A 72,089-nucleotide genomic window follows, 5' to 3' on the forward strand; every position below is an offset into this window, starting at 1 on the left:
AACCCTAGTTCGCTAATGGGAATGTAACGAATTAAAGGTAATTCGTTAACTAATTCGTTAAGGGAAAAGGGTAACCAATTACCCTTGATTCGTTAGAAAAAGATAACGAATTGGATGGACAAATTCGTTACATGGACTTGTTTGTTATGGATTGATTCGTTATAGTCATTCGTTAAAGGAGATGATGAATTGGAAGGTCCAATTCATTGCATGGACCGATTCGCTACATGAACTGATTCGTCAAAGGACCAGTTCGTTATAAGGTCCAGTTCGCTTAGATAACCAGTTCGTTAAAGGGTTTGATTCGTTACATGGATCAGTTCGTTAACTCAATTCCTTAAGAACCAAGTAACGAACTATAAGTTTGATGGAATGACAGAACAGTCCCTGGACTTGAAAAGAATGATTTAATTACAAAGAAGCCCTTGGACTTTTAAATAGCAAATTAAATAATGATCCAAAATTCTAATGGAAAAAGTGTTAAGACAGTTAATGGAAATAAAATTTTTCCAGCCAGGGGCTCTGCCCCTTGGACCCTGCTAGGGGCTGCCGCCCCTAGACCCCGCTGCCAGGGGCGCTGCCCCCGGACCCCCGTCCATTGAGGGTTATGATTAGACTAGAAACGCGATGTGGGTAGTGATAGATATTTGATACGTGTAATTGTTATACAGTTAGTCGTGCACAGCTCAAGAAAGGAATAACTATAAACGGTGAACGTAACCGACTTCAGGTGAGTTTCTAGCTCCATTCCTTGTTATGTTTTCGGGGCTGTGTGCATACTCGATGTGATTAGTTTATACACCTATCCTAAGTGATAAATGTATGCCATATATGTATTATGTGAAATGTATGAATGATTGCTTGTCGGTACATGAACGATCTTTGGAATTGCATGTGTTTCCAGGTAATGGTTTGATGTTATATGTATGTTTCAAGACGAAGAATGAATGATGTATGTACGTACAAAACTTTACGATTATGTATATAGAAAGTATGATATGGAGGGTACCGAACCCTAATAATATCCGAGGATGAAGGGTGACCGGACCCTAATAATATCCGAGGATGGAGGGTACCGGACCCTAATAATATCCGAGGATGAAGGGTGACCGGACCCTAATAATATCCGAGGATAGAGGGTACCGGACCCTAATAATATCCGAGGTATGTAGGGCGAAATGCTTTTTGTAACGTGAGATTAGTTATGAATATAAATATGAAAGAATGATGGACATGTTAAGTATGTAATGCGTAACTTCAGGCACGTATATGTGTATGTAAAGTAAATTATGTGATTAACTAGAACTCACTCAGCATAGCTGACTTTTAGTATGCACGCAGGTGAGTAGAATGAGGCAGCTGGCTTGAGCGGGGACACATGGCCGTAGAATAAAGAAGCTGGTATCTGAAGATCTACTTGTTATGTTTTGAACTAAAAGACATGTTTAAGTTATGTTTTAAAGACAAGATTATGAATGTTTGTAATGACTGTTGATGTTTTATATTATTCCGCGAAAGTTTTAATTAACTCTGATTTGGAAGAACTGTGTTTATGAGTAAATCCAACCCCAAAGTAGGGCTACCGGTAACGGGGCCTTACAAAACCGGGAGCAAGCCTTGGAATGCGCCGGCCATAAAATGGAGCATATCCGAGCTAAGGAGGACAAGCAGTGGCTGATAGCGAAAGGAATTCCTGAGGTACATATACTTTTTCACTCTGTCGGAAATAATCATATCAATCATGATTGTTTATGTTTTGATTATTCTTAACAGGTTATCACGCAAGTTCGAAATAGTGATGATATTGGTGATTGTGTTGTTGTGCTCCTGAATGCCTCCATGCAGGCTGGCCGCCAAATAGGCTTTCAGGAAGGTTATAGCTTCCCCTCCAAAGGCAAAATTCCTGAGGAGTTTATTCTTCACGACAAGGATACTGCTGCGATAGTTATTGAGAAAACGAAGACTTATGACAATTTGAAGTTCTCAATTTCAGAGCAGATATCCGAACTTGCCGATAAGAAAAATGCTATCGAGCGATTAAAAGATCTTCTTGATCTTGATAAAGAGGATCAAGACGAAGAGGATGATAATAACGCGGGAGGTGAGGATGTCGTCCCGTAAATGTATATGTGTCTTTCTTTTAATCATCTTTGTAATCTCTTTTGATCTATAAATAAGAAGCTTGTTTCCTCCGGTACACTTTGTCTTATGAGTTATAATATAAGTGTTTTTCCGGTCCTTCGTTTTTGTCAATAAAAGATTACAAAATAACATGAGGCTAACATAAAGTTTCCATAGATCAGGCATAAGCCATATTATAAACTTGAAATTACATAACTTTAGCTAGTCTATTTAGGCGCGCAGGCCAAAGTAAAAAACAATCAAAACTGTTACATGTAGCACTTTTTTAATTGTGCCACATTCCAAGTTCGAGGGACCTCAGTCCCATCTATCTTCTCTAACTTGTAAGCACCCTTAGATAAAACTTGTTTTATCTTATAAGGGCCTTCCCAAGTTGGGGACAGCTTGCACGGATGCTCCTGGTCGGAAGCCTCGTTGTTGCGGAAGACAAAGTCTCCTGCATCGAACTCACATTTTTGGACCCGCGTGTTGTAGTACTTCTGAAGCTGTCGCTTGTAATTGTGCTCGCGGATCAATGCAAGTTCTCTTCTTTCCTCAAGTAGATCAAGAATCATCCGGAGTTCGTGATCACTATCATCAATCAACAGAACTCTTGCGGATGGAATCCCAATTTCAACTGGGATCATGGCCTCAGTGCCATAGGTTAAACTAAACGGTGATTCGGAATTACTGGAATTCCTTTGGGTGCAAATGGCCCAAAGTACATGAGGCAATTCGTCCACCCAGCCCGTCCGCTTAGTTCCTAACCTTGCCTTAATCCCTTCTTTGATAGTTCGGTTGGTCCTTTCGACCTGATCGTTTGCTTGCGGATGAGCTACAGATGTGAAATTTTGAATGACTTGAAGTTCTTTCAACCATTCCTGTAGTCCGCTATCAGCAAATTGGGTCCCATTGTCACTTACCAGTTCCTGCGGAAGACCAAACCGACAAATGATGAATTTCCAAAGGAATTTTTTAACACTTGATGCCGTTATCGATGCTACCGGTTTGGCTTCCACCAATTTGGTGAAGTAATCAATGGCCACTATCAAGAATTTGACTCGTTCAGGGGCTTCCGAGAATGATCCCATAATATCAATAGCCCATTTCTGGAACGGCCAGGCGGATGTTACCGGGATCATTTTGTTTTTTGGACGCAGGGTGTTGGGAGCATGGCGTTGGCAAGGATCACACTTTCTGATTTCTTGCACAGCATCCAAATGCATGTCGGGCCAGTAATACCCCGCGTTCATGATCTTTGCAACAGTCATTCTAGGACCCGCGTGTAGGCCACAAATGCCCTTATGAATTTCTCATATTAAAACGCAACAGTGGTCCTAGAAACAATCTCCAGTACAACACTCCATCATTCAATTGGTAATTCAAAGCTTTGTGCTTAATCTTCCGGGCCTCGGCTTTCTCTATTGGGAGAGTATCGGATGATAAGTAAGCCTTGATTGGTGTCATCCATGACTCGACGCCCGTCGGAATTACCAGAACTTGATTTTGTGGAACGGACGGGTGGTCTAGGACTTCAACACGGATATCTTTAGCAAAGTGCTCAAAGTTTGTCGAAGCCAGCTTGCTAAGAGCATCCGCAGATTTGTTCTCGCTCCTTCTGATATGAATAATATTGAAGGAAGAGAACTGGCGGATTAAGTCCTTTGTTTGCATGAGATAAGAAGCCATAACATCATTTTTTGCTTCATATGTTCCATTTATCTGCCCCGCAATTAACATGGAATCCACCCGTGCCTCCAAATATTTTACCCCAAGCTTTTTAGCTATCCGCAGGCCTGCTAGAAAAGCTTCATATTCCGTCTCATTATTAGTACTTTTAAATTCTAACTTTATGGCGTATGTGAATTCATGTCCCTCGAGATTGACTAGCCTGAGGCCTGTACCAGATCCTTCGCTGCTTGAAGCTCCATCCGTGAACAATGACCAAACTTGTCCTTGTTCTGGAGGTGCTTGGAGTTGTTGTTCAATCAAACACTCTTTCTCTTTGTGTTGGGGAACTTCAATAACGAAGTCTGTAAGCACTTGTCCCTTGATTGCTGGTCTCGGCTTATATTCGATTGCATGTTCACCCAACTCGATGGCCCACTTTGCCAATCGTCCAGACAATTCCGGTTTACTTAACACATTCTTGAGCTTGTACCCTGTCAAAACGTTTATGGGATGTCCTTGAAAGTATATGCGGAGCCGTCGGGCTGCATAGACCAGTGCTAAGACAAATTTTTCAACCTCTAAGAATGCTTGTTCAGCCTCTGCGGTCCACTTGAAATGTGCCTTTTTGAGGCAATTTCTCAGTGTTGACACGAATGGGTAAGACTCGGTCGCATGATTTGCTAAGAATTGGTTTAGCGCCACGAGTCTTCCATTAAGTGTCTGAACCTCTTTGAGGGAAGAAGGAGAAGGCATACGGGCTATAGCCTGGACTTTGTCAGGGTTGGATTTGAAGCCCGCATCCGTTACTATGACTCCAAGAAACTTTCCTTCTTCCATCCCAAACGAACACTTAGCTGGGTTCAGCTTCATGTTGACGCTTCTCAATGTTTTGAAGGTCTCTTCAATATCTCTTAACATTTGATCTTCTTCGATGCTTTTGATTACTAAATCGTCCATATACTCTTCCAAGTTTCGACCGATCTGATCTTTGAAAGCTTGATCCATTAACCGTTGATATGTGGCACCCACGTTTTTCAATCCAAAGGGCATCATTTTATAACAAAATGTCCCCTGGTCTGTGCGAAATGCTATCTTATCCTCATCATCAGCCGCTATGCGAATTTAGTGATAGCCCTTATAGGCGTCGAGGAAGCATTTGAACTTAAACGGGGCCACAGCGTCTACCTTGAGATCTATTTCTGGCAATGGATAGCAGTCCTTTGGGCAAACTTTGTTTAGATCTTTGAAATCAATACACATCCGCCACGTTCCGTTGCTCTTTGGAACAATGAATGGATTAGCTACCCATGTCTGGTATTTGTTTTCCCGGATGATCCCGGTGTGAAGAAGATCTTGCACTTGCTCATTCATAGCTTTCGTTTGTTCTGGGCCAATCTTCCGCTTTTTCTGGACAATTGGGGTAAACATCGGGTTTACCCTTAGCTTGTGTTCAGCAATGCTCCGCGGGACACCAGTCATGTCCGCGAGCTGCCAGGCGAAGATGTCCACATTTTTGGTCAGCAGTTGCTTTAAAAAGGTCCTTACTATCTCACGGATAGCAGGTCTAATCACGATTGTTTGATCAGGGAATTTTTTGTTCAAAACCCATTTTTCCGGCTCAGTCCTTATGGTTTTCTTTGGGACCTTTCCGGGTCTTGAACTCTCAGTTGCAAAGCAATGCCGATTGACATGAATTATTGCCACACCGGTGCGAGTTGGGACTCCTACTACACCGTGGGCTGTGGATGGGTGGGCGTTGAAGTCACCAATCGCCTCTCGTCCCAGAATGATGTCATGTTTAGAAGTTGCTGGTAGGACCAAAAATTCAACTTCCTCCATTCTTGAATGAATTCCGTCACTGAGCGTTACAGGAAACGATATCACCCCTCGCGGGTGCATTATCTCTCCTCCAAAACCAGAAACGGGGGCATGAATTGGTTTTAATATTTCTTTGTCTTCCTCATCTAACTGTTCGAAACATTGTTCGTACATGATGTCAGACGTACTGCCAGTGTCGAAGAACACATATTGCGATCGGTAGTGGCCGAAAAGAGCAGTAATTATCAATGGGTTCTTGTTACATGGTCCGCCTCGGATTCGGGGAAAAATCATTGGCTCATTTTTCCACTCTTCATCTAAATATTCCCTTTTTTTTCCTCCAACCCCATGCCCACCCTGAATCATGTGAACGTTCAAATCTTTCACTTGCCTTTTGGCTGGGCCCTGGCTATCCCTTGCGGGAGGTTTGCCAGTTTCTGGTCGTGTACCTTTGACCAAATGTTCAAGTTTGTCATTTTTGACAGCTGCTTTGATTTCATTTCTAAGGGCCACACATTCGTTTGTGTTGTGTCCAATATCATTATGATATGAGCAGTGCTTTTTGTTATCGAGGAATGACTTCCTCGGTATTGGTTGAGGTTTTCTGAACGTCAAATTTTCAATGGTGAGAATATCTACGGGAGTCTTCGATAATGGGGTCCAACTGTTAGAGGATCGAGCTGAAAAATTATGTTTGCCCTTATTGCCGATCAAGGACCTTGCATCGAATTGCTTTGGTGGTTCCGAAGTTGGCTGTAGTCTTGACCAGATTGATCCCTTGGCCTGTCTATTTGGTCTTGGAGTTTGGAACTCAACCCTTGGTAATTGCTTTTGACTACTAGAACCCAAAGTTTTTCAGTTCTTACAAACAACTTTGCCGCCTTCATGATTTCGTCCCAAGACTTGGGCATTCCGTATCTCCCTGTGAGAGTGCGGATCAAAGCATCACTATGAACGTTCTTTCGAAATGCTCCTCTCAACATATCCTCGCTAACCCCTCCAATGTTAAGGCTCTCGTTATTAAAACAAGTAATGAAGTCTTCGATAGACTCATTATTTCGCCTTGTAACATCCAATATTTCTGAAGGGTCGCGGGTATGTTTCTTTTGCTGACTAAAATGCTGAGAAAATTTTGCTACAAAGTCATTCCAACTTTTAATCTGTCCGCCGGGTAGCTTTTCAAACCATTCTCGAGCAGCCCCCGTGAATGTTAACGCGAACATGTGGCACCAATATGGAAGAGTCCAACCACTGACTCCTCCAACTGCCACAAATCTCAGCTAATGATCGTTGGGATCTGTCATTCCATTATACGTTCCAACAGATGTTGGAATCTTTGCGTTTATCGGAAATGGCGTTGTCGCGATGCTTGAAATAAACTTTGACTTTTCTGCAAAAGATTTTGAACGGTATGGTTTAGAAAAATCGTGCTCAGCATTACTGTAATATTCCGCCTGACGGACAACTGGTCGCGGGTAACTAGCCCCTCCATATGATGGGAGTCGGCTATCCCCCGCTGTAATAATTTCCCTCAGGACGATATGTTGAATCGTGTCCGTCCAGTTCGTCCTCAACAGATGGTACCCGCATATCTATGCGGGGACGAGGACGTAACCTCCGGATCTCACCCAAATTTTGCTCCAATGGCTGTCTGTATTGAATGTGACTTCCCCTTATGGGAGGAGAAACAGATCTCCTTGGAGAATGATCATGCGTCAGGGTACGAGCATGGAAACGTTCGTTCCGCACCCTACGTTCATACTCAGCTTTCAAATTATCTTGTTGGATACGAAGCCATTCGTCCGGAGAAAAAAGTCCTTCGGATCTGGAGCTGTGATGACGAACTCTTCTTGGATTAGAGTCACCGGAATCTTCTTCTAGGCCTAACTCTGAGTGAGTTCGGCGGGCGTCTCTCATAATTCGCTCTAGATCTCCCAAATTGGAACCTCCTGGGGCTGTAACATGCCCCAGGTCAGTAGTTAGTGTAACGACATTCCCTGTGTCTACTGGAGTAGCACCTACTTGTTGAGTAAAAAGTCCCCGAGAAGTCAAACCACCTAAGGTAAAACCTCCAGGGTTTACGGCATCGGTTCGTGTAATAGGAGTCGTGATTCGAGCAAAAACAGACGTTGCTCCTTCACGTGTTTCAGGATTGGGATCACGTGAAGACTGCACCTGGTTCTCCGTCGGCCCTTTAGGTAACTGACTCATATCGTAAAACCAACGGAAAATTTTTTTTACTGTTCTAACAAAAATACGGATGGCGCCAATGAAGAAACACGGATCTACTCCCCTTAACGGGTCTTAGATCCAATGAGTCAACAGGGTAAGATACGGTTAACTGCCAATACGATATGAACTCAATTCCCAAAGTCCAGTGACGTGAACCTGCAAAACAGACACCGTACTCGTTACGGGAAGGATAAGAGGGGTATCTTTCCTTAACCACCCTCCGGCGTGAGAATAAGTACAATTCTGATGAAGATAATGCACTTAAGTAAATAGTGAAAGTACAGTGGGAGTGAATGAATACCTCATGATAATTGAGAAGGTATTTATAGCCGAAGGGTGTGGAAAGGTGATTGGGCCAGCTGTCCCTTTGGAAGATGCTCTCGTAACCACCTGGACACGTGTCCTTATATAATAGGTTCAATTTATACGTTGCATGTGCATGTATAACAACCTGGACACGTGTCTTCATAGGATAGGATCATAGACAACCCTGGCCATGTGCACGGTTATAACGGCCTTGCTAGGTGTCCTTTACTGATTGGCTGAGATGTTACGTATTGCTCAAGAAAGCATCTTGGTGGATCTTCTAGAATGTTATTGGTTAATGACAGCTGTCCCGAGGCATTACCTCATGGTCATTTACGCGGACGGGTATTCTATCTTGCGGATGACTTCTGAGGGTGCCAGGATGCTTCCGCATATGTTGTGAGGGTGTTTCTTTCTCAGATGATTATGCGGGTGGTTCATATGCCCCGCCCCGCGGGTGCCCTATGAAGGACTTCTTATTGACACGCGGGTGATACTTAAGGGTATTTGGGTCTTTTTAGTACCCTACCTCTATAAATTATTATGTCTAAAATACATTAAATTTTCATGACATTTTTAAAATAACGTAATTTTAACGTATGATGTTATTTTTACTACAACTGTGTAAACCGAACATGCGTGAAACGGAAACCGAACACATTGAAAACTAAAACTCGAGGACTGGATCGATTGATCAACCGCTATTGATTTGGTTTGTTTCGTGTTATCAGGTTTATGGGGTTTGGTTGTCTCTAATTAGGGCCCTAATAGCCGGATTAACTGGTTTTGACATGTCGTGGTAAATGTGTAAACCATGGACATGTATTTCTGCCTAGTCAATTATTTTTTCTTAATACGGTTCCTTAGGATTTTAGTTGGTTGGGACTAAACCGGCTAAAACCGATTGGTTGTCCATGTTAGATTTTATTTTGCAAATCAAAATTTTGTCATTTATTTAAGGGCAAAGGCATAACAATTACAAATCAGTTATATGGTTTTAAGACCTTTAACATTTTAAGCAACATGAGTTATCTAAGCCTATGATTCCTAAGACCTTTAACATTTAAAGATAAACTAAACCTTTAGATGGCACAATAGTACCAAAGAGCCTATGGCTTAGCGGTATAAGGCGTGTATAAAAGATGTTTGTCCCTATATGGTTGAGAGTTTAAGTTTCATGATAGACAGACTATATATATTTAAGAGGTTCAAAGTGTGTTTGCATGTATTACCCATTCAACAAAAAAAAAAGGCGTGCGTGACAAGTTTTATCCAAAATTTTAGTCAGTCGATACTACATGCTCTAATTTCCTTTTTAATGTGAAAATCTTTTTAACCTCAACGTACCTTTGTTAAGGTCTAAGGATGATAAATAATTGGTGGCATAGTTTTAGTTTTGGGATTCAGTTTGTAAGCAACTTTTCTGTCTCTTTTTTCTTTTCTTTGTTTCCCATTAAACTTAATAGACTAATGAGAATCACTTTTCTAAGTTTAGGATCACATTAGCCTTCATCCAGACACAAACAAGCCACAGCTCACCTCAAAGCTGAGTTAACCTACAAATCCACAAATATTAGTTACCATTCAGATGCAGTTAATGAAAGTTTAGATTGGCATCAACAAATGTGACAGTTTATCAACAAATATATAGTGTGTACTTGATAATTTTAATGATTAATGTAGTTTAAAAAAGCCTCCACCGTTGGCACCACCATCACTTGGTTGAACATGTTTTGAAACTCTTGTTTTTCCAAGACAACTCGTTTCAACCCGAGGCATTATTGGTCGGAACACGTTGACCAGAAACAACCAACACCTTTTTTTAAAGCAAATCGTTTTGACCCGAACTCAGTTTGCCCAGAAACTATTTTGAACCGTTTGACCCAATACCCAGCATGACTCCACCCAGACCCACTGATTAGTGCAAACACCTGTTTATCCAACAACACTGTTAGCCATGTTTATTTCAGCAACTCATTTTAATCATATATTCATTTTGACTTTTGAGTCTAGCACATGTTTAGCGACTATACTAGCAGTCAGTTAGATTTCTTAACTTAACAATGGGATAAAGGAGGGGGTGGTGAATTAATGTTATCCACATTCCTATGCAAGTCTATTATCAAAACACCAATGATACCCAAACTCTGTGTGAAAACAAAGCAGCAGTTTTCAAGTAATAGTATCAAAACAATACCCATAAGAAATAAAATCCGAACGCCACCTTAGCACAAGATCCTGTTACTCATGCAGTCAACTCTTATTCAAAGTTTAGCTAATTGGTCTCATATTTTGTAAGACTGATCTAATTTTAAACCAAGAACAAAGAAAGAAATGACATTTAACTCCAAGAACAAATGTCAACTCCATAACGAACATCTTTAGAATTTACTTTCAGATAGCAGATTATCCAAACAGGTCCGTGAAATCCATCATCCACTAATAGTCATCATCATCAGAATCACAAGTTTCATATAAACCATAGCTAATATATGGTAACCCGTCAAGAGGATCGTCAGGAAGTTTGAGATGTTTAATCTGTTGTGAACATCTTTTCCCCAACTCTCCTTTAGATCAATGTACAAGCACCGACGCAGGTCAAGCAATTCAAGGTGACAGCAACCATCCAAAATGGCCTGCAACCCGATGTTTTTCATGCTGTTACCAACGAGTTCAAGGTGAGTCAACTCAGGTAAGTTTTTCCCAATCGATATAGCTAACTGATTCTGAATAACAAGAATTCTATCATCATTACTGCTCCATGAACTCGATATAACTGCGCCTTGGTTCACTTTTAGTGTTCTTAACAAGGGGCAATATCGTCCAGCAGCTTCAATATCTTTTTCCAAATTTTTGTTGACACAAGGTTGAGCTCCTCCAATAATGGCATTTTCTTGAAAACTTCACTCCAGATTTCTTCAAAGAAATGAAAATACAGCACACATTCTAGACGTCTAAGCTGGCTTGATCTGTTAATATCAGTAATCTGACTGTTAAGAGACATATTTTTCCTAAATTAAACATAAACGAAAAGTCATAACATACCTGTCAGCAACAAACTGAAGAAGATGGTTATCACAAAAACCAACGGTGGTTAAATCAACCAATTGGCCTTGGCTTCTATGCACGGCAACCTTACACATGTCGGTGCTTTGCATCCTTCCATGCCCACCTATATATCTGTCCATATAAACAACCCTCCACATGGCAGGGTCCTTGATGATTTCACGCCATGCAGTGCAGACTAATTGGGCGTTATCAATTCGGTCAATCACATCAACTCTTTGGAGTATATTCCTCGTTATATCCGATGGAAGCTCTAACCAGTTCCTTGTTGGTTGCTTCAGTCGCCATTCCTGTTTGGGTTCTTAAACCGCCTTGTGTTTTTGTCGATTTGATTTTTTAGCATTGTCACTTTTGCATTCACAAAGCAAAGCAAACCAAACCAAATGTTAAACCACTCTATTAAATTTATACACAATATATGATGCTATAATCAAATGGCCTAACAAACTTGCAGTCAAAACAAGAACATGCGATTGGCATAAAAGTAAAGCAGAAACATGAAATTAAGCGACAAAATAGAGCATAAGATGTCAGAATAGAAATAATAGATTATACAAGAAACTCTAGAACTACTGAAATGTCACACCCCGACTAGGGGGCTGGACGTGACGACTGAATACCAACCAAAACACAGCGGAAAATAAGGTAACAAATTTATATTAAGACACTAAGTCAAATGTCTAATACAACTACAAAGCTAGAAATTCAACTACCATCTAATTAGGTGAAAATGTTGTACTATCCATCATAGTTCTTCGGGTTAAGCTCTACGGTTCGACATAAGTCTTCTAAAAGGATCTTCTATCTCCAAACGAGTTCTTGTCTAAGACTCTAAATCTCCATATCCGAACAAAAGTACCTGAACACATGCTTAAAATAATTTGGTCAACTAAAAAGTTGGTGAGTTCATGAGTTTAAGTTATGAAAGCATTTAGATAAAAATGATCTAAATAGTAAGGTGCACATTAAGCAAGTTCACAATCAAACCTGTGTCCACGACCTGTGAACATCTAAAATATATATACCCCTTACCCATACCCCTTATTGTTATGGGTCAATTTACTTATGTCTGCCAACATAAGATACAAAAATGCGCAGATATATGTCACAAGATAACCATTTATCATTCAGTGGGAGGTCGTCCATGATATAGGCCCACTGTGTGCGGGGGTCTCCCAGATAGTACTACCCATATATCCCGTGGCTCCTTTCGGAGTTAATGATTGTGCTAAAAAGTCGGGGATTGTTTTTGGCAGCTAAAATGGTCTTGATTAATAATACACCAGTAAGTTTAAAAACATATGGAAGCATGTATCCACCCAAAAATTTAAGAAATAGGGTAGTGCATGAACTCACCTGGCTATGCGTGAAGACAAAAAAAAATATTATAGAAACCTTGTATGCTATGCTGGAAACGGCTCCAACCGATAAAATCCCTATATTCATGTAGCATGTCACTAAAAGTAATATGTGTTATAGTAAACATGCAGGTGACCTAAGTTGTATATGTTAATATACCTTAACTAAGGTTGTTTGGGATTGTGGTGGTTTGTAGTGAAATAAGATTTTGGATTTAAGTATTTTTATGTGGTTCAAAAATATACGTTTCTATGTGTTGATTTTGGTATTAGGATACAGTTTATCAGTTAAAGAGAAAAAAAATAAAAAACATTAGGATATCATTTTATAATACTTTTAAGCATAATTTAGTTGAAATACCATGCATCTGTAAAAATTTCTAGAAACTCCTTTTTACCGTAATTCGTTTATTATGTGGTTTTAAGAGACATTGGGTTCAAACATTTATCATTTCTTCCCATTTTTGATTTTTGTGAGAATTGTAATCTGTACGAAAAATAATATAACTTTTTATGTTTTTAGTTTTTAGTTTTTGTCTAACCACTTTTATCTAACGCAATCGTATTGTTATTTTTCTCCGTAAAGTTATAATCTACTATAGAAATACTAGGATGACTTATAGGTTTTGGTTTTAGCAGTATATATAAGTTTGGGCAATGGTCCAACTCTGATATTGTTAATATTATTTTGATATCAGGTTTTTAATTACATGTGTGATTTACTCGTACACTAAAACAAAGTGAATTTTCTTCTAAATTCTTATTGTATACACATATTTGTTTGAAAATATTACTTCTAGAACTTTTCAAAGATAAATCATGGTTTTAGCTCATGCCTGCTTTCTTTCGCATAACTTGTCGGTTTTTTTAACCGTTTGATTGTGTGTCGTTTTTAATGCATGAAACTGTTTTGTACAGATTATAGTAGTCATAATGAGTGAAAATAATCATTTTTGAAGTATTATGTATGTTTGATGTAGTGTGTGCCTAGTGTGTATGTAAAATCATATATAGTTTAATCGATATAAGCAAAAGCAACGGTTTCAGGTTCATACCTATAATAAAAGGGGCTGATGTTCCAGGACGAGGGCACGCCACTAGATGGTCCAAGTGACCTTGCTGGTGACGATGACCTCGGGATCGATTTGGAATATTCTTGTGTCAACATTTAGACCAAAAGAGACGGTAGTCTTTGGTGAAAGTAGGTTAGTGATGATTTGACCCGAAATCAATACATTGGAATATTAAGCTTCAAAAGAAGGCGTGTGAATGTAGGAACCCGATCACAGTTTCTTGGGATCTTCTTGGCCGTATACAACAGCAAATAAAGAGGGTTCCTGGGACGTATGTAGGGCTGGTTTAAGAGAGATTATGCTTGAGAATTAGAATCAAAGTTATTAGGGATGAAACTTACACCAATATGGATATTGCTCTTGATTGCTATGACTTGTATAGTAGATGAACACCTGGTAATATTTCCTAGGGTCGATTAAGGGATTCAAGAGGGGTTTCAATGGCTGGAAACTGAGACAAAGTAATGGACTGTTGAGGAGAATGAATGATCAGAAGATTATTTTGAAGGATCTTATAGAGTTGTAAAAGTCTTAGTATGGACTATGGTTGGCCAGAAGGTTGATTTTCCTACATCAAACATTGGAATTTACAAGATATGGAAGGATTTTGGTGGATTCTTGCAGGAATATGGGAAAATATTATAGAAGATTTGCAAGCAATTTGATTTGGTTAAATCTTTAAGAGATATAGTAGGGTTTTAGAGATAGTATAGGAAGATTTTGGTGGATTCTTAAGGATTTTAGTTAGATTTACTAAGATATTAGGTTTTAATAACAATACTATTAATAAAAGATAATGAAGAGGCTCGCTCCAGAGAAGAAAAAAAAAGAAGATATATTTTTGTAATGTTGTTAAGAAGCTTTAAGGGTTTTGCAATATATAAAATGCTTTGAATTTTGAAGTAAATAATGGTTTTAAACACAAAAAGGAAACAGAAAAGAAAATCAGTTAGAATGTATGTGTGTGTGTTTGGAGTTCGATGGCCAGGGTGGGTGGTTGATTTGGGAAGTCAATATCTTATTTATCATATTTCAGAAATTTTATCTTAAACTAGGAAATTGAGTAATGCATTATGTATTATTATTATTATACATGCCTTTGTAATGTTGCCCAAGTCTAATATATATATATATAGGGTTGGTATCATTTAAGAACTATAAAAAAGTTAAGAACTCTTAGGAACCCTTAACAACCAAACAATTTTTTAATTTTTTTTATATATTAACATTATTTAAGAGTAGTTTTATCATATTTTATAAAAAAAAAATTGATTACATATATTAATCACAAGTGTACATATATGTAAAATTTATGTACTAACAAATTTACATAGGTGTCAAACAAAACATAAATATGTATAAAAACTAATTTTCAAAATTGTAATTGTAGATATAGATATAAAAAAGGATAAAACTAATCTCAAAGAACATTAACATACAAAATTTTTATAAAAAACGTTAGTTTTCAAGGGTTCCTTCAAGATCTTAAATAATTTTACAGTTCTGTAATGATAATCATCATATATATATATATATATACTAATTAATATATATGTGATAGTAATATATGAAATATATACAGTGGCGCGTTGGCTAAGTTATAAATAATTTACGTGTGTGCACGTAATCACATATGTATATAATTAATTATCTATTGACAAATTTGTGGATCATGTAATACTTGTATATTTGTATTCATATTGTTAGTAATTTATATGCCTTGCATTCCTGAGTATCACATGAGAAACGTGCTGGATTAGATTAGTTAACATCTTTTTGTTAAACATATTAACTGAGTTTTGGATTTGTTATATGTTCGTTGGGTTTTGGCTGTTTGAGTATGAACCAGTAGTGTATATGTCAAGCCCACTAGGCTTAGTTAGGAACCAATTCACAACACTTGTTGAAATTTTTATATAGTGTTGTTTATCTATAGATTTATATGTATGTGACATGAACAAAAAAATTGCCCTAAAACTTGGGTTGTTACATGAAACTTGTAAATTCAAAGAAGTCATCTATACATGTTAAGCCACAGAACAACAGATCGTCTATCTACATGCAGGGTTGTAGAAATTGCAAGTCGTTAGTCGGGCGATGGGGTCGGGACTAGCGATTAATTGGGATTAATCGGATTGGGCATAAGAGTAAATTAATAAACCCTAGAATCAATCAAGCAGTGAAGATCGAAAAAGAAAGAAAGAAAGAAAATAGTAAGAAATCATGAAATGAACAAGTAATTACAGAAGCAAAAGATGAACACTCACATTATTATTATTATTACAAGAGAAAGAGAATCGTCGTTGGTTGGAGGCGATTACCAACGGAACATATTAGTTTGAGATGATCGACGACTGACTCCTATATCAATCAATTTATATCACTCAAACCGAGTGGAATTTCCATTTTTTTTAAATACAGAGAATGTTTTCTATATTATGTTGTAATTAATACTAATTATATGTTTTGAAGATTAAAAAAATATCTGTATACATTTGACATAAAGTCGAGTCATATCATCATGTGTAAAATAGATATGAGCTTGGTATCAGTACCGTATTGAACCGCGGAATCAGTACAGATAGCATGATCCAGGAAAAGAAAAGGATATCGCACCAAAAGAGCTCGGTACAGTACGGTAGTCGAAGGTAAATCAACCCAAAATAGTGGTACAATACCAACCCGGTACTGGACGTACTGATTCCAAAAATTGCAAAAAGCGTGCATCGAATTAGTATAAAAAATTGTACAGTTTAGTTTAGTACATGTACCCAATACCATTTGCTCATCCTAGTGTAAAATGACGTCTTTTTTGAAGGCTCCAATCCCAAAATGGACGATAATGTAGACTTGAGACTAGAATTATATAGGTGATTGTGGCAACTGGCAAGTGAAATGAAAACATTGTAGACATATTTTGATAGTTAGAAATTCAACAAAATCCAAACAAATAAAGTGAGTGTAGAAGTGAAAATGGTTACGAATGTAATTGATTTTCTCTTCATTTGAGAAAAGAAAAAAAAAACAAAAATAATAATAAATGTTAAGCCATCAAAAACCACGACTATTTCAGACGACTTTCCAAACTCAAAATCGTCGATTTGTGGGTTTGAGATTATCTAACCATAACAAATGAGAAAAGCTGCATTACAATAATGATTGCACATTAATTACAATGTGTGCATAACTATGAAGACAACCCGTGTGTGGTCACTTTACTCGATTTGGAATCATCTAATTATATAGCAATGTTGATACATATTCCTTGTGTTTTTCATGATTTAAACAACATAACAATCAAGTTAAGCAAATCGGTCTCATATTTCGTAAGACTGATCTAAACCAATAACAAAGAAAGAAATGAAATTCAACTCCAATAACAAGCGTCAAATCCAAAACGAACGACTTTAGAATTTACCCAAGTTATTCGCTTTCTAATAGCAAATTATTCAAACGGGTCTATTAAACCATTATCAAAATCATAAGTTACATATAAACCATTAATATCAGATATCAAAATCATAAGTTACATATAAACCATTAATATCAAAATTACGAGTTTCATATAAACCATAACTAATATATGGTAACCCGTCAAGAGGATCACCAGCAAGTTTGAGATGTTTAATCTGTTGTGAACATCTTTTCCCTAACTCTCCCTTTAGATCAATGTACAAGCACCGACGCAGGTCAAGCAATTCCAGGCGATGACAACCATCCAAAATGGCCCGCAACCCAATGTTTGTCATACTGCTCCCAACGAGTTCAAGGTGAGTCAACTCAGGTAAGTTTTTCCCAATCGATACAGCTAACTCATTATGAATATAATTATAAGTACTGCTCCACGTACTTGATATAACTGGGCTTTTGTTCACTTTGAGTGTTCTTAACAAGGGGCAATATCGCCCAGCAGCTTCAATATCTTCTTTCCTAATATTTGATGACACAAGGTTGAGCTCCTCCAATAACGGCATTTTCTTGAAAACTTCACTCCAGGTTTCGTTAAGATCATTGTAATGTGGTACAATTTCCAGACGCCTAAGCTGCCTTGATCTGTTAATATCAAAATGACTGATTAAAGAAATACTATGGCTGTTATAATACCCAAAAACCAAAACTCGTAACATAATAATAAAAATACCTATCAGCAACATAAGGAAGAAGATTGATAGCATTAACACAAACAGTGGTTAAATAAACCAACTGGCATTGGCTTCTATTCACAGCAATCATACACATGTCCGAATATCGCATCATTCTATGTCTCTCTTTAAATGCATCCACATAAACGACCCTCCACATGGCAGATTTCACGCCATGCAGTGCAAACTAACTGGGCATTCTCAAGTCGGTCAATCGCACCAACTCGTTGGGGGATATTGAACATTAAATCCGAAGGAAGCTCCAACCAGTTCCTTGTTGGTTGATTTGAATTTGATGGCATTGTCACTACTTTAGCATTCACAAAGCAAATGTTAAACCAGTCCATTGAAATCATACACGTACATAAATATATGATGCTATAATCACTTGTTTAATAAATAAATAAATAAATCTATAATCAAAGGCCTCGCAGTTGGCATAAAAGAAAAGGCCGAAACATGAAATTAGGTATCGAAATAGAGCAAAAGAATTAAGTATCAGAATAATAAACCCTAGCCAGAATTACTCACAAGAGAATCAATCGTCGTTGAGGCGACTACGGAGCAAAATAGTTCGAGATAAAGATAATAATAATAATAATATTTGGTGATCGACGAATGAGTCTTGTAGTACTTATAATGGGTGTAGATAAAATAAAGGGGTGGTTACCGTATATTAAAAGGTACGCGGGATCAGGAACGTCTAATACAGCGCGGTGTCAGATTTGTAATTAAAACGAAATTGACGATACACCGGTTATCAAAAGGCCAATTCCGTCCAAAAAATTTCCCCCAAATCAGTTTCCCAATTTCACCCAAATCAGTTCTCAAATCCGTTCGACAATACGTTCTTCCATTAAACTTGTTCCAACAATTCCAGTACCTCGAAACACCATTAAAATCAACTTTAACAAACAAATGGAATTGAATGCAAGCTTGGCCGGAAATCCTACTTCAAACAAGCTTATTGTTAAGGTTAATAAAGCACGAACGTCGTCGAAAGTGAACCACGACAGACCTAAAAACGCAAAAAAATCAGGTAATTATGGGTTATGTTAACTGTAACTAAACGTATTGTACTATATTTGGGTTTGTGAATTAGTTTATGTCAAACTGAAAGGTTATCGTTTCTAATTTGTTTATCGTAAACGTATAATGTATTAGGTTTGAAGTTCTTAGTTTTGAAGATTTTAGATAACCAAAACGAATTAGCATAAGTTGTTTGTAAGTATTTTTAGATTTGGAACAGATGTGTTAATGTTAAATTTTGTTGAGTAAAAGTTCTTGGGTAACTTAAACATGTAGTTAGAACGTATGAGAACGTTTAGGCTGTTTGTTAGTATTTTTATAATTGAAAATATATAGGTAGAACGTATTATAATGTATTAGACAACACTGATCTTATTTTTTGTGTGAAGATAGTGAAAAGAAAAAAAGGAATGCAGAACCAACTAAAGAAAAAGAGCTTGAACCTGCGAAAAAGAAAGTTAAAAGAAAACAAGCTGAAGAAAGAAATTCAGACTCTGACTTTAAAACACCAATCAAGACATTGAAATTCAAAAAGAAAAAAGTAGAACACAAACAACATGAAGATAAGAAAAAAAAGGGAAAACAAATCGAGTTACACAATTCTGATTCAGACTTTGAAACATCGAAGAAAAAAGCCAAAAAACCAAACCCTCGAACAACACGTTGTAGAAAACCTTTCCAACAATATATAGATACAAAGCTTTGGATGAGGTGTGCACCAGGTAATATTATTGAAACAATTAAAGTGATGAATGAAAAAAGAAAAAAAGTGGGTTGAAAAATGGGATTTTGGTTATTGTTAATAATGAAGATTACCACAATTCCTAGTCGATTGGTATATTGGTTGGTTATGAACTATGATCCTGATCTTAATGAATTGAATATGGGAAACCATATTGTTAAGATAACACCACAATTAGTTCATGAGGTTTTTGGGATACCAATAGGTGGAGAAACAGTGGTAGAAAAAAAACAGACCAAGAGTAGGCTCAAGCATTTGTGCAGATATGTTTAGAAATTAATTTGAACATTCAAGGATAAATATTCAAAACGTGTTTGATAGAATGAAAACACATAATGGAAAAAGAGGAGTTTAAACTGAATTTCCTTGTGTTGTTCAACACATGCATTGGGTTGATAACAAAATCTACAACAGTCAATTTAATTTTTCGTCACATCAATTGATGACTTTTCAAAAATTTCAAAAATGAATTGGTGCAGCTACATGATTCTTAATTTGAAAAGAACAAAAATTGACTGGAAAGGTATAAAAGAAAATGAAAAACGAGAACAATTCAACGGTCCGACAACCTTGCTTGTAGTACTTTACACACACGAGTATCAGAAACGTAACGGAGTATTTGAGGAGCCAATCTGAACACCGGCAATTAGGTCAAGTTTTGAAACTGTATAAAATGATAACCAAGTTTTGAAACTATATAGAATAGTAACCAAGTTTACTCTATAGAACAATTGAGGTCACTTATAAAAAAGTAACCAAATTAGTGAAACTATTTTGAAACAATTGAGGTCACTCATAAATAGTAACTAAGTTTAGTCTATAGAACAATTTGAGGAGCCAATCAGAACAATTCAATGGTTACTCTACATAATAGTAATCAAGTTTTGAAACTGTTTCAATCAGGTCACTCATAAAAAAGTGTTGTTCCAATTAGGTCATTAAACTTTTCTTTTTGTTCCATTCCTAGATATTTTACCAGGATAGTAGGTTATCTAAGTTTTTTTTTTTATTTCTAAATAGTTTGATATTACAAAATATTTTTTAAAAATTGAGAAAAATAATTTTTAAATTGTGAAAAACTGTAAAAAAATAAAAATTGCAAATTGCAAAAAATACTTATTTTTTTATTTTTTGTCTGAATTTTTTGAATTTTTCGCAATTAAAATATTTTTTTCTCAATTTTACTAATTTTGTAAATTTTTAAACTTTTTTCTGCAATTTCAAACTATTTAGAAATAAAAAAAAACCTACATAACTTACCATCCATGTAAAATATCTATAATTATAATAAAAAAACTTTAGTGACCTGATTGAAACAGAACTTTAAATGAGTAACCTGATTTTAATAGTTTTAAAACTTGGTTACTATTTTTATAAAGTAATCCCTTAAAAATTATAGATAGTTTTAATTTTTTATTAAGATTTAAAGTAGTTTTTATTGATTTTTAATGTTTACTGTCTTTTTTATATTTTATTCTTCATGTAAGAACTATATATATTCGTTCTCTTTACTCTATATTTGTCTTTCTATATTTTTTAATAATATTTTTCAAATCGTGTGATGTTTTGCTGATTACAACGGTGCGTATATCTCTTTTATAATTGTATCTAACAGTTACAAACGTGTACGCTACTTAAATGAGTTTTTAACTACGCAAATACCCTTCATTGTAATGACAAGTTTAACTCATTACACTGTGTCTTACTTCCACTATGTTGCTACCAAAAATTATGTACAGTTAAATTGAATAAAAAAAATTCCTATCGGCACTATTGAAACGAAAACATTTTAGACATATTTTGATAGTCAGAAATTCAACAAATTTTTAAAGAGATAAAACTAAGTGTAGAAATGAAAATGGCTGTGAAATGTAGTTGATTTTCTCTTCAGTTGAGAAAAGAGAAAAAAAAAACTGAAAATAATAATAAAGGTTAAACCATCATAAACCACGACTACGACTAGTTCCAAGTTCTAAATCGTCGATTTGTGGGTTTAAGATTATCTAACCATAACAAAACGAGAAAAGCTACATTACAATAACGATTGCACCATTACAATGTGTGCATGTTGACAAATCCAGTTTCATTATATAAACAATAGACAAACTGTGTAAGAAAAAGATGAAGAAGACAACCCAACCCGTGTGTGGTCGCTTTACCCGATTTGGAATCATCTAATTATACAGCAAAGTTGATACATATTCCTTGTTTCTTTCATAACTTAAACAACATAACAATCCATACGAATTCTAATCTTCCTTGTCAGCAGACGTACGTGCAGGTTCTCCGTGACCAACCACCAAGGGCTCTTCTTTTCCAGCAGTTGCAACAAGAAACACAACAGCAGCCACAAGCACAAGAATATACACACTTCTCATGCCAAAAAGGGATGAAATATACCCCCAAACTGATGGGCCCATTCTCTTCTCTATCACTTTCCCTTCTCTGTATCTTTCAAGAAATAGTGTGATTTGGGATCCTTGATCCTCTTTCTCAATGATCTCCGAATCAATAACCTAATCAACCTCAAATGGTCATTTTTATCACTTTTATAAACTTTTTAGGGGCAATTTCTTATGAAAATATTATATATAGTCATGCAAAACAAAAAAATATCACATATGCCCTTACAAAGTAGTTAAATATACCCGATTCATTAAAAAAATTATTAATGACCATTTTACCCTTATTTTTCTAAAACTTTAAAATTCATATACGACCACTTTTAACTTCGACTCTTCGATTTTTTAGTTACCCATTTCTAGCTCCAAATATAAAACCCTTTTATAACTTAGTATTTTTTATTTTTAACCATAAACAACAGTTTTCTCAAAAATATTATATCTAACTTTCTTGGTTTCTTTTATAACATACATACATGATATAGACACGACACAATTTTCGTTTATAAAAAGAATAAAAGAGAACACAAGTACGAAACACATAAAAGAGCAGGGTATAAACGAAACACATAATGGAAAGGGGTAGAATGGTCAACTCATTAAAACTGGTCGTATATGATACTTTTAGTTTTGGTTGGGTATTATGATATTTTCAATGTTTATAAGGCTATATGCCAATTAATCCAACTTTTTATGAATTAAACTTACCGAGAAAAAGACATCATTTCCATCCCAAACGAGCATCTTTGGCAACGGAGTTTTCTTACCAACTTCAAAATCCTCAGCAAAATCTTTCCACTGGTTATAACCCACATATGCGAATACAAAATCACGGTTTGCGGATGCAGCAGCTCTCAATAACTTAAATAATGTTTTGGATTCATAATGCGTCTCATCCTCCACAATTGTCAAAACAATTTTCCTTTTGTCATCATTTAATAGCTTTAGATTGTCTTCGGTCATTGGCAGGGTCAATGGCAATAGACTCTGCTTAATAAATTCTTCCAAAAAACTATCTGCGTGTTCATAAACACATTGCAACATTTGTAAAAAAAAGAGTTAAAAAGATTTATGTGATATTGTATACTCAGAAATAATGAGATAATCAAATGCGATAAGACAGATTGAAGAAAACTGTGTTTGGATAATAATAATAATAATAATAATAATAAGTTTGGTGATAAGTAGATAATCACTATCTAGCACATTCTAGCTATTTAATAATCTAACATATTGATTGACCAAATATAACATTTTACCAAAAAGGACTTAATGAAACGAAAATAGGACAAATGTGTTGTGAAATGGGAGTAAAGGTCTCAAATTAGGTTGAAAGAAAGGGAAACAGGTCATTTCCTTTTACCCTAAGATAATTAATTTTGTTGCAAACGGTACATCACTATTTAACTGGACTCTTTTAACCACATAAGCAGAAGTAGAATTTGTTTATCTAAGCAATAATAATTGATTATTGCGACTTCAAATCACAATAATCAGATAACTAGTCCCTGAAAACAAACTCAAGTGTGTTTTTAATTCATACACCCTTTGAACCTATTTCACTTTAAAAGATTATTACTATTGTAATATAAAAGTGTTTGTAATCATATTTATCACACTAACTACTTATAAAAACCTTAAACTTCAAACTTGCCCATTTTTCCCACCACCAAATTGCAAAGTGACATTAATAAAAAGTGCCACATCATCTGAAAGTCAACTAACCTTCAAAGGGACCATAAAAGATATTCTGTTCATTGAACTTTGGATGAAGAGCTAACAAAGCAGGCGCCTTATCAAAATCATATAAAGCCATGGTATTTTCTGCGAAATCTTTTGCCACCGTAAACCATGCACTTTTTTTATATTTAACTGCCAAATTTGAAATTGCTGCCTCATCCAAACCGAAGCCTATGAATATAGGGAAAAAGGTCCCGGCTTCTTCAACAAACTCGGTAATACCAGAATCAGATTCAATAACAGTAACATCAGGAGCAACAAACTTTCTGAGGTAGCGAACCAGTAAGTCTGATTATCTTGGCCCGTTATAATCTGTGGGAACTCCATGCGTAAAAAGCTTCAACGTGGGGAATCCACTGTTTCACAACACAAAAAAAACTTCTACTAATATTCAAAACCATATCATAACAAAACAAAGTTACAAAAATTGACCAAAGATAAAGCATATTGCTTAATGAGTATGAATCGAAGAGAGGTAAATTAGGGGTGTGAACGAGCCGAGCCACTTGTGAGCTACTCAAGATCGGCTTGTTAAAATCTCGAATTAAGCTGAGCTTAAACAAGCTCGAGCTTTTATTGAGGCTCATTTAATAAGTAGCCCAAACCGGCTCACGAGCCTAAACGAATTTTTTATTTGTATAGTTTTATTTAATATATTAATATAATAACTATTATTATATATAAAACTATGAGAAAAATAATCAAGTAATATAAATTATATTAATATATAAAAATATACATGTAAATAATTATAGAAATATATAAATAAAATAATTAAGTAATTAATACATAATGAATTAGCAAAGCCAAACCCAAGCTCGAGCTTGAAAAACTATTCATGAGCCGGGCTCGAGCTTTAGAGATAGAGCATTCAACGAACTGAGCTCGAGCTTGCCTTGGCTCGTTTACACCTCTAGAGGTAATCTATTGATCCGGTTCTGAAAGAGTCGGGTCAACTCAAAACACTTTATGTTGGCAATTCTTTATGTTCTTTTATGAACTGGTTATATGAGTTCAAATAATAATAATATTAATCTAATATAACTTTTTGAATAAAATGGTCTAACAAAACTTATGTATAAGGATTTCAAGTTAGGCGCCTTATTACCAATTTGACCTGGTCAATACATATTACCTGCTTGCTGCCTTCTTAGCTTAGCCTCTTTTTGTAAATAAGAAATTTTAAAATTATCACCTCTAATATTGATTTAAGACCAGTTAAGGCAATATCATGATGTTTGAATATAAAATGAATTGGAAATGTAATGAAGAGATGGAACATACACGATTTTATATTTTGAAGCAATACGGGAATATTTGTCAGCATCAATTTTTGCAATCACAACAGGCTTCTTGAATCCGGAAAGTATAGAAGCTGCTTTATCTAAATGAATGAAAACAATACAAGTTCTTCAGCTTTCATCACTCAACACTAACTACAAGTCATCAAAATGGCACTCAAATAAAAAAGATAAATAATGCCACAAAATGGGTAATCCAAATGATGGGACTGGAACAGTTCTAGTCGGTTTGACCAAATATAATGTCTTTCAATTTAAATACCGGTTACATTACTCTCCTACAGATTTTAGAAAACAATAAGAAGTTATTTACTTATTTATGAAATATTATTATACTTTTAATGGTCAATATGGTATAATTTCGTAATTTTACGGGATTGTGGTTTCCCATGGGATTATTCATAACTTTTCTCAACTACAAGAAACAAAACTAGCTGTTTTTGTTTCTTTGAAAGATTGGTCTTTGTTATTCTTGATTTTTACTGATTTTGTTTCTGTTTTTTGTTCTTTGGTGGCAGCAGTGATGAGTTGCTTTATCAAGTCGGTTTTCGGTTTATGACTTTATTCGAATTTGAAAACTTTAAAAGTAAATTTGAATTGAGATAAGTTGAGACTGATACAAAGTAACGGCTCTGTTATACACATAAACAATGAGATGTCATAACTTGAATAGTTTTCTAACAAGTTCACCAAACCTCAAAGGCTTACGTATGCTACTGCATATATACACTGATACCTAGCTCGATAAAGCTTTTATAGTTATGTAGTGAGTGCAATTCGGCGGCGCTTGAACTATGAACGAGAAAGAGGATGTTTGTTTTATAATTCAGCTGGATAATAAACAGATAAGGAATTTGTGTCCAGGAAAGAAAAGAAAAGGATCATCATATCATATCATTATGATTGTGTATATATATTATTTTTTGAAAGAAATGCATGTATTTTCTAATAGATAGATGGATATAACATTTGTTTGTATTTGTGTGTCCAATTTCAAAAATTGATCAATGAAATGAATACTACCTCTGGAGAAAGACGCTTGCAGTGGCCGCACCATGGAGCATAAAAGTCAACGAAGATGAAGTCAAACGAAGATATTGCTGAATCGAAGTTTGATTCATTCAGCTCCAACACTTTACCATCTGCTACTGTCAATTCATCACAAGAGATGGAGATGCAACAAACTGCAAGTGTTGTTATTATTATTGTTAAAATAACACCAGACATCATCTTCTTCTTCCTTCTTGTATTGTATTTGTATGTATGTATGTACTTCCAGTGTTAGTTTAGTTAGGGCTTTTATTTAGATCCAGAAGCTGTCAACCTCGGACTTATTATGAGTTTTTTACTAGGTTGGTGTAGTTAGGAAAAATAGTGTAGTTATAAAACTATTTACCAAAACGGGTATATTTTGATGGGACCCACCACCCACCCATTTCATCTTCTTCAACTTATGTACGGCTAAAACAATTAGGCTTATGTAATAACTACACTTGTTTCAACACATATGAAAATCAATCCTTCAAAGTATGTTTGGTACATACCATGACAACCCTATATATACAATCAACCTGAAATAAGGACAAGGTTTGTAATGTAGCTAGTTTCTGCAACAAATAAAAACATCAAAAACTGCAACAGCAAAAACCCGCTCTGATTCACCATCGTCATGTTTATGAAGAAATAATTCCGGAATCGTCGGGAAAATGAACAAACGGAACTGTGAAGATGAGTTAGTCACTCTTGGTCAGATAGATCAACGAATCAAGGTGCAAACAAGAGATTCATATTCAGTGTAAACGTAGATGTCGGCGGTGATGTTGTAGTTGATGATCGGAAATTTGGAGAGGCAAAATGAGTGAGGTCAAGTACAGTGGTATACCTCGGTGCTTCTGAAAAAAAAAAGAAACAAACCGGAGAGAGAAGATGGTGCCGACGGAGTGAGATGGCGGTGTCTCCGGCAAGAGATGGTGGTGTGTCGCCGACATCTTTTTCATTGTTTTGACTGTTGAGTTCTCAACATCTAGGAATTGAAAATGAGAAGGTGATTGGTTCTAAAACAGATTTTTTAATCACTGATTATTATTTTATTTTTTTATTAAGGGTAAATATGTCATTTTATTTAAAACTACACCTATTTGGCAAATACTTTTGAAACTACACTATTTTGGTAGTTTTCTAAGTACACTAATTTGGGATAAAACTTGACTTATTATTATTATCTTTACTATATATAACATAGCAAACAAGGATAAATTAAGACAAATTGGTTTTAAGGGATTCATAAATCAATTAACATATGATATAACCTTTAATGCATTTAGGATAGGGGCAAACTTGTCATCAACTAAAAAAGGTTATTAAATAGTTACATCATTGACCCCTTCACTTTGTTTAACTTTTGTAAATTTTAAAAATAGTTACAACCATGATCCTTGATCTTTCACTCTTATATGATTTTTATTTTCATTTTTAACTCAACACCCCTTATTATTTTTAAATATTAATAACTTTTTCATGTGCTACTATTTTATTAAGGAAATTATACCACAAAAACAAGAATTTTTTTATCTTTAGTTTGAGTATCATATTGTTATAGTTTTTCATTTAAAAATAACATTTTACGTAGGGGCGTTTGCTGTCTGGTTTTAATGGATTTTAAAATAAACCGTGTGTCAAACCGTTAGTAACCGGTTTTGTCGTCGAAAACCGAAATGAACCTTTGTAAATTGAAAACGACCGGCCAAAAGTTAATGAAAAAATCAATAGTGAAATCAAACCAATGACCGGTTTGAACGTTTTTCGGTTTCAAGTCGAACAACGAACATCCATAAACTTGTTACATGATTACAAATGTATGTGTTTCCCGCTGCATCGCGCGGGCACTCGTCTAGTATTATTTCAATGAATGAATCTTTTTACAAACATTTAATAAATAGTAATAATATTAAGAAATTTGCACCTTTCGACTAGTGACTCGTGTGGTTTGCCCTTTGGATGTGAATCCTCAGGTCACGTGTTCGAAGGTGTGGGGGTGGTTGTGGTTATACAGTCATGGTGGCTCAGTCATTGGTATTATTTCCCCTTAAAAACGTTGTGTTTATTTACTAATTAATAAACAAAATACCAATAAATATATATAAATCAGACAGAATTACTAATTTTGTCCTCTAAAAAAATCAAATTACGGTTCGTGTCTTTTTTTTAGTTTCTTTGCAAGCGGTGTCCTTTAAACATTTTTTTTCCTACACGTTATGTCCTTTACACTAACTGGGTTAGAAAAACTCAGTTAAATACCCTCACGTGAGGCGCATGTGAGGGTATTTTGGTCTTTTCAACGAAGTGGTTCAAATATATTTAATAATTAATATTTATAAAATAAACTCTCTCTCTCTCTCCAACCCATCTTCATCTCATCTCCAATTCATCTTCACCTCCATTCCACCTCCAAACTCTTTCTTCTTCCACCACTCTCCCGGCCACCATCACCACCGCCACCGCCTGCAACATGTGTCACCATCACCATCTCCAAACTCTTTCTTCATCTCCATTCCACCTCCAACATGTGTCACCATCTCTGTGACCACCATTAGATCCGACCACCGATTATCCCGACCACCTGCAACACCAAACGGCTTGGAACCCACAAACCCAGATCCGACGAACGGCTATGAACCCACAAACCCAGATCCAAACTCCGACGGCGGAATCCAGTATTCCGGTCAAACTCGCCGGAGAAGACCAGACGAAATCCGACGGTGAGATGTTACAAGACTTTGCTAGATTCGCTAACCGTTGACCGACAATGTTTACTTTCCCACCTTGAGCATACGTTCGTCGGATCTGGGTTTGTGGGTTCGTAGCCGTTTGGATATGGGTTTGTGGGTTCTTCTTCGGCGTTATCTTCTTTGGCGATTGGTGGTCGATTATTATTATTATTATTATTATTATTATTATTATTATTATTATTATTATTATTATTATTATTATTATTATTATTATTATTATTATTATTATTATTATTATTATGGTCATCTTGTTGTTCTTGCTGTTGATTATTATTATTATTATTATTATTGTTGTTGTTGTTGTTGTTGTTGTTGTCTGGTAGATTGGATGTGAAGAAGAGAAGGGTGAGGAGGGTGGTGTGTGTGTGTGTGTGTGTGTGTGTTTGTGAATTTATTGTTATTATTATTAATATGAGTATGTAAATTTGTTTTGAAAAGACCAATATGCCCTCACATGCGTCTCACGTGAGGGTATTTAAATGAGTTTTTCTAACCCAGCTAGCGTAAAGGACATAACGTGTAGGAAAAAAATGTTTAAAGGACACCGCCTGCAAAGAAACTAAAAAAGGACACGAACCGTAATTTGGATTTTTTTAAAAGACAAAATTTGTAATTCTGTCTATAAATTATGATTTAACCAAATTAAATAATATTCAATTTCAAATCAAACCAAAGGATCACCGAGGAACATTTATAATCCAAATACCTTTTTCTTAATACATGCGTCAACCCACCTCCTAAAATATTACTGATAAAAGAAGGCTTAGAAACGTAACAAACATGTCGAGCAATCTGTTAAATAAATAATTTAGTATTACTTAAAGCATGTGTGGTCATGTCAAAATCCAAACAACATTTTTAGGTTTTATAACAACTAATGATTCCCCAAAAGCGTTGCGCAACGAGTTAACACTATTAGTCACGTTTGATATAGTAGAAGAATTAATTAAAACACATATGTTGGGACTTATATTTTAGACCGACGCATCGAATTAATCTTTGGGTGAAAAATATATTATTTTGGTCTCAACCAAGGGTGGATGGCTTGAAGACCAAGTCATGCTAGGCTAGTATAAATAGATGTTTTTATTCATTTGTCTAGTATGAGTAACTGTATTGTGTATGTGTGAGATTTAGGGTTTTATCCCTTTGAGAGAGTCTCTGCCGCCAGGATGAGCTAACCTGGTGGCGGCTGAGATATTTCTTAATTGATTGTATGTATGAATGTATGTATGAGTGTTTCATCTTAATGAGAATCATTCGGCTAATATTTCATACTACCTTTTCTTTCTTGTTTGTGTTTTGATTACAATTGTTCATCCTACATTATTGTTGATTGTTAATCAAATCAGGCTCTCTCCCAATACACCTCATCCGTCCAACTGATATCATCATTCAAGAGTGAATCTGAGTAAGATTCGATCCTAACCCTGGTTCCGAGCTCCACACCGTTGAATGGTAACGACTATTTTCACGCTTCCGCACCGGGGCTCGAACCTGACAATTGGTATCAACGCCTGGGTTACCGAATCGTTCAGACTAACCGCTGAACAGATTCATTTCGCTCTTGAATCCACCATGGACGTTAAACGATAAAGTTTTTTGGGGGTTTTGAAATTATTTGATGATTCGATTGATGTTTGGGTTGATGACTCGTTTGGAGATCCAACATCAATTTCATGTTTATTGGGTCAAAACGGTCCAGATCTGATGTAACAGTGTTATTTGGCTCGTTTTGGGGCAACACTGTTCATCTGATTATTTCTAGATCTGAAAAGGTTGATTATGATATGAAGATAGGTTTCTTTGATTTCGAGATGACTTGGATAGGGCTATAGTGATTAATTTCAGATTACGAAATTTGATTTTTGGATCTGAATAATTAGGGTTTTGTGTGCTCGTGCTACACAAACAGTAGATGTGTGTTGAAAAATATTGCCGATGGTACAAACTGATAAGGAGAATGTACAAGTCAAGAATGAACATGTACTGAAGGCAATTTCATCATTGTTTGCTGCAGCAGATGCAAAGTGAATATTCGAGCAGGTTCTGCAAGGGAAAATCAGTGACTGATGATGCAGAAATGAAGTTTTGGTGTCTCGAGCACACTATAAAAAAAAATTAAGATTGGACTCGAGTATGGATAAATGACTAAGTGTTGCTTCGAGCACAGGAGGTGTTTTGCCCAAGCACATCTTTTTTTTGTTCGAGCACAGGTTATTTCGAGCACATCTTATATCGAGCACATCAAATTCGAGCACACTTGTGAAACCCAGAGCATATCCTTTGTCTTCTCAAGAAAACTATCTTTAAGTCTCGAGCACACTTTATTATTTATTCGAGCAGACTCTTTTTCGAGCATACTTTGTTTTGTCTTGAACAATTATGCTTGTGAAGAGAAAACTCAAGTTTGTGTCGAGCACACCCTTGCTCCCGAGCACACTTTTGCTCCCGAGCATGCTTGGTGTTAAGTGAGAAAATGAAAAATCACAATTACTCCCGAGCACACCCTTGCTCCCGAGCACACTTTTGCTCCCAAGCATGCTTGGTGGAAAATGAAAAAGCACTAAGTATTCCCGAGCACACTTGTACTTCTGAGTACACTTTGATCTCCGGGTACACTTTGTGTACTCGGTGAAAAATTGAAAAATCACAAGTGTTTTTGATTTCCGAGTACACTCAGCTTTCCGAGTACACTTTGATTTCCGAGTACGCTTCAGCTTTCCGAGTACACTTTGATTTCCGAGTACGCTTCAGCTTTCCGAGTACACTTTGATTTCCGAGTACACTTTGCCTTCCGAGTACACTTTATGCTAGTGCAAAAAAAAAAAAAAATTGTGCTAGGAATGTACTCGGAGTATACTTTGTGCTAGGAAAAGTGCTCCCAAGCACATTGTATGCTAGGAAACAGAGTTTGTGAAACATTTCAAAGTTTTGAAGAAACTTTTGAGATTTTTGGTACCGTTGACCATTTGACCAAGCTGTTCTCTACGGAAGATATATACCAGGGGTATTTTGGTAATTTTTCTCTAATCATCAACAAGCTTATGGAATTCAAACCTCATCCAATTTCACGACTTCATCAAAAGCTTTACAAGAACAAGTGTTGACCAAGCTTAAGGATTTAATCATGTTTAGTGTCAACCAACTTTTGAATATGTTTATCTGAGATTTTTACAATCTTGATGAGGATGATCAAGATTGTTTCACCCACACTTGATTTGAAGACACATTTATTAAAGACAATTGCAATGAAATTGGGGGAGTAAAATCTTTGAATTTCATTTCAAATGGTTAGCTTCAAATCAAGTAAAAGACTCAAGTTAAGGAAAAGTTGATCAAGATTAATAATCCAAGGTTTTTCAAAGATGTTTCATCGTTTGTAAGTTTTCAGATTTCCTAGTACGGATGAGAAGATAGAGTCATCACAAGTAACAAGTTGAAAGGATGATCATTAGAGTTCAACCTCCTATGAAATAGTCACTTGAACAGTCAAGAACGGGTTATGGTTGACTTGAATTCTATTTTAATTCAGGGAATGGTTTGAAGATGATTTACAAGGGAAGACACAAATTTGAAGAATTAAAGATTATTTGATGATCACATTGAGTTTATTTCTTTTTGTGATAACCTTGTTACTTGAAGTTGATCTTTGAAGTTCAAAGCCTCGTTCATATGCCCTTACAACTATATCCAAAAGTGATATAAGAGTGATGATTTGAAATGGACAATGGGAGAAGCTTAACGTGAGGGGGAGAATTTCAATGAAAGACAACGAGTTATGAGGTGATCATGGAAGAAATTCGATGGCATCGGTCTTAGGGGGAGATTGTTGGGACTTATATTTTAGACCGACGAATCGAATTAATCTTTGGGTGAAAAATATATTATTTTGGTCTCAACCAAGGGTGGATGGCTTGAAGACCAAGTCATGCTAGGCTAGTATAAATAGATGTTTTTATTCATTTGTCTAGTATGAGTAACTGTATTGTGTATGTGTGAGATTTAGGGTTTTATCTCTTTGAGAGAGTCTCTGCCGCCAGGATGAGCTCTCCTGGTGGCGGCTGAGATATTTCTTAATTGATTGTATGTATGAATGTATGTATGAGTGTTTCATCTTAATGAGAATCATTCGGCTAATATTTCATACTACCTTTTCTATCTTGTTTGTGTTTTGATTACAATTGTTCATCCTACATTATTGTTGATTATTAATCAAATCAGGCTCTCTCCCAATACACCTCATCCGTCCAACTGATATCATCATTCAAGAGTGAATCTGAGTAAGATTCGATCCTAACCCTGGTTCCGAGCTCCACACTGTTGAATGGTAACGACTATTTTCACGCTTCCGCACCGGGGCTCGGACCTGACAACATAGGTTTATTGTATATAACAATCAACTAATTTTAAAAAGTTTTACAATGGAGCATTTCAAATTGTTTTTGCTTTTCAAAAAACAAATAAGTTGAAAACAAATAAGAAAATTAGCAATTTTTAAAAGTTCAATCAAACACCCATTTAAATGGATAATAAAAGTTAATGTGTAAAATTATAGATCATGGATTCAAATACTTTAGTGTTCAAAGATTTAGTTGTTAGAAAACTAATAAAAGAAATACAAATAAACAGAAATAAAGATATGACAACTCATTGATTATGATTAAACAAGACATATCACTGATTATGATGTAACTAACTTAGATTTCAAATCAAACCTTTTGGATATCCTATTTGTTAACATACAGTCACTATTTGAAAACCATTATATGATATGACTAATACCTAAAAAAATAATAAACCAAAAACTTAGATTCTTTTATCGAGCCCTTTATATCTCGACATGTTAATCCTGTCAATCATACCCATGAAAAATACTTTTCTTTTTTTTTTCTCTCGACTTGTTAATCCTGTCAACCATGCCCATGAGTAATTCTTTTTTTTCCTCAACATGTTAATCATGTTGGTCGTACCCCATATGAAATGGTTTTTTTCTTTAATACACGTGTCCACCCACCTCCTAAAAAATCACTGATAAAAGAAGGCTTAGAGACGTAACAAACATGTCGGGTAATCGGTTAAATAATTTAGCACTGCTTAAAACATGTGTGGTCAGGTAAAAATCCAAACAACATTTTTAGGTTTTATAACAACTACTGATTCCCCACAAGAACGAGTTAACACAAATTCAATCAGCATTAGACTATTAGTCACGTTTATTACGACACCAGAATTAACTAAAACGCCTAGGTTTATTATATATAACAATAACAATGTATCTCTATGGGTTTGGATAAAATACAAATTAAATTAATATGCTAACTGTGATAATCAAATAGTGTAATTATATGTATAACAACTACAACATATTATAATTATAGTACAATACAATGTAATTACATAATTACAATATTTGATTTTCACATACGTTAATTTAATGTGTACCTTAACTTTCCCGTATCTCTTTCGGCTAAAAGGTGGTAAACCATGAATTTATTGTGAATAACTATAATAGGAAAATTGGATTTTAATAATCCAAACTATTAATAACTTGCCAATAATAATCTCAACTAACAATGTGACTGATGGCTAGGGGTGTCCAAAATACCCGAACCCGATTAACCCGACCCGACCCAAACCCGAATAAGCTAATTAGGGTTTGGTTAAATAGGGTCAAAAAGTATTAATCGGGTTATTCGGATTGACCCGAATAACCCGAATTGCTAATAGGGTCGGGTTTCGGGTTTTTTTTGAAAAATAATCGGGTTTCGGGTTAACCCGATTAGTGATGATACTTTACTTAAAATACAATAATAAAAGTGTGAAATAAACACTAAAAAGTCAATACTGAAAGTTTTATAGAAGAGTTAATTATTCTACTTGTTCATGAACCGTTAAACTGGAAGTTCTTTTAAAATAAACGAACGAACATGAACAAATGTTTCACTCGTTTATCTATGTTTGTAAACACTCGTTTATGATCATTCATTAAGTTTGTTTACAGTCTTTCATGTTCGTCCACATATCAATATAAAATTATTAAATATTATTTGCATTTAGAAATTATATCACCATAATATGTTTATATTTTTGTTTATTTAAATGCGTTCATTTATGTTCGTTTACGTATGTTTGCGTTCGTAAATGTATGTACATGTTCCTTCAAGTTCGTTTATCCTTGTTTAATTGTGTTCGTTAATGTTCATGAACTGTTCGTTTAGATTTTAAATGAACGATCATAAAAAAATACAAACATGTTCATTTTTTAACGAACGAACATGGGCACAAATATTTGTTTGATTAAGTGTTTGTGATCGTATCCGTTTAAAGTTAAACGAACAAACACGGGCATGCCTTTGTTCATGTCTGTTCGGTTCGTTTACAAGCCTATATGTAATCATAAGATAATTACTTGTGAAATAAATTGAAAATTGAGTGGACAGAGAAATTTTGCAACCCATGAGTTACAAACATAAAAATCAACTTAAAATTATAAAGTAACATGGTCAACCAGATTAACCCGACTAACCTGACCCGACTAACCCGAAACCCGAATAACCCGAGCCCGACTAACCTGAACCTTAATAGGGGGTTTCGGGTTAGATATTTTTTAAGAAAAACCCGACTAACCCGACCCGATTAACCCGAAACCCGATCGGGTTGACCCGATTAACACCCCTACCGATGGCAATCCCGACTTTTATTCTTGTTACCAATAACAATCTCAGTTTAACAAATTGTTAACTCTGTTACTTATTATTGTTAAGCTAGTACTAAATGACTAAAATACCCACTAACAAATAAATAATAATAAATAAATTGTAACCAACTTTATTGATATATCTGTTAAAATTCTAATACGTCACAGGTCACCGCATTCCCGTCACCACCTTCGACTTGTCACCGGTGCTCCACCATCTCCGGCCCATTGTTGTCAGTAATCGTCTCCATCATCACCTAAGGCCGCTACTACCCATTTCCAGTCGACCACCATCATCTTCACTCACCACCACGATTTTCCAGTGAAGTTTTTTGATCGGTGGTGGTGGTGGTGTGGTTTCACGATGGTTGTTAAACATTAGACAAGTGACGGTATCGCGGCTGTTACGGGTAGATCGGTGGCTAGGTTTTCTTCCGTTCATACGGCGGAGGTTGTTATGGTTGTCAGGACCAGATCCGGTAACACTATAGGGATCCAATAGTTTGATGGTGTATGTTGGTATCTTTCCGGTGTCTTATGATTGTCACAGCCCGATCTCAAGGATGTAGTGGGTGGCGGCGTTAAAGTTTCGCTGGTACTCCGCGGCAACTTTGGTTTTCTGGTGGTCTCAATAAGTTTGATCAAGAGATTAGTAGATATATCAGCAAATTGTAAAACCCATTTCTAGTTTAGTATTTCGTATATGTAACTCGTTTAGCTTATGATGTTAGTTTGTTTATTAAACTTTATGTTTGTAATGTTTGGGCCCGGGGCCTTATGTATTCGGAGCCCAATGGGCAATTATTTATGAAAGAGTGTATGAGAATACACACACTATATAAAGTGTGTGTATCACATGCACAATGTATCATTATGCAAATACTATTGTTCTAACCTACAAACTCTCTCTCCATCCCTCTACCTTCGGCCGAACATAACCACACCACCAGATCCGAGATCTCAGTCCTAGCTAGTTGTTTCCGCCAACTAGTTGAGATGTTGATCCAAGACAACTTGTAATTAGTTTGTTTGTTGTTTGATCCGGTCACGGGACCTACAACTTGTATCAGAGCTTTTGGCCTCTACTAGTTGTAGATCTTGGGTCACAACCTTGGATTTTGGTCTTGTGTGTGTCATAAGACGGATTTTCAAAATGTTTAGTGGGTTCGGGTTCACTAAAGTTCAAGAAAATTTCATAAAAGGTTCAACAAAAGTGTGTTCAAAGCTTTAAGTCTTCAAGAAATTATGTTAAGAGTTTATGAAAAGTATGTTGAAATGGTTTTTGAATCTTCAAGTTTGGTGTTTGGAATAGTAAAGATGTTGGTCTTTGTGTAGATCTACAAAAGTTGTGATATACACGTATAAGGAGTTGGTTGAAAAATGTGGCAGGAAAATGGTTTGGTGACCTTCCAAAAATACATTCGAATACCACCTCTATTCGAATACAAGTTCGAATTAAGTAGCACCCTTATTCGAATACAACAATTCAAGTTTGTAATCACATTAAACAAGGACATTCTAATCAAATCAATTAATCTATTCGAATCAAATAATCAATCGATTAGAATACCCATTTGAATACATTTGCATTCGAATACATTATTCTATTCGTATACATCCTTATTCGAATACAACTACCTTAACAACATTTCAAAGATATTGGTTCATTCGAATACTTTGTTTAATCAGATTACATTCAAACTCCTAATCGAACCTCCTTTCGAATAGGCTATTCGAATACAAGGGACTTGTGTTTTCAAGCAGATTTGGTCTCAAGTGTGTTGATCTTGAAGTTTGTTGAGAAATGGACACTCCTAATACTGTTGCTAGTAATGAAGCTGTAACGAGTTGTGTGATGTTTGAGAATGAAGCTGGGACTACAACTAAGCCTCCTAAGCTGATGAAGTGGGATTGTGACTTTGATTAATTCAAATGGAGATTTAAGAACTACCTCAAGATCATTGACTACAATCTCGTTAGACCGTTTGAACAAGGTCCTCATATCCCCACAACTACAACTCCTGATGGTGAGGTTCCTAAAGCGGTAGCTGACTATGATGACGCTGATAAAAGAATGTTTAGTGAAGATAACAAAGCTTTTGGTTTCCTGAGTGTATGTCTTTCAAAGGAAATTGCTTTAACCTTGAGAGATTTCACCAATGGCAAGACTCTTTGGGATGCATTAGTGAACAAGTTTAAGGGTAATTTGGAAATGAGAAACAGCCGAAAAGGGATGTTGAAGGGAGAATTCAACATGTTTAACTATGTTCAAGAAGAAACCATAGCTAGTCTCATCTCAAGATTTGAAACATTAATTACCAAAATCAATAGTGCTGGAATTGAATATGATCAAATTGAGATAAATGACAAACATTGATTACCATAAATTGAGAATGGGAAACCACATTAGTTCTCTCTCCAAAGCCGTTTTGTCTACTGGATCAGGTGTAAGCACTGCTTTCATAAGTCAAGCCAATACTGTTGCTCACAATGCAAGTTCTACCTTCAAGACTGCTGCCATACCTCAACATTCATCAAGCTCCAGCTCCAATTCATTTCAGAATGTAGTTGACAATGTTGTTGCTCAAGCCTTGAAGGCTCATGGGATTAAAGCCCCAACAAGCACTCCTGCTTTCTCTGCCTCTCATACCATCTCCCATGATGACTCAAACGTGGCTCTGTTTCATGCCTTTATGGCAAGTCATGAGGAGCTATTACAAGGAAAGTTACTTCCTCCTTCCTTTGAACAAGATATTTTCCCGAGATCAACAAATATGATCTTAAGAAAATGGACATCAAGTACCAGATGTCCATGGCCGTTCATCGAGCTACCAACTTTATGAAGAAGTACGGGAAGAACAGTTTCAAAGATGATGGGAAAAATCTGGGGTTTGAGAAGGACAAGCGTCGTTGTTACAACTGTGGGGAACTTGGTCACTTTGCCCGAGAATGCACCAATCCACAGATGGCCATGGGTGATATCAAAATCACGGAGATGTCGGATAATGAGCGTGCTAAGAGGCCTGACAAGAGAATCATCCCAAACTACTTCTCGAAGACAAGGGCCCCAAGAATCAATCAAGGAAGTGGATCAAAGGGGAACTTCGAGTCAAGTTCAAAGGCAATGATTGCAAGAAACTATGAATCAACTGCATCTGATTGGGAATTTGAGGAGCTAAAGAATCCTCTAACCTTTGCTGGGATGGCCTTCACAGATCAAACTAACACCTCATCAAGCACCACTGATGGAATTCCTACACCTGCCTCACTCATTCCCGAGGTACATAAACTCTGTTCACAAGCTTGCATAGATAAAGTCTTACACTATAGAAATCATAATGCTAAAATCTTATGACAAATCCAAAGCATTAAATGTCATTATGATGAATATAAAAAGGCTGAACAGATCTATGCTACTAGGATTAAAACTCATAATGATGACATGGCTAAACTTAGGGAAAAAGTTTTTGAAACTCAAACATAGGCTGGACATCATGAAAGAAATGTAGTTAATCTAAATGCTAAGATTGTTGAGTTAGAATTAGATTTAGCCCAAAGAAAAATCACCATAGAAAATTTTGAGTTATCATCTGAGAAGCTGAATAAATTGATTGGGGCACAAATGGGGTTAAAAGTAAAGTTAGGAATAGGCTATGATAGTTCTGCAGTTCCACCTCCATTCAATGATAACTATACTAGCCTTTCTCATTTTAGTTTTAACTCACCACCTGAGGAAGAAATGGTCTATGGGCTTGGTCATGTGCCAATTTCAAAGACATTTATTCTTGCTGCTCCCAAAACTGTTAATCCAGCTCCTTGGTTAGTTAATGTTAATGGTAATTCATCTTCTTTAGTAGGTTGTGTAGAAGAAAGTGGGTGTGTGAAAACAAACAAGGGTTGTGGAGATAAAAATTTACTTTTTGATTCATTTATCGTCAACCTCGTCTGTAATAATATTGATTCTAAAAACATTTTGAACAATCATGTAATTGACGAGAGTGTTCATGTTGGCACTTCTCTTGAGAATGAAAATGATGTTTCCACTTCTGATAGTGAATGTGAAACTGTTTTTGATGAGATTGTTTTTAATAGAAACGTGCAAGAAAAGGTATCTGTGAATACAAACATACCTAGCTTTTCGTTAAGTAAGTGTAAAGTTGAGGAAACCAAAGTACATGAAAATTGTTTTGAAAAGGAAAAGGCAAATACATCCGGTAAATATGTCCCACCTCATAGAAACAATTTTTATTAATCCACTAATCAAACTTATCAACCTCAACTATACAATCAATTTGATAATAGCTACTGTGGTTATTATCCACAAGATTATGTCAACTCTTTCTATTCAAATGTTTTTGATAATAGGGCTTATAGATCTGACAACTTGTTTGTTCCCGTTCAACCATCACCTTATTCACCACAACCTATTATAATTCTGACAGTTTCTATAGGAAATACAGAATAAGACTTTGTTATGTGTGTGGTAACCCATCTCACCTTGCAAGACATTGCAAGAACTGGAATAAGATGAAAAAGGAAACGAATAGTCAATTTAATCAATTCCGTTCTAGAGCTAAACCAAGCTCAAGAGCAAGAAATGATCAACCTGACAATTCTGCCAATGAAATGGGTGTGAGATCCAGAAATAAGAAAACTAGTAAACCTCCTTGTTGGACAACCAAAAAGGAAAGAGCAAAAAGGAATTCAAAGACTGAAAGGTCCAAGAATTCTACAAAAAGAAACCAGAAAAGGATCCAAAGATTGAAAAATCTGAAAATTTTGTTTTAAAACCGAGGAGAAGACAGTCTCGAAAATCTTTTAAAAACAGGAAACATGCACGTGTATGGAGTCCTAGAGACTGTTCTTCTGATTCTGACACGTCCCAAAACTTCATAAATAAAGATGAGAAAAGGACATTTAACAACCTTGTGGTTGACCCTCCCGAGACAACTAAGTCTCGGGAACCTATATCTAATTAAACTGCTAATGTGTGTAGGGTCAGCCAAGACGTTCTATAAATAGTATTTGGGACTTGGGTAGTGGTTGTAGCTGGCACATGACAGGAGACGAATCCTTGTTGTTTGACGTTAAACCGTTCGATGGTGGATACGTTTCTTTTACTGGTGATATAGGTGGGAACATTACAAAACAGGGTAGAGTGTCGAATGGAATCCTAACGTTTGAAGATGTCAATTTAGTGGAACAACTGAACCACAACTTGCTTAGCGTCTAACAAATCTGCGACAAACAGTACTCCACACTGTTCACTGAGAATGAATGTTTGATTTTCAAACCAGGTTTTAAAGTCCCGGAAGAATGGATATCGATGCGTACTCCGAGGCATAATGATTCTTATATAATAGACATGAATAGTTCTTATTCGCGTAAGACAGCTTCCTGTTTATTATCTAAGGCCGTGGAGAACGACTCATCTCTATAGCATAGACGTCTCGGTCATGTTAATTTTAAAAATCTAAACAAGTTAGTTAAAGGGTAACATGTGAGGGGATTGTCTGTTAAATATTTCTCTTACATTGAAAATTGTCTTTGATGCTCTAAATGCAAGCAACACAAGCTCTCTCACAAACCCAAGACGATCAACTCCATAGATTCCATTCTTCAGCTGTTACATACGGATTTGTTTGGTCCTATTCATCCTTTGGCAATCGGCCGAAAAGCCCATTGTCTTGTGATTACTGATGACTTTTCGCGTTTCAGCTGGACATTCCTTTTAGGGCACAAGGATGAAACCGCACAGTTTCTGATCAAGTTCATTACTCTGGTGAAGAGACAGACAGACAAGAAGGTGAAGTGTATTCGAAGCGACAACGGAACTGAGTTCTGAAACATAACTATAGACGACTTCTGCAGTTCAAATGGAATAGAGCGTCATTTCAGTGCACCTTATACTCCTCAACAAAATGGAGTTACTGAACGATGAAACAGAACATTGATTGAAGCTGCAAGAACAATGTTGTTGGGCTCTAAACTTCCTCTGTTCTTTTGGGGTGAAACCATCAACGCGTCTTGCTTCATTCAAAACCGTGTGCTTATCAACAAGCGTCTAAAGAAGAATTCGTATGAAGTCTACTACAAAACGAAACCGCAAGTCAACTACTTCAAAACCTTTGGATGTCCTTGCACCTTACTCCATACTGGTGCTCAGCATGATCCCAAATTTGCTGAAAAGGCTGATGAGTGCTACTTTGTTGGGTACGCATCTAACAAAACCATTTATCGAGTCTACAACAAGAAAACCAAGCTGATTTTGGAATCCTTTAATGTTGACTGGCAAGAGCATGCTACTGACGCACGCACGGGACCAGAGTGGTTGTTTGACTATGATTACGTGTTCAATAAGTGTTGGTGCATAATGTCAGTAGTTCATAGTCTAGTGTCTGTAATCGAGTCTGTAATGTTAATTATGTTTTATATATGTCTTAAGCGAAGTTGTTAACAAGTTCGCCTAGGCGAACTTGTTAGTCAAGCGAAGTTATGGACAACTTCGCCTGAACATGCCAGGCGAAGTTGTCGTGTATAAATAGTCCTAGGTTACGGCTGTTTGGTAGAATCAGTTGTTCGTGTTAGTTTGTTCGAGTTGTTACGAGAGCTGTAATGTGTGTCTGTAATAGTGATATCGTATCACGTGTTTGAGTTATTATATAACGTGTGTTCGTTTCGTGTGATCGTGTGATTCGTGTTCTACGCTCGTAACGATCTACGCAGGGATTCCGCACCTGAGTAGATCGAGATATCTCGTGCGATCCATCCAGGGAACCTACAATTGGTATCAGAGCTTTTGCTCGATTGTGTAGTTCGGGATATTCATGCGGGTTTAGAAATCGTCCCGTTTCAACTATTCGCGGGACGTGTTTTATGTGTTTTTGAGTCAATCTTACCTCCTACCATCGTATTCAAGCCTTTGCACCGTCAAAAACCTCGTAAAATCCAGATTTCAGATCTGCAAAAACGTCCGTGTTCATCAGGCGAAGTTGCCGTCAGGATACGTAGGGTTTCGGCGAAGATATAAGGTTAAGCAAAGTTATCCACAACTTCGCCTACCTTCTCAAGTTCGCCTAACTCAGCGAAGTTCTCTACAACTCCGCCTACCTCCTAAGTTCGCTTACCTTAAGCGAAGTTAATCATCTGCGAAGTTCTTCAGCGAAGTTAATCAGCGGCGAAGTTAAGGCTTAAGCGAAGTTATCCGTAACTTCGCCTACAGTACTTTTCAGAAAATTTTTTGATTTTTTGATTTTTTTTTTGGGTTTCTTTGTTTTCGAGAAAGATGTCGTCAATTAACATCTCTGAGTTAGTAAAGTTGGAAGTAGAAGCAGGGTCAGCTACTAAGGCCCCAAGGTTGCTGAAGGGAACCGATTTCGTTGCATGGAAGGATCGGTTCATACAATATGTCAAATACCAGGATGCGAAGATGTGGGTGTGCATCCAGGATGGTTATATTCCACCAGTTATGGAGTATGAAGGTCGTGATCAAATCAAAAAGTATAGCAAAATGGAAGAAGAAGAGAAAACGATGTATGAGGCCGAGAGCAAGGCTCATGCTGCTATTACTATGGCTCTTCCACAAGAGATCCTTCATACGTTTAGAAAGTATACGTCAGCAAGAGAGCTTTGGGAAGCTCTTGAGAACAGATTTGAAGGGAATGTAGGAATCCGTGCTTCAAAGATAAAATTGCTCCAGTTCTCAGTCTTCAAGTATTTGAAGAATGAATCTTTAGATGATATTATCACTCGATATTACCATCTGATGACTGAATTGAGCAACTATTCAATTTCCTACCGAGAAGAAGAAATAGTTGAGAAGCTTCTAGATGCTCTCCCACCAAAATGGGAGATGTACACTGTGCTGATGAGGGAAGACAAAGACTTTCCCACATATGATCTAGAAACAGCAGTCAACAAGCTTAGAACCTTTGAGCTTAACATGGTCAGAAAAGAGACACCTATGGATCAGGTTCAAGATCCAGGTATGTATGGAGCTAAAGTCAACACTAGCTCAGGATCGAAGACTGAATCTGCTGCCTACTACTCGAAGGGAGAGTCGGGCGCAAATTCATCACATGAGGGGCATGTGTCAGTCAACACAAATGGTGATGTTTGCTATGTAGCAGGTGGATCGAGTGGTTCTCAACCCCAGGTAAGCAAGAGTAGTTGCTCTCCAAGTATTCCCAGCAACAACTACTCCAAGATGCCTATGAGTGTCAAGTCTGCTGAAGAGCAGTTTGGTCTCTATGCTTCTTTTATTGCTTCCTATGAGAACTACATTCAGAGGAAGATTGTTGATCCAGCTATGTTGGATGAAGATTATGACCAGATTGATGCTGATGATCTGGAAGAAATGGATCTACAATGGCAGATGGCCATGATCGTGAGAAGAGTGAAGCGGTTTATGAGAAAGACCGGAAGGAAGTTTGTCGGTGGAAGGCCAGGGTTTGACAAGACGAAGGTAAGATGCTACAATTGTCAGCAAAACGGTCACTTTGCAAAGGAATGCAGGAACGAGCGTGTGGAACGAAGTCAGGGCAGGTCTACACAGCAAAGTGGGGGTTCTAAAGATTATAGTGCAATGATTTCCAGAGGAGATGGTGAATACAACTGGAACTTGCATTCTGAAGAAACTTTCGAACAGGCCAATTTGGCGAAGGTTGAAACTGAAGGAAATGAGAAGGTTACCGGAGAAGAAAAAGCTTTTATGGCAGATGTTAAAGACCAGCTCTCCGAGGTATGTTCTAAACCTACTTGTTCTAAATGCGAAAACTTGTCTGAGCAATTAGCTACTATAACTGATCAGTATGTTAGTTTGGATGCTGAGTTTAAAACTTTAAAAGAAGATCATCACTATACTAAAACAAGAGAAAATAGTTATAAAGTAAAGATAAAAGCTTGTGAAAAAGATATTAAAAGTCTAAAAGCAAAATTTGCTGAAAAAATTGAAGTGATTGATCTAAGCTATGAAGTTTTGGAAGAAAAAACCAAACTAATCGCTGATAGAGAAAAACAGATTGCTGATCACCAGGTGAAAGTGGTGGAATTGAATAGAAAACTTGAGCAGTTCAGAAATTCCTCTGCTATTCTTGATCACCTTGTTAGTGATCAAGGTTCCTCTTCTAAGAGAGGAGGAATCGGTTATCATGAGGTTCCACCACCTTATAATCACAATTACACTTTTAACCCTAGTGTTCAGAAATCTGTTGACTTTGAGGTTGCTCAGACAGTACCAGTTAAAGTAACTTGTAAAGAACCAAATGTTAGTGGAGGCGAAACAAGTTCGCCTGTTTCAAGTGTTCAAATTTCTGATCCAAGTCCAGTCTCATCGGATTCGGATAAGTCATCCGAGTCTGGTAAGGCAAAAGAGGAGGTGGTATTACCCAATGGTGGAGAGAAAGATAAGACGAATAAAAAGAGTACTCCACTAAACCCGTACGTCCCACCATATGTGAGACGAACGGGCGGTAATAAAGCCTCGACATCTAAACACCGGTTGATAAAAAAGTTGAGCATAGGTGTTGTTTTAGGTGTAATCAATTAGGACATCTTGTTGCAGATTGCCCTCTGAAGCAGCGATTCAGAGGTGTGAGGCCTACTAAAACTGAGAATAAGCCTAATAGTAATTATCATACTGCTAAAAATGAAAACCATTCAAAATTCAAAAATGTGACTAATTCAGGTTTTCATAGAAACAAATCTCAGTTTTACACTGCTAATAACCAAACCACAAGCTATAATTCTTTCAATTCACAAAGGTTTGGAAGGCCTCACAATCAATCTACAAGGAGGTATCCTAATAGGACTTACATGAATTATCCAGATACTAACTCTGGAAAGCCAAAGTTTGGGATGTATAGATCCAAGACCAATTGGTCTTGGGTCCCTAGATTCTAATCGTTTGCTTTATCGTGCAGGAACAGTTGAACAGGGCTGCCAATAATCTTTGGGTTGTGGATAGCGGCTGTTCCCGGCACATGACGGGTAACAAAAACTTGTTACACGATTTGAAACCTGTTCAAGGAGGGAGAGTGAGCTTTGCAGGTGAAAGTGGAGGAAAGATTACAGGAATGGGAACGGTGTCTAACGGGAAGATGACATTAGAAAAAGTAAACTTTGTCGAAGAATTGAAGCACAATCTGCTGAGTGTGTCGCAGATTTGTGATAAGGAGTACACTGTACACTTCACAAAGAATGAAGCAATTGTGTTACATCCTGGTTTTCAGATACCAGAGGAGTAGATTGTGATGAAGGCTCCACGTGAGAGGAATACGTACATTATGGATATGAGGTCGACTGAAATGGCCACGGAAGAATCATGCCTTATGACAAAAGCGAGCGAATCGGAGTCTGAATTATGTCATCATTTTATACGTCATCATTTTATACGGGATCTCAGTAACTAACAATCCTGTGAAGCACAGTAAAACTAAACATATTGACATACGTCATCATTTTGTACGGGATTGTGTTGAGAAGAAACTGATTGTGCTTGAAAAGGTGGATACGCTTGATAATTTCGCTGATTTATATACTAAAGCGTTTGACAAAACAAGATTTCAAAACCTTATTGAGCTGAATGGGATGATCAATCCCGAGTAACCATGCTTTTTATGTTCGTTTAAAAAAAAAAAAAAAAAAAAACGTCACTATCGCTTAGAATTATGTCGGTTGCCTCAGTTTGAAGGACATGTCTTAGGATATGTTTGGTCCTCATTTCTACTTGTAGAATATGCGGATAGCCATTAACCAGATGACTGAAAGTGACCGGGGCGGTTTATGATGTGTTTTCATTCTTTCGCTTAAAATTAGTCGATCATACTTAGTTAGAAGGACACATACTAGTATGTGGTCGGTCCAGCTGATCCATTGGATCTTAGGGATAGCCGTTTACCTGAAGACTTTGTTTTGGTCGGGGCGATGGTGGTTAAAATTTTTTTATGGGAAATGAAATTATTTTTCAAGTCTACTACTTCGTAAGAAGTTCTATTTGCTATGTTTTAACAGAAAATTGATCCAACCTTGGAAAATGATACATATACTGATTCTGTGTGCTTAACTAGTGAAGTTATTAGGCCTAAAAGGCTTTAGAACAGTCATTGTATGTCATGGTAACTTTTTATGGTGCGTAAAAGTAGATGTGATACAAACTAAATCTACTCGATTTTACGTGGAAACTCCTTAAGAGTTTTGCATGTCTTCATATATATCTTTCCGAACGATAGGCAGAAAAGCGATTACCCAGTCATACACGAGCCCATAAATGTTCTGATTCCCGTGAAGATAGCGTTTCAAGAAACTGCAGTGATCCAGATTCGGGACTTGCAGTTGTTTACTACTCTGAAGTCTTTGTAAATGTTTATCGTTAAAAAAAAAAAATACCTTATGAGTTATTGAAACATTTTAGAGCTAACAATGTCAAGACTTCTCAATCATGGAGTAAGAAAGAGAACGGGAAGCAGATGAAGAGTACTTACAAACTTAATCAGACAATATGGGTCGAAGTCAATTCGGGGTGACTTGGGAAAAGCCAAATACGCTTTGAGAATAGATAGGAGGCATCATAATCTCTGAGTTGTTGCCCACTTAAATTTTGAGGCATAATTGAACCTAACTCGTATCACATAAATGATGAAAACCATTTTAAGTTATTTACCTGCCTACAACCTATTTCTTTATGTCATAATACAGCTAAACACGGATCTATGTGACAGTCACGTAATTAGTATGATTCCTGTTCGGATCTTTTCTAAAACGTAGTAGTCCCTTGTAAAGACTGAAATTTGATCCCTTAAACTTTAATTGTTAAAAGTTTTCTTTTTATGTAGTTGTATGCTTTTATATCTGGTTACTTGGACTTGATAGTGTCATTTAATTCTCAAAGGGAAGTCAAGGATTCTTCGATATGGATCGGGTGGATCCAGAGGAGAACGTTCAGATCCCAGTTGACCGTGTCTCGACTGTGCGTGTTACTAGAGCAGCTACGACGATGGCTGACTCAGATCTTGATGATGTTATGGATGAGGCGAGAAGGATGTTGGTGACTCAAGAGAGGACGTTTGGGAAGAGAAAGAGGACAGATGATGATAGTGAGTCAGAAGAAGAAGAGGATATTCACAAGTTGATTATACGTTCAAGACGGGAAAGGACAGGTGCAGGTATGGGAGCTGGAGAGACTTCAAGAGTTGTACGTTTCGCTCCGCCCGCACTGTCAGGTATGTCGATTGTTCCTACATCAGTACAGGTCACAAGTTTAAGCGCCACCGATGTACCCGTGGTGGCTACAACATCATCTGTTGGCCTCCCATCTATCACAGTCCAGCTGACAACTCCAGATATCGTATCGTTGCCGCCTCCAACGCTTACTCCGTCGGAGGTTGTTGCACAATTTGTTGAGTCGACAGTCGTTGCAACTGCAGGGTTGTCGGTCACGATACCACCTGCGGTTACGTCCACAACTGCTTCTCATGTCCCGATTTCATTCGAAATCCCTCCTCAGTATACTGAAGACATATCTCACGTGAGGTTCGATTTTGATGCAACCCTATCAGACTCGGAGAGAATAGCTGCACTTGAGTGGGTCGTGGCAGAGCAATCCAGAATCAATCTTATCCAGACCCAGGCTATTCAGCGCCTAGTAGCAGAAAATCAACTACAGTCGTCCCTCCTGATTGAACATGGGAAAATTATAGATGCTATGAAGGAGTTCTTGGCATCTCAGGGGGAGACAAGCTGTAAAGGCGACGAGTTAAGGACAAAGAAGAGAAATGATAGAGACGATGATCCCAATGCATCGAAAGGTGCAGGTGGTGAGTTGCCAAGAACTACTCAAGCTCTTGGGACTTCCACAGCTCAGGGGGAGTCTGCAGGTGCGGCTGGCAGTTCTGGTGGTGATGAGGTGGTGATGGTTGATGATGAAGAAATGGGAGATGATGTGATTGATGCTTTGAAAGAATTAGATGATGATATGTTTAGTGATGATGTGTTGTTTGATGATGATGTGCTGCCAATTGAGGAGATTGAAAAGACTGGTGCTGAAATAGTGATTGAAGATGATGTTGAAGAGGGTGAAATAGTTGAGGAGAATGTTGAACACGAGATCCCTGAAGTTGAAAAGTCAGATGTATGTCAAGACACAGCAGGTGATGATACAGAATGGGAGGAGCAGCCTAGATGGAAGGAAGGCTATGCTCATTGGTTTATCAAAACTAAGAAGCCTGCTGTTCCAACCATGTTCAAGAAAAGTTATAATATCAAAGGCTATGCTGAATCAAAGAAAGGAATTATCTGTTGGCTATATGATGAACAGTTAAAAGTGTTCGTGGTGAAAAGATATGATGTGATCCAATACTTTAAGAGGACGTTGAGATCTCTCAATACATTGCATGAATGTGAGGTTGTAGGACCGATTCGGGACTCGGTTTCCCAACGATTCACGGGGCAACGTGTTAGAGTGCGGAATCCTCTAACACGGCGATTCGGTGGTGATCAACGGGCACGTAGGTACGATTCCTAAAGGGGTTTGACGCCTAGGATTGGAGGAAACGACCAAGAACACGAAGAACAGTAGAGAGAGTTTCTGTAGGCTGCTGGTTCGTGAGTGTGTAATCTGTGCTCCCCATGTGAAATTTCCCAAGTAACGTTTATATACCGAAGACTCATTCGGTCAAATGAGATACTCATTCGATCGAATGAGATCTGGTTCGATCGAATGAGATCTGGTTCGATCGAATCACTCACTGATTCGATCGAATCAGCTTCGTTTGACATTTTCAGTACGTTAACTTGGTTTCACGATCGTTGGTTTCATGTTGAACCAACCTGATAGAACTGGGGACATACATGTGACATTTCATGTCCTAACAAACTCCCCCTTGGAGCCAGTTCTATTTGCCTGTAACCAATCGAGTTCTCTTGCTCGATCGTAACTCCCCCTTGGAGTTATCTCACTCTCTCTTTTCTCAAAACTAGTGGTGCATACGTTGCATCCACAAACTCCTTTCTTCATGGAGTTCTCTCTTGATCAAATGGTACAGTCAGTCAGACTTACCATAGGTTCCGCATATCCTGAGACGCTGTCAATTGGAATTTTGGATTAACATTTAAGCACAATTGTATTAGATTTGTAAAATTGACATTAAAGCATAATCTATCACAATATTCCAAATCATATTTCATTCAATTCAAAACAATTACAATCAGAAGATTTAACTTTGAATTACAACAAGAAACAAGATAAACGAAAGACATGACAATTAATCTTTAGTTTCTTGGGCATACTTCTTCTGTTGTTCTTTCCAATTTGATCCTGCATGTATGTCATAGGCAAAGCAAATCCTAATGACATTTCTGTACGTTAACGCTTGCTCTATGTCTTCAGGAGCATAAAGAATCTCTGTCTTGTACAACGTATAGACATCCTCCCTTGACAAATTTGTGAGCCACAGTGGATCAAAAATACGAATTGTGCTCCAGTTTCCATAGTCATTGAGCACAATAACTGCCTCATGCAGTCTTCCATCATAGTACCAATGCCTGAATGATTTGTAGAAGTCCTGCTTCATCTTTCTAAGAGGAATCTTCTTCATTGTGAGTGGTGGCATGTACTTCAAAATAACTTTTGGCCTGTTGGTGATCGGATCGATCTCCTTTTTGCTTATATATCTCTTCGGCCTTTGTGGTGTGATCATCTTCCATTTTGTGTTGTACTCTTTTCGCAATACACTTGATAATACGTGGCAAATGGAGATGAGTTGGCGTATAGCAGATCAAGATAATTCAGACGGTTCAGATCATAAGTAGGAAGGGTCTTCAAATCAGTAATACGTTGAAAGTATTCAACCCCCCTTTCTCTCTTGACAGCTACGCAGTTAAGATCCTTCAGACATGCCCAAGCGATAATTTCTCCTGAAGTTCTGCGACCCTTCATTTTTATGACGTTGTATGAGGAATGGTCGGCTTCGCTTGTCGTCTGGATCTTATCTTCTCAAGAATAGCATTGAATGCTTTCTTGCATTCCTCGGTTTTCTCTAAAAAATCGGCTTGATCCGCTTCAGAAGGCTGTTCCATATTGTTTGACCTTTCTTCAGCCTTCTTCTGTATTTCCTCCTCTGTTACATTTTGGAAGAAACTTGCAGAGTTAGGAAGATCGTCATTTTGAGATGTATAGTATTCAGGATACTCTTCCTTTGACAAGTCTTCCATTTCAACTTCATCAAATTGAGAGGGATCGACGTGTGAGGGATCAGTGGCCGTTGATGATGATGAATCAGGTGTAGCAGCAGAAGAAGACATTTGTTCTGTTGAAGGCAAAGCCAGATACTTGCCTGTTTCTACGTTGGATAATTCAAACATTTGTTCCAATTCTTCTTCTGTGAAATTATGAGAAATTTCACCTTCTTCCAAGTCTCCACTTGCGAAGTTTCGCTGCTCATTTGGATTGTCCAGTAGAAACGTGAAAAATTCTGCTGCAGTTTTTGATTGGAGCGGTTGGACATTAAACGGATCATCATCACCTGTTTGATTAAACAACCACAATTTAACAACAATTTTAAGTAAACATATGTAATATCATAAACATGAAATACAATATCATTACATATGAAACTGAGTCTATACAAAAATCATCATTTAACAAGATTTAACATTTAAATCCTCACTACATTCACTCAATTCACTCTTTAGTACCTTCACCCCCATCATCTGAAGAGTCAAGTTCGTCTGTGTCCACATCAACATTTGTTGGACCTTCCAAACGTAGAACATCTCCTTTCAATTCGGTTACTTTCGCCTCAAGGCTTAGATTTGACTCTCTTAGTTCCTTGATAGAAGAGCCCTGATCATGTCATTTTCGGCTCGAAGTTGGGCAATCTGCTCATCTTTCAGTCGATTTTGTTCTTCTTGCCGTCTGTTCAGCTCTTCTTGCTCAGTCTTGAACATGAACATCTTCATCATAGCCTTGTGAAGATCAGCCAGTTCTGTTGCAACCTGAGGAGGTATAGACATTTCAGGTTGAGGTTGAGTAGTCGGTTGTGGTGCTGATTGTGTTGCTGGTTGCTGTGTTGGTGGCGGTGCTTGTTGAACGGGAGGAGCAGCAGACGAAGTCCCAACTGATTGTAACGTTGGAGGACGTGGGAGATCAGAAAATAAACTCCGATACTTCCTTGTAACCTTCTTCTTTTGCCTCTTCGCAGGCCTTTCTTCGCCCGCAACATCCTCGGCCCTAACCTCACCAGCAAAGTGCACATCCGATGCACTTGCTTCATCACCAGCATCCAGAACCTCAACGTTAAAGAATGAATCAGCCTCTTTTTCGGCATCTGTTCTGGTGTCTGCCGGTACCGCTTCCTCCTCAGTGTCAGATTCGTCGCTGGTTTTCTGATAAGGTAAGTTCTCGACGTCTGAATCACTGGCGGCATTCCTCCACTTCCTCTTCGGAGGAGCCTTGTAAGACGGATTTGTCACGTGCCCAAAACACCGTTTGTGTGGTGGTCTTGTGGGACGATCCTTGTAAGATTTTAAACGGTTGAGGGTTTCGTTCTTCATGTGGTCCAGTTTCACCACATCACCCTCATTTTCTTTCAGTAGACCCGGAGCTTGACTATCGACGATCATTTGCACAAATCTCGGGTACTGTAGAAACTTCTCGCCCGCCCCTTGTTTTATTGTCAGATTTTCCACCATATGGCTGAAGGTCATCTGCGAGAAGTTGTAGGGGCGGTTCATCACTAATGCAGCCATTGTGAACTGCATGCTTTCCCTCAATTTGTCAAAACTTGTTCTTTGAGGCCCTAAGCAGTGCATCACCACGTGTGCCAGATATTTGAACTCTGGACACAGATTGGCTTTATGGAGTAGACCGGCATTCAGGTCACCGTCGTACTTCATTCTTGCAAAACATCCTCTGGTTCCAGCAGGATGTAACCCAGTAGGATCTGAATCAGCATCAGCAAACCCACAGACTTCCCTGAGGATTTGGGCAGATACAACAATTCCGTGCCCTCTAACATTGGAGCGAATTACCGACGGCACAACAGTTTTGTCGTGCGAGGCATTCCTCCAGAATTCCTGTTGAATTGACATGATGGGTTCTACTACCCTTGAGATAGGTCCGTGAATCCTGGACCGTTTCAGGAATTTGATCATTGTTGCAAAGTCTTTCCCATGGCTTGCCTTTTCGTCGAGAAAGGCTACTATGTTGTGCTTGATTGATGTTTTGAAGGGAATGAAAACTTCTGCAACTTCAACCATTTTATCTGCAAACATAAACGTGTTAGAACGAACAGATATCGAAAAGACTGAATGCGTTTAACATTTTCAAACTTTCTGGACTGGTTCAATCGAATGAGCAATGATTCGATCGAATGAGCTACTCATTCGATCGAGTGAGCTACTCATTCGATCGAGTGAGATCTAGTTCGATCACAGACAGTCGAATGAGATAGATATCATCTTTGACCTCTGATTCGATCGAACTACTGATCGAATAAGTCTCATTCGATCGAACAAGAGATCGTTCGACCGAATAGACTGATTCGACTCCTTCAACCTCAGCCCAGAATGTGAAGAAACCCGATCGACATTTTCGATCGTTTAAAGATACGCAACACACAGATAGCATCAGTTGAAGTTTATGAACATGTATCAACATTAAACTACAAGACTTAAACGGTTAAAAACAGTTTAATATCAGTTTCGTTCTAAAGTCCGTTTCCGAGAACAAAAACAACCAAAAACATGATCAAAACACGGTTAAAATCCAAAAAATCTTACATTTTAGTGATGTACGTGAAAAATCGAATAAGATGAATGGATCAAAACGAGGGTTTCGCGTAAACAATTTTGAGAGTAAATTTCTGTAAAATTTTTCGAATAATTCTGACCGATCGAATGAGTCTGAGTATTTATACTGTTTCTGGACTCATTCGATCGAATGGACTTGTTCGATTGGACCAATCGATCGAATGAGAGTCTATTCGATCGAATAAGTCTCTCGCAACACCTCTCATTCTCACAACAACTGACTCGATCGAATCGGCTCATTCGATCGATTTACTCGATCGAATAGCAACATATTCGATCGAATGAGGGAAAAACTTTGGAAAAATAAACTTTTAAACTTTTTATTCCCCGCCATCGATCGTGGTGCCTTTTGAACCTGCAGGAAAACATAAACTTTTGACACTTGGTTAGGTTTCTTAGACATTTTCCGATGATGAGAGCTTAGTTCCTGCAGAACATATAGACCATAAAACATTAGTAAACACACGGAAAAATATCAGGCACAACCATCTTTGAGTTTTTTTGTCACTTCTTCTTTCTTTCATGCACAGTCGGTTGCGCAGATAAACATTTAGCAGCCTGCATGAAGTTTTCTTTCATTCCTACACACTGGATAAACATTAAGTAGGAATAGACAGGGATCAGACTACCTGTCACGATGATTTCTCATCGATTTTCAAACAAACAGAACTAAATAAAATGAAAAATAAATAGAAATAAAACCCTTTTTTTTTATAGTATTTACAGGGAGGGACAGGAATCAGACTACCTGTCACTGGATGATTTCTCATCAACATTAAAGCAGAATAAAAATAAAAATAATTCAGAATAAAACTCTTTTTGAATTTTTTTTTTTTTTTTTTATAATATTCAAACTGAAATAAGCAACTGTATAAAATTTAAAATACAATATTTTTGGTTGAGAAGGATCTATAATAAGAAATCATACAGACTTATTTGACTATCTACTGAGACTTTTCGTGATTTTTCACATGTTTTTGATTTTTCTTAATAAAAGAGTATACAATATTAAACTAGACATAATGAACATTCTTTTTGTGAGAAAGATCCGAACATGGGATCAGTACTGACATTGTAGCACTCAGTAAGTTCAATATAATTTCTTTTGGTTGATGCATATTACCGATGCGATTATGGGTATATTTGTCCATTTAAACTTAAACAAACATCCTCTCGTCTGTCAATGACCATTTGATAATTGCTTGTGATCACAGCTATGTATCCCACCATATTTTGATTGACTCATGTAGGACCTCACAACATATTGAACAGTCAAATCGGCGCATCTTATTTTTGACAAACGACCATAAGCTTATAGGATCCCCTTTGTTCGCTTTTCATCAAATTTTGTTGCTTTTCTCATTCTTGCGAATTTAATTAGCAACTTGATGATTTTATCATGTTCTCACATACGTGTTCGGTATTCATCTACTTGTCCCAAAATCATTTATTTATTTATTTTTTTTTTATTTTTTTTTCTGGAGATATCCAAGTTATCAGCGCTGTCCAGGTCGATACTTACGTATCACAGAGGGAGATAATAACTTTAGATATACCAGTATGGAAGAGCGCTGTCCAGGTCGATACTTACGTATCACAGAGGGAGATCAATCCAAACCGGTGGAGCATAAGATATTTAATACAGATATCCAAGTTATCAGCGCTGTCCAGGTCGATACTTACGTATCACAGAGGGAGATAATAACTTTAGATATCACAGCATGGAAGAGCGCTGTCCAGGTCGATACTTACGTATCACAGAGGGAGATCATTCCAAAGCCGGTGAAGTATAAAATATTTAATACTCCTCCTTATACAATGTTTAAAGCATTTGATTTAGAAGGGACTTTCGATGAAAGCAGACCTGCAACACGAAGATCTAACATTCTTTAAGAATTTAGCTTTTGGGGGAACCAATTTGGGCCGATGGTAATTCGTGTACGCGTGATAAGACATATCCTCAATTGATATTGGTCTTTAGACAGTGACGTCTCGTCAATTTATCTTAGATGTACACCCATAGCTGACAATCTAAATGATTTAGATAGGTCAAATCCAGACTCAATTCAGTAAGATAAGCCTACCAATATATCACATTAGTACTATGCATGACCAATTTTTCACTTTATATCTTTTTAACATCATGCTACTGTCAGTGTGCCATCACTTCCCAAAGGTTGGATACAATTTCTCATTTTCTGAATATATGAATGTTTTTGGATTAAAAAATTTAAATTATTTCGCCCCGATCAAGTCAAAGTCTTCAGGTAAACGGCTATCCTGACGATCCAATGGATCAGCTGGACCGACCACATACGAGTATGTGTCCTTCTAACTAAGTATGAACGACTATTTTTCAGCGAAAGAATAAAAACACATCATAAACCGCCCCGGTCACTTTCAGTCATCTGGTTAATGGTTATCCTCATAATCTACTAGTAGAAGTAAGGACCAAACATATCCGAAGATATGTCCTTCAAACTGAAGCAACCGACATAATTCTAAGCGATAGTGACGATTTTTTTTTTTTTTTTTTTAATATAAGGAAAATGAGAATAAGCTATACAGAAATAAAAATCTTTTTGATGTCTCAGTATGATAGCGTCTGTGTACTATCATCTTTCTTGTAACAAGATCAACTTCTCAAAATTTTAAAATTTTTGATGTTTTTGGGTTTTTGTATTTTATATTGTTTTTGACTTCTCAAAATTTTAAAATTTTTGATGTTTTTGGGTTTTTGTATTTTATATTGTTTTTGGTTTTTCTTGAAACCTTTCTCACCCTAAAAATTATAAAAACAAAATCTTTTTGGATTTTTCAAATTTTTAAGAAAAGAAAAAAATGAAAAACAATTTAAATGATATCTTCAGGAACATCATCTGATTGACGTATAACGCCGTTGATCTCTAGCAAATATAAAAACCGTGGTTTGTCAAATGATTTAGTGAAGAGATCAGCGCGTTGTTTCTGAGTGGGGATTTTTACCACATCGATTAACTTCTTTTCGTAACAGTCACGAAGGAAGTGATATCGAATTTCGATGTGCTTCGTTTTGCTAAAATGGACAGGATTTTTAGTAATTGAAATTGCAGCAGAATTATCAATATATATGGGAGTAGTAGAACATTCAATACCGTAGTCACGCATCTGTTGCTGAATCCAAATAACTTGAGAACAGCAACTGGCAGCCGCAATATATTCCGCCTCAGCTGTTGAAGTGGAGACTGACGTCTGCTTTTTGCATTGCCACGTTACTAAACGACTTCCAAAGAACTGACATCCTGCTATTGTTGATTTGTAATCGAGTTTACAACCACCATAGTCCGAATCACTATACGCATGTAGATCAAAGTTATCATCATGAGGATACCAAAGACCCCAATCTGGAGTACCCTTCAGATAACGCAAAATTCTTTTGACTGCAATAAGATGGGAGACCTTCGGCTTTGACTGGTAACGTGCACAGAGACACGTAGCAAACATTATGTCCGGCCGAGAAGCAGTCAGGTACATTAGAGATCCGATGATCCCTCTATAGTGAGTTGGATTGATCAATTCACCCTTCTCGTCAGGATTAATCCCGTGATTAACCTCTAACGGAGTTCCTTGTGAAGAAGAACTCAACATCTCGAACCGTTTCAAGATGTCATTGACGTATTTTGTCTGGTGAATGAAGACACCGGAGTCTGTTTGATCAACCTGAAGTCCTAAGAAGAACTTCATCTCACCCATGGAGCTCATTTCAAATTTTTCTTGCATCACTTGTTCAAACTCCTTGCATAGTGTTTTATTCGTGGACCCGAAAATGATGTCGTCCACGTACACTTGTACCATAATGAGATCTCCTTCTTTCTCCTTTGTAAATAACGTGCAGTCGATCGTTCCTCTTCTAAACCCGTTGTTCAGAAGGTGTTTGGATAGTTCCTTGTACCAAGCTCTCGAGGCTTGGTGATGACCGTACAAAGCCTTGTTGAGCAGGTAGGCTTTGTCCTTGTGATTTGGGTCTTCAAAACCTGGAGGTTGTGCCACATATACGGTCTCTTCGATGTGACCATACAAAAAGGCACTCTTGACGTCCATCTGATATACTTTGAATCTCTTGAAAGACGCATACGCCAAGAACATCCGGATTGCCTCCAAACGCGCAACCGGAGCATACACCTCATTGTAGTCTAGGCCCTCGATTTGCCTAAACCCTTGGACCACCAGGCGGGCTTTGTTGCGAACAATCACTCCACGATCGTCGCGTTTACATTTGAGTACCCACTTAGTGCCAATTTTCTTCTGTCCTTTGGGGAGATCCACCAGCTTCCACACACCAAGTCTCTTGAACTGTAATAATTCTTCTTGCATGGCTGAGACCCAGTTAGCGTCTTTCAGCGCATCGGTGATGCTGCGTGGTTCTTCTTGTGCTAAGAAGCATTCATGGGCATTTAGCGCAACTGATCCTGACTCCATCATTTCAGTGTAGAGGCCAAAATTCAGTTGTCGACGTGTTTTGACACCCTGTTGAATGTCCCCTATAATGTTGTCTTGTGGATGATCACGTTCAGTCCTGACCACCGGATTGTCAGGAACGACAACATTTTGTTCCAAGTTAGTTAAGTTCGGCTCAGGAACTGGAGCGGTTGGTGCCTCTGAAGTAGACGTTAGAGGCTGATCTGCATTTGGCGCTTCTTGATTTGACGATGAAGGTTGTGGAGTAACCTGTGTCGGTGCCAATTGTACATCATCTGCTGGTGATTCATCTTCAGATTCAGATTCGGATGACTCTTGAACTTGCTCGCTAGACTCTGTGGAGGAAGACGATGATGGACCAGGATGAGGTGAAGATTGCTGTGATTCATCAGGAGGTGCATTTTGCGCCTCATACATCATCTGAATAGCAACCTCATACAAATTGAATGACTTGAACAATTTGTCAAAATCAAACAACCAGTCTTCTCCTGACCCCTTGGCTGGTTCTGTATAGCGTTGAACGTTGACATGGTACCATTCTTCAACTAATTTTGTTGATCTGTTGAAGACCCGTTTGAGAGGTACACTGTAACCCAGAAAATAGCTGTTGATGATCTTCTCCTCGAACTTATTACCGACTTGCCTTTTAAGTAACGTGCAAAGAGCTCCAAAGGTGCTCTAAATTAGGTCTCCGTCGTTGAAGAAGCTCGAAGCTTGTCTTGCCGTGGCGCTTGACAATGCCTACCCGATTCAATGTGAAACAGGCGTTGGCAATTGCCTCACTCCAAAACGTGACAGGCAACACTGAGTCTGCTAACATTGTTCTAGCTGTCTCGATTAACGTTCGATTTTTCCTTTCAGCAACCCCGTTCATTTGTGGAACATACGGGGCACTGAACTCCTGAACAATACCTCTTTCTTTGCAGAAGTTTTCAACATTCGCATTCTTAAACTCTGTCCCGTTATCTGAACGCATTCTCCGAACCTTCAGATTGTACTGTGACTCAAGAGTTGTAACTAGCAGATTTATACACCCAAATGTCTCGGACTTTGCTTTCAAGAAAAACACCCAAGAGAATCTCGAATATTCATCAGTAACCACTAGACAGTATGAGTGCCCAGAGATACTTTTGACGCTGATTGGGCCAAAAAGATCCATATGAAGGAGTTCCAATGGAATATCAATCGAGTGGAAACTCTTAGACTTGTGGGACCTTTTTACTTGCTTTCCCGCTTTGCACTGCACACACGAATCAGGGAGACGGAAACTTCTCAGATTAACTCCCTCAACTAGCCTGTTGTGCACAAGCTTGTTCATGTTCCTGACATTAATGTGTCCCATCCGTTTATGCCATATGACAGTATCACGTTCGGATGCCTTGGACACAAAACATGTCGCCGTTGGAGACGATGACCCTGCCTTAGCCATATCCAGAATGTAGAGATCACTCTGGCGTGCGGCTGACATTAAAACCTTGTCTTCAGAAATGGTGAAATCCTTAGCCAAGATGTGGCAGTCTCGATCATCAAACATAACTTTGAAACCCTTGTCGCAGATTTGACTTATCGACAACAGGTTGTTCTCCAACTCCTTGATGAAATTAACCTTATCAAACGAAATTCGCCCATTAGAAACAATTCCTTGGGCCGTGATGTAACCACCTTGATTTCCTGCAAAGGAAACTGCACCTCCTTTTATCTGTCTGACACTGGATAGGAGATTCATGTTTCCAGTCATGTGCCTGGAAGCTCCTGAGTCGATGATCCACATGTTGAATCTTGGATCATACAGAGCAACCTGCACACAAAAAGCAAAAGGTTTAAATATCATTGGAAACCCAAGCCTTTATGGTCTTGGGTTTTCCATTATCATCACGAATTAACAATTCAATCCATTTACCCTCATTAACACTGTTTTCTGGTTTGACATTGTTATCAACAGTGTTGTTTTTCTTTTGTTTCCAACTGTCAGTCTTCTTCTCAACATGTTTGACATAACTGGTTGAAGACTGACTTTCACTTGTTGAAGTGGAAACACTTGGGCTTGAGGGATTCGGTGATCTGTGTGGTGAGGTTGACTGAGGTTTCCTAGGAGAAACCGACCGCGGTGTGTGAGACCTAGTTTGACTTTGAATGTCAACGGTCGGTCGCCTCATAGGAGTTGACTTGACATATCTAGGATCCGTGTACTTGTAACAGAATCTTGCTATATGGCCAACCTCTCCACATGAGAAACAGTAATTTCTCCCCCTTTGACGTGGTGGAGAGTAATAACTTTGTTGTTGTTTGTTACCATAGTACCCCTTTGATTTGACATTTTGGGGTGAAGTTTGTCTGGGAGGGGGTTTTGGAAAATTATGTTTTTCATTAAAGTTACCCTCTCTGACAAACTGGGTACCATGTTCCACATGCACTTTCTCAGATTTATGATTAAACTTGTTCTTCTGAGAATTACTTGTTGTTGCCTTTGATTTAGATGTGGATGGGCCTGACTTAGTTGTGGAACCTAAGTCTGTGGCAACAACATTTGGTTTGGTCTCAGGAGCCGGGTCAATGACTTCTTTACCCTTGGACTTTGAAATTTGGTTTGTGTCCTCGGGTGTTTTAACATTTGAGTCATCATCTGGCACAGCTCCTGGTGTGCTCACAAATTGGTTCAGCACAGGGGGTGGGACATTGTGATATCCCACACCTCTTTCCTTTTTGCACCGGAACTCGGGGATAATGTGTTCTAGCAAATAAGAGGAATTGGAGTAACTTTTTAATTTAAAAGTCAATGATTCAAGATCAGCTTTTGTGTTCTCCATTTCCTTTTTCAAGACATTATTTTTATTGATATGAAAATTTATAGAATCTTGTTGATTTAGAACACATATCTCCAATTCCTTGTTCTGACGCTTAAGGATATCAACTTTTTCTTTAAAAGCAGACTCTTTCTGCTTCCAAGCCTTGTTTTGTGCAAGAGCATCAGTCAGTTCAATTAAAGATCTTGAGGCTGCTTGTTTATAAGCCTCGAGATCTTCAATTCTCTCTTTCAGAGAATGAATTTCTTGTTCAGACATTTCACATTTTAAACATTTGGTATTTTCTGGTTTGGGAGTAGTAGGGTTAGAACTTACCTTGGCATCATTTGACGTCTCTGCCATGAACGCGAAGTAAAGATTCCCTGCTCTTTCCAGAAAAGATGCAGACTTTGCTTTTGACAGTACCTTGTTGACTTCTTCAACAGTAGCAGCTTCTGCAGGAATTGTTGAACTTGGACATGATTGAGGAACATTTGACTATTTTGCTTGATCCTCCTTAATCTCCACTGATGACACTTCAGCTTCATGCTCTCCTTCATTCATTTCAGTAGCTGGCTCCTCGACAACGTATTCTTCATCAGTTGAGGAATCATCAGACCCAGATTCTGAGTCTCCATCCACAATGGTGATGTCAGCCATGTTAATGCTGAAGTTCCAGGACTCGCCTTCATCACCTTGAACAGCAAGAGCAGTTTCATTGTTGATGTTTGCGTTGTTTGCTGCTGTTTGATTCTGAGGGACCAGTTGTCTCTCATTGTTGACATTTGCAGCGGCTGCAGCAGGAGTAGATGAAGTTGAAGTAGTTCGAAAGGGATATTGGTGACCTTCCCTCTTTGGTTTAGAGCACTCCTTAGCAAAATGACCAAGTTCACCACAGTTGTAGCATTTAACTTTTGTTTTATCAAAACCAAACTTGGATTTATTGTTGATTGAAAGAGCTTGGCCTGTTTTCTTAGCCCACTTTCTAGCCCTACGGAACGCGCTGCCAAGTGCCCACATTATGTCGATGCGTTCCATATCGTCTTCATCTAGCTGTTCATAGTCATCGCTGTCCAGATGACTGTTGCCAAGTTTACCAGCCACCATTAAACTGTATGATTCAATTATTGTGCCTAACGTTGCCATATGTTCTTTGGCAACTTCCACCGTTACCTTTCCCAAGCCTTCAGTGTTTAACGTTGCCTTTTCAGTTGACTTGGGTCCGGAGTTAGAACTTGAATTTCCGGAATTTGATGTTGGTGGTGCAGAAGATCTCGTTTCGGTCCCCTTAGATTGATTTGACATTGAGGAGACAAACGCAGTCTTCATTGGAGCATGGTCATTTGAATCTGACATTGGAGAGTTTGACATGTACAGCGACTTGTCAGATGTTGCTCTGGGTTTCCTGGAGGATGCTCTTAATTCAGCGTCTTCCTGTCTGATTTCTTTTATAAAGTCAGAAAGAAGAATCGTCTCCAATTGATGACTTCTTCTCATCACAGTCAGGAAGGTGTTCCAGCTTGTTGGGAGTCCTTGAGCGAGACATCTAACCTTTTCAGTCCCTGTTGTTTTGACATTATAGGACTTTAGCTCTGACATAAGATGATAGAATCTTGACAGCAACGATTCAATGTCTTCTCCGGATTCTGGACCAAACAAATCAAATTCACGCTTTAGCTCCCGTGCGTGAATTTCTTTAAGTGACTCAGATCCTTCGCATCGTTCAACCAGTGCGTTCCAAAGAGTTGATGCTGTTGTGAACTGGTTAAACTGATGGAAGAGATCGCTGGAGAGAGCTTGAGACAGTAAGGAGAAGGCTTTCTTCTCAGCATCAAAGGCTATCTTTTGTTCTTCTGACAGCCTAAAGTAGCTCAGGCTTTCACCATCATCGTTTGTAGGATGCACCCACGATGTCTGAACCGCTTCCCATAGTCCAGGATTCACACCTGTGATATGAATCTGGAATCTTGTCTTCCAGGTAGTAAACTCATTGAGTGCCATCAACTTTGGAGGCTTGTTGAAGCTTCCAGATTCTGAATCACTCTCAAGGATCGATTGGATCCTTTTGTTTGTACTTGAACTGGCAGCCATGTTTGCTTCTTTGCTTTAATCTTTGATCTTTTAAACAAATGTGATCGAGTGTGTTCTGATTCGATCGAATGTGTTCTTTATTCGATCGAATGTGTGTTGATTCAATCGAATGACTGACTGATTCACTGTTCTGGTCTTCTGAAGCTTATCCGATCGAATACAATCTAGTTCGATCGAATGAGGTGACAGGTTCGATCGAATGGATGTCCGGTTCGATCGAAAGGGTTCTGGCAGTCGACTAAGAAAGAGATCGAATGGGTGGATCGAATCTGAGACTTGTTCCATCGACTGGAAGCAGGTTCGATCGAAAGGATGAACTGATTCGATCGAATGGACTTGGCGCAGATCACGGCGGGAAAAACTGATTCGGTCAAAATTCAAACTGGTTCGATCGAATAAGAGGCTTATTCGATCAAATGAGTTCCAAAAATACGACTTGTTCGATCGGGATTTATGGAATTTCCAAACTTAGAAGATTTGACCAGATTTTCGGTTGTAAATTCACTAACACGAATCCTAGTTGATTTGGAAGCAAAAAATGACTCTTTTAAGTGTATTAACACTTAAACAAATAACCAACCAAACAAAAATGGATCAAACGTTTAAAAACGAAGAACACGATGAATGTTCTTGTTAAAACCCGGAATTTTAACACCAAATCTTGAGATCAAAAACCAAAATATATGACTTTTATGAGTTTTTGATAAGAACACAATGAACACCAAGAACAAAAACACTTAAATTCGAAAATTTTTCAAGCAAAATATATGATTTTCACGAGAAAAACACGAATATCACCACGAATCTTTCATGAATCAAGAACCTAAAGCTCTGATAACACTTTGTAGGACCGATTCGGGACTCGGTTTCCCAACAATTCACGGGGCAACGTGTTAGAGTGCGGAATCCTCTAACACGGCGATTCGGTGGTGATCAACGGGCACGTAGGTACAATTCCTAAAGGGGTTTGACGCCTAGGATTGGAGGAAACGACCAAGAACACGAAGAACAGTAGAGAGAGTTTCTGTAGGCTGCTGGTTCGTGAGTGTGTAATCTGTGCTCCCCATGTGAAATTTCCCAAGTAACGTTTATATACCGAAGACTCATTCGGTCGAATGAGATACTCATTCGATCGAATGAGATCTGGTTCGATCGAATCAGTCACTGATTCGATCGAATCAGCTTCGTTTGACATTTTCAGTACGTTAACTTGGTTTCACGATCGTTGGTTTCATGTTGAACCAACCTGATAGAACTGGGGACATACATGTGACATTTCATGTCCTAACAGAGGTGAAGGATTTGGCTAGATTGGGGTTGATTAATAGAAGTGACGACAACATGGCCAGAGTTATTGGGAAGATCGTGTGGAAAGAAAGTATTAAAGAAAAAAAGTTTGAGTTATTAAAGCCACAGAAGGGAAAGCTAGTGGAAGATAAAGAAAGGGGAATGAGAGCAGATGGCAAGCCTTGGATGGTAATGAAGTACAAACCGATTCGGTGTCTTAAAGATGTGCCGATGAAGACAATGCCCAAGGATGTGTTGAAGAACCTTAAATGGTGGTATGTTGATTGCCAGACTGCTGAAGCCGTGATGGAAGACGAAGACGAACAAGAAGTGCTAAGAGTGTATGATCCGATGCATTTTGTTAATTTATCGAAAGCTGATCTGCAGGTGTTAAATGAAAAGAAGATATTTTATATTCCTGCTTGGAAAGACGAAGCGAGGAAATATCAGCGAGTAGTCACGGTATGTGTGAGAGAAGGAGTACATGCATGAAGACAAAGAGATTGAAGGTTACAAGACACGTGCTTGAAGATCAAGACATGAAGCTACTGCCAAGGGGGAGTCTGTTGGTGCATAATGTCAGTAGTTCATAGTCTAGTGTCTGTAATCGAGTCTGTAATGTTAATTATGTTTTATATATGTCTTAAGCGAAGTTATTAACAAGTTCGCCTAGGCGAACTTGTTAGTCAAGCGAAGTTATGGACAACTTCGCCTGAACATGCCAGGCGAAGTTGTCGTGTATAAATAGTCCTAGGTTACGGCTGTTTGGTAGAATCAGTTGTTCGTGTTAGTTTGTTCGAGTTGTTACGAGAGCTGTAACGTGTGTCTGTAATAGTGATATCGTATCACGTGTTTGAGTTATTATATAACGTGTGTTCGTTTCGTGTGATTGTGTGATTCGTGTTCTACGCTCGTAACGATCTACGCAGGGATTCGGCACCTGAGTAGATCGAGATATCTCGTGCGATCCATCCAGGGAACCTACAATAAGTTTCGAGGCATGTCTATTCCACAACCTGCAAGTACTCAAGTTCCATCTTCATCACAAGAACCTTTGTTGATGCAAACATTGATCAACAGTTTGCCTGAGGTGGATATTTCTGTTATGCCTGCAATGCATGCACCACCCGCAATTCCACCTCCACCTTCTCCTCATGCTAATAATCAAGATGTTAACAATCCTGCTCCTCAAGCCGCTCCTTAACCTGCTCCTCAAGCTGCCATTTCAACTGAGTTGGTTGAAGTTGAAGATGTGTCTGATTCAGATTCAGATTCAGACAATTCCTTTCAGTCTGCTAACAATGTGGAACAACATCAGACTGAACCTGTAGCAGATGTTCAAGTAGCTCCTAGTGTGGTAGAATCTGTTGCCACACCTCCCTCTGCTGATGAAACTGTTCAAGTAGCTACTCATGCTGAAGAACCAGCTACTGGTGATTCTGATCACACTGCTACAACTCCAATCAACACCAGTGTTGTTCCTTTTGGTGAGGATATATGGGAAGTACCGATCAATCAAGGGAATAGAGTTGATCAACCTGACTCTGTTCTATAACTGCTGATGTTCTTGAAGGTGATCCTCGTATCTTCCATCCCATTGATAATCTCACTGTAAATCTTCAAGCTGAACCGGTCACCACTTTCGAAGACATTCCTCATTCGCTCATTCACCGATGTCATCCAACAGAGAACATAATCGGTTCTTCATCTGCCGGCATCCAGACCAGAAGTAAATCTGGTAACATTAACAAATATGTCTGTTTACTTGTTTTATTTCACAGGTTGAGCCAAAGGACTACAAAATGGCCCAAGGGAAAACTCGTGGGTTGACGCAATGCAAGAAGAGTTGTTACAATTCAAGAAACTTCAAGTCTAGAGACTGGTCAAGATGCCACCGAACAAGAAACCAATTGGGACCAGATGAGTCTTCACGAACAAAAAGGATTAAAAAGGGGTTATTACAAGGAATAGAGCAAGATTGGTCATACAAGGTTTCTCTCAGCGCGAAGGCCTTGATTCCGATGAAACTTATGCACCGGTGGCTAGGTTGGAGGCAATTCGTCTTTTTCTAGCCTATGCCTCGTACATGAATTTCAAGTTTTATCAAATGGATGTGAAGGCTGCCTTCTTGTATGGAAAGTAAAAGAGGAGATATACGTGAAGCAACCTCCATGTTTTGAGGATCCTGATCATCCAAAGCATGTTTACCGTCTTGACAAAGCTCTGTACGGCCTGCACCAAGCACCTTGTGCATGGTACGCAACACTAGCAAAACACTTGCTTAAGAATGGCTACAGAAGAGGTGTTATCGATCAAATACTCTTCATCAAGAAAGTAAACGGTGATCAGATCTTAGTCCAAGTGTATGTTGACGACATTATCTTTGGATCTACTTCTGATAAGCTGTGTAGAGAGTTCGCCGAGGTCATGCAGAATCGGTTTGAGATGAGTTCTTTGGGGGGAAATGAGTTTCTTGTTAGGTCTTCAAGTTGAACAAAAGGACGATAGGATTCTGATTCATCAAGAAATATATGCCCGAGATATCGTCCAGAAATTTAGGTTCAAAGACTCAACTCCATTTCTCACTCCGATCGCTACCCGACCTGTGCTTGCTCCAGATCAATCAGAAAATCCAGTTGATCAAAATCTCTACAGATCAATGATCGGCTCCCTGATGTATCTCACTGCCAACAGACCGGACATCATGTTCCTTGTCTGTCAGTGTGCCAGATATCAGTGTAATCTGAAAGAGTCCCACCTAACCGTTGTTAACTGCATCTTTTGGTACCTCAAGGGAAAGCCTTGTTTGGGTCTCTGGTATCCCAAAGACTCCCATATGGTATTACATGCTTACACCGATAGCGATTGTGGGGGATGTAATCTTGATCGAAAGTCAACACCCGGAGGATGTCAATTCCTGGGTGATAGGTTGATCTCCTGGCAATGCAAGAAACAAGTCACTGTGTCCACCTCCACTGCTGAAGCAGAATACATTGCTGCCTCCGCTTGCTGCTCTCAAGTCATATGATCCAACGTCAGCTGTTGGATTACGGTTTGAATTTCTTTAACACCCCTATTAAGTGTGATAATGAGGCAGCTGTGTGTATTGTGAAAAACCCGGTCCAACACTCTAAGACAAAACATATTGACATCCGAATGCATTTTATTCGTGATTGTTATGACCGAAAGCTTGTCACAATAGAATGGGTCCACTCTGACAACAACTTTGCAGACCTGTTTACAAAAGCATTTGATCGTGTCCGATTTTTGTATCTACTTGAGTCATTGGGCATGATCTGTTTTGTTCAAAATTAAGTTTTTTTTTAAATTTTATTTTTATATTTTTATTTATTTTAAATTTTAATTTAATATTTTAATTTTTTTAATCTTATTTTTAAATTTTCATTTTATTTTAAATTTTAAATTTTATTTTTATTTCTTTTTATTTTATCTTGTTTTACTTATTTTGAATTTCTAGGTTATGGTTTCTTTTAGAGAAAATTCCAATTTGCCTACCTGGAATATATCATCGCGAGATGGAATAACCACTGAAAAAGAATTTACGCATGCTGCACGTCTGTGAAATTTGGGCGGGTTTTTTTGCCTCCTTCCCGTCAGTTGACCATTAGTTTACTAACCAAAAAAGGTTAAAATGACCATTTTACCCCTAAGCCTATAATTAATTAAATCTAAAACTTATCTTTCAAATGGTGTAGAGGTCGGGGGTTCCTTTGATTTAAAAACAAACAAAACCTACCATTTAAACTGAACTAATGTTTGCTATACCTATACAATATGAAATATATATTCATCACTTCATTAAAGACTTCCTTATTATCATCTTCATCATCTCCCTATCTCCAACATCTCCATATCTTTATCATCATCATCATATATATTTAACTTTTACAAACTTTTCACCCGAACCGAACCCAAAAACAACAAAACGAACCGATATATTTCACTTTCCTTTTAACTTTTCACCCGAACCGAACCCGAAAACAACGAAATGAACCGATATATTTCACTTTTTTTTTAACTTTTCACTCGAACCGACCCCGAAAACAACGAAATGAACGTATACATCTAACTTTTTTTTAAACATTTCACCCGAACCGACCCTGAAAACAACAAAACGAACGTATATATCGAACTTTTTTTTAACTTTTCACCTGAACCGAGCCCGAAAACAACCAAACGAACGTATATATTTCACTTTTTTTTAACTTTTCATTTGAACCGACCCGAAAACAACTAAACGAACCGATATATTTCACTTTTTTAAAACTTTTCACCCGAACCGACCCCGAAAACAACATATATATATATATATATATATAATAAAGTGTGGAGGAAGGAGAGAAATTTGAGAAGAGTAAGGAAAGAAGGAAGGAGTGGTGGAGAAAGGAAGAAAGAGTGTGGAGGAATGAGAGGGAGGTTAAGATAATACCCAAATGGTATCAGAGCCATGCTGTGCTCTTTTTTAAAAAATAAATTGGGAACTGATATATCTAACTTTTTTTTAAACTTTTCACCCGAACCGAACCCGATAACAACCAAACGAACCAATACATCTAACTTTTTTAAAAACTTTTCACCCGAACCGAACCCGAAAACAGCCAAACGAACGTATATATTTCACTTTTTTTTAAACTTTTCACCCGAACCGAACCCGAAAACAACCAAACGAACGTATATATCTAACATTTTTATAAAATTTTCACCCGAACCGAACCCGAAAACAACCAAACGAACGTATATATCTAACTTTTTTTTTAACTTTTCACCCGAACCGAACCCGGAAACAACCAAACGAACATATATATTTCACTTTGTTTTTTAACTTTTCACCCGAACTAAACCCGAAAACAACCAAATGAACGTATATATTTCACTTTTTTTAAACTTTTCACCCGAACCGAACCCGAAAACAACCAAACAAACGTATATTTCCACTTTTTTATATAAACTTTTCATTCGAACCCACCCCAACCACCCGAACCCGAACACAATGAAGACAAACATTTGTTTTATATATATAACACGGACACAAAATACATATAACAAAACACCCGAATTATAAACTTCGGGATTTTACATACATAACTTGCATATAACAAAACACGCGAATTATAAACTTCGGGATTTTACAACGGACGGAGACGCGGCCCGAAATGCCACCTCCTGTGGAAGTCGATTCGGTGTTGGCCCGCGAAAGTAACAAAACGAACCAAAATTGCACGATTCCGGACTCGGAATCGTAGATTAACTTCAATCGGGACTCCAAAGAGAGCCCGATTGAAGTTCACATTGATGATCAAAACCATTGTACGTGCGATGGGGGCCAGGAAGGTGCGACGGGAGCCGGGAAGGTGCGACGGGGAGCCGGGAAGCGGTGCGTCAGGAGCCGGGATATGATGGTGTTCGGTAGTGGCAGTCATGTTCGGACGGGAAGTAGCGATGGTGTGGATGAAGGAGGTATATATATATATATATATATATATATATATATATATATATATATAATAGAGTGTGGAGGAATGAGAGAAAGTTAAGAAGAGTAAGGAAAGAAGAAAGGAGAGGAGGAATGAGTGGTGGAGAAAGAGTGTGGAAGAAGGAGGTGGAGGTTAAGATAATACCCAAATGGTATCAGAGCCATGTTGTGCTTTTTTTTAAAAAATAAATTGGGAACCGATATATCTAACTTTTTTTAAACTTTTCACCCGAACAGAACCCGAAAACAACCAAATGAACCGTGATGTACATAGAAATATACATCTTTTCGGCATCAAATAATCCTTAAAAACTGCAATTTCTATCTAATAACATAGCATAAAAGACTACTTATCATAATAAAACATAATTTCAGGAGAAACCAACCCTCAAACGAAGAAACAAGCAAAAAGACGAAGAAAAACAGAAGAAAACACAAGAAAATAAAGAAACACGCCCCCATGCCTCAAGAAACACGCCCCCATGCTTCTGAAACAAGAAAAGACAAAATCTGGAAGCAAAAGCACGGGGCTGTGCTCAGCATGCACGGGGCCGTGGACGGGAATGCAGAAAAGACAAAGAAGAATTGAGCACAGGGGGTCGTGCGTGCTAACCACGGGGCCGTTGCCACCTCACACAAAAGACAAAACAAATCTGGCACATGTCATAAAAATACACGGATCCGTGCCTCATCGTCCAGATTGCCTATAAATAATGGCTCATGTTGCATTCATCAAGTGTGCCTTGAAAAGAGTTCTCTCCGGTTTTCACTTATAAAAACACACACTAACACTCACTTTGAAGATCTAGTGAAGAGTTTGAAGGCTTGGAGGTCATCACCACTAATCATCATCATCATCAACCATCATTAAGAAGAAGGATTCATCTATACTTGGTTAGATTGTTCTAAGTTTAATCATGTATTTGTTGTTATCAATCATCTTAATGTTCATCATTATGCTCATTATGAGCTAAACTCCTTTTACCATCTAAAATCTATGAAGAAGCTTTGTTTTACTTGATAATTAATCAAGACATGTGATGTAGTCTAGTAAAGTACATGGTTATATTACAATTATCTTTTGATGAGAAATGTTTCACCATCTTAAATCACTAAATCAAAGTTGGTGGTTGTCAATATCATTGGCAATCGTTCATGATCGATTCATGTTCTTGAAAGATAGAAATACTTTGATACGTTATCGAAACATGGATCCTTATATTGTACTTAGAAATGATGAGATATAAGTTATGGTGTATTTTTCTAAACCTTGGTAATCCGAAAATGGCTTTGCTTAGGATATCAAATTAGTTAAAGAAACCATATGTTAACGGAATGTTTAATTATAACCTACATAAATCAACCAAGGGGAGGTTGTGTGATGAACTACAACCACCTGAAGTTTTTAGAATTGGTATTTGAGAAATCGAAGTCAATCCTAATCTTTCTACTTTACGAAACTACTTGTCAACTCAAATCGACATCATTGAGATGGTATGACATTAGGAAATGGTGGACTTTAAAATGCGCATACCATCTCCTTAGTGCCGAAGATGCTCACTTAAGGTTTAAGGAGCCATCTATCATATATTGCTACGGCAAGTCTATCACATGTCTAAATATTAATTATCAACGCTAAAAATGGAGTGATTCTTGATCTTAAATGGTAACCTTCGCATAATTGAACAACTCGTTTAGAATCTCTTGTCTCGGTCACCTATATACTATATATATAAGTATTTATATTTTATAAAAAGTTTAAAAATCAACCCCAAAATGATTAAAACCTCCGATTGAAGTAAAACAACGATTTATTATTAGAAACCTGTGTGTCCACGGATCGATACTTGGTTCTTACCATTACTATTCTACATATACGATAGGTACACTTGCCTATTTTGTGTGTGTTTAGTCTTTGTAGAAATCACTTTTATAAATTTAAAACATGATCTTGTGCAAAAGCAAATCATTCCATCCTTTCATATTTTATACCACTAGCACGCACTCATCAAAATTTTTTGGCGCCGTTGCCGGGGATACACAGTACGTTTCTAAGAACGATCCAAGTTTTAATTTAATCATTGTCTATAATTGTACAAATTTTTTAACTTCTATTTTATTTTATCTTTAATTTTTACTAAATATTAAACTATATAATTTTACAGCTAGCCTAATTTTTAACCTTTATTTACCTTACTTTTGAAATAGTTTAACACCTACCCATAAGGGAATACACCACGTCGACTCCAACACTTTTGTCACAGCCCAGCTTGAAGCCCTTTCTAAAAAATTCGAAAACTTCAAGCCGAACTATCAAAAACCAGACTTACCTGTGACACTTGTGGAGGAAGTCACAAGACGAGTGACTGTAAACAAGTCATTATGGCCATGGAAGAAGTCGATTTCATCGCTCGACAGAACAACGCTTTCAGCAATAACTACAATCCAGGATGGAGAAACCACCCGAATTTCAGCTGGAAAGACGGATGTAACACTCAACCTTTATCCGGGTTTGAGAAAAGACCAATGAATCAACCCTTCCAACCTAAACCTCAATTTCAAGATCAAAGTTCTAATAGCCATCAAAACCCAAACTACTCGAAGATTGAAGAAATGTTTATCCAATTAATGACCAAAACAAATGAAGCCGAGAAGAAAGCCGACTCAAGAGTTGTTGATATC

At 37.7% G+C, this 72,089-nt stretch overlaps 4 protein-coding genes, 1 long non-coding RNA gene and 1 pseudogene across 6 annotated transcripts; 1 reads left to right on the forward strand and 5 right to left on the reverse strand.

The window, feature by feature from the left end:
- Positions 1-2,390: 2,390 nt before the first annotated feature.
- Positions 2,391-3,392, reverse strand: LOC143550647 (uncharacterized). The gene is made up of 2 exons (XM_077041261.1): positions 3,045-3,392; positions 2,391-2,771 (listed from the first exon to the last, which is right to left on the reverse strand). The coding sequence occupies exons 1-2, from the start codon at positions 3,390-3,392 to the stop codon at positions 2,391-2,393; spliced, it is 729 nt and encodes a 242-aa protein (XP_076897376.1).
- A 31-nt stretch (positions 3,393-3,423) lies between these two features.
- LOC143550648 (uncharacterized) lies at positions 3,424-4,842 on the reverse strand. The gene has a single exon (XM_077041262.1). It carries the CDS (start codon positions 4,840-4,842, stop codon positions 3,424-3,426), a length of 1,419 nt encoding a protein of 472 aa, XP_076897377.1.
- A 5,492-nt stretch (positions 4,843-10,334) lies between these two features.
- On the reverse strand, positions 10,335-15,778 carry LOC143550635 (uncharacterized). The gene is made up of 3 exons (XR_013138365.1): positions 15,636-15,778; positions 11,194-11,786; positions 10,335-11,117 (listed from the first exon to the last, which is right to left on the reverse strand). It is a non-coding gene; the product is annotated as an uncharacterized LOC143550635 (long non-coding RNA).
- A 1,373-nt stretch (positions 15,779-17,151) lies between these two features.
- On the reverse strand, positions 17,152-18,134 carry LOC143550649 (putative F-box/LRR-repeat protein 23). The gene is made up of 3 exons (XM_077041263.1): positions 17,980-18,134; positions 17,787-17,861; positions 17,152-17,698 (listed from the first exon to the last, which is right to left on the reverse strand). The coding sequence occupies exons 1-3, from the start codon at positions 18,132-18,134 to the stop codon at positions 17,152-17,154; spliced, it is 777 nt and encodes a 258-aa protein (XP_076897378.1).
- Positions 18,135-21,498: 3,364 nt separating this feature from the next.
- On the reverse strand, positions 21,499-28,527 carry LOC143550650 (protein disulfide-isomerase 5-2-like; annotated as a pseudogene). The gene is made up of 5 exons (XR_013138367.1): positions 28,436-28,527; positions 24,985-25,110; positions 23,686-24,056; positions 22,669-22,976; positions 21,499-22,074 (listed from the first exon to the last, which is right to left on the reverse strand). The product of XR_013138367.1 is annotated as a protein disulfide-isomerase 5-2-like (transcript).
- Positions 28,528-37,293: 8,766 nt separating this feature from the next.
- Positions 37,294-37,866, forward strand: LOC143550651 (uncharacterized). The gene is made up of 2 exons (XM_077041264.1): positions 37,294-37,329; positions 37,435-37,866. Exons 1-2 carry the CDS (start codon positions 37,294-37,296, stop codon positions 37,864-37,866), a joined length of 468 nt encoding a protein of 155 aa, XP_076897379.1.
- Positions 37,867-72,089: the final 34,223 nt, after the last annotated feature.

The sequence above is a fragment of the Bidens hawaiensis genome, unplaced genomic scaffold, assembly GCF_021521415.1.
Source record: "Bidens hawaiensis isolate Kalapana, Puna unplaced genomic scaffold, B.hawaiensis_p1.1 tig00016121_1, whole genome shotgun sequence".
In the NCBI taxonomy this organism is placed as follows: domain Eukaryota; kingdom Viridiplantae; phylum Streptophyta; class Magnoliopsida; order Asterales; family Asteraceae; genus Bidens; species Bidens hawaiensis.

Coding starts and splice junctions, on each gene's coding strand:
- LOC143550647 (XM_077041261.1), bottom strand. CDS start 3,392: ATGACTGTTGCAAAGATCATGAACGCGGGGTATTACTGGCCCGACATG. Junction 2,772..3,044: donor TTGGTCTTCCGCAGGAACTG/GTAAGTGACAAT, acceptor TATGGCACTGAG/GCCATGATCCCAGTTGAAAT.
- LOC143550648 (XM_077041262.1), bottom strand. CDS start 4,842: ATGCCCTTTGGATTGAAAAACGTGGGTGCCACATATCAACGGTTAATG.
- LOC143550649 (XM_077041263.1), bottom strand. CDS start 18,134: ATGGACTGGTTTAACATTTGCTTTGTGAATGCTAAAGTAGTGACAATG. Junction 17,862..17,979: donor GACCGACTTGAGAATGCCCA/GTTAGTTTGCAC, acceptor TGCTGTGAATAG/AAGCCAATGCCAGTTGGTTT. Junction 17,699..17,786: donor CTTCCTTATGTTGCTGATAG/GTATTTTTATTA, acceptor TGATATTAACAG/ATCAAGGCAGCTTAGGCGTC.
- LOC143550651 (XM_077041264.1), top strand. CDS start 37,294: ATGGACACTCCTAATACTGTTGCTAGTAATGAAGCT. Junction 37,330..37,434: donor CTGTTGCTAGTAATGAAGCT/GTAACGAGTTGT, acceptor TGGAGATTTAAG/AACTACCTCAAGATCATTGA.